Source organism: Lygodium microphyllum, chromosome 15, assembly GCF_053477565.2.
Source record: "Lygodium microphyllum isolate KBCC chromosome 15, Lygodium_microphyllum_v1.1.10, whole genome shotgun sequence".
Classification (NCBI taxonomy): Eukaryota; Viridiplantae; Streptophyta; class Polypodiopsida; order Schizaeales; family Lygodiaceae; genus Lygodium; species Lygodium microphyllum.
Genome location: NC_141149.1, coordinates 62,668,329 through 62,740,417, shown reverse-complemented (window position 1 = coordinate 62,740,417; position 72,089 = coordinate 62,668,329).

Sequence of the window (72,089 nt, the reverse complement as noted above, 5' to 3'; positions counted from 1 at the left end):
AGAAATCAACCTTACTATGAGAAATGTTGCACCCATGATGCTCATCATCCTCTTGGGAAATCAAAGGCTCCTTGGGCACTAGTTGATTTTTGCACCCTCAACGATTACATATGATGTCTGCTTTTTAAGCATGCTAGACTAAGGATCTACCTTTCGAATGGTCCTATTTGGCTCCTTGATTTCAATTGTAAGAGCTCAATTACTCCAACCTTGTTGAGTGAAGACTTGGATTCTCATTTAGTTTTCCTCGTGCGCTTCTTCGCTTTTGATACGATCTGGCCTTTAGCTCTGCTCACAGAGATGGTTTAGCAGGGGGTTTCGGCACCCAAATCTATTGGTAAGCTACATAATACCCTTGAGCACGTAGCAATTATTTGGATATCCATCGCGGCGTTGTGCTAGCTCTCCATCGATACCTTCGTCTATCAAGCTTGGGCTTCTTTTGTGGTCTTCTGCGATATTTGTAAGTCCAAAGCCTGTCCTTGGAATTGTCTCTTAACCTTCTTGTTTCAATCATGGCCTCGCTCATTGGTTCTCTCTGTTCAACATGCACTTGTATCAACTCTTTCAACAAGTCCTTATAGGCATGACTAGACTTGCCTGGTATGTAAGAGTATTCCTTGTCCTTCCATCGAGGCTTGATGAGGTCACCCTTATTAAAGGTTGTGATTATCCTCACACCCGCTAGTGTCAAGTGTATCCTCTATGCTACGTAATTGGCCTCACACTTTGTTGCCCTTTTGAAGGGTCATCCTAGGACGGTTTCCTTTCCATAGTTAGCACTATTTGGAGGAACATGGAATATGATAGGAAAGCTTTTAGTTTCAATACTTACAAGGATTTTGTACTTTGCTATAAGTGCTTGTGGGTGTCCCCCATAAGGATTAAGAGTTGCATTAGTCGGTGTGAGCTTTGGTTGGCCTAGTAGAGTCCATGCTTCATAGGTCAAGATATCAAAAACTGCTCCTTCATTGATGAGAGTATCGACACAGTGCTCTCCTTTTGTAGTGAGTTTGACCCTAAGATAAGTAGGCGGTACTATGTCTTCATCTTCTGGTTCTTGGCTTAATAATTTAAGCCTTCTGATGCATGCCTTTGAGTCCCCGATTGCACAACTAGATGTGGATTCTCTACTGATGTCTTGGGTCGTCTATGTAGTGCCATTCAAGGTGGATCTATCATTAGGGCTGTCATCTCTAGTCATCCTCCCAGTTGTAACTTGATGTTGTTCAATTCCGCTTTGACTAGATGCACTCCAAATGTAACATAGACATGCTTTCTGATGTGGCCTTTTTGCCCTTGTTGGCTAGATTGGCCCATTGAGGTTCCAGGGTCTCTACTTGTCTTTGTTCGGGTATGGGCTTTTGGTTGTTGTTTTGCAAGTTAGAATTTATGCTTGTGTAAAGCCATTACTACACTAGGATCTAATTTGGAGGACCTGTCACTGTGCGTTTTTTCTCTCCAGCCTACTTATGGGAGGTGCAGAGAGGGCAAAGCCCCCTTTACGAGGGTCCGGGGGAGCAATCCCCTCGACCTGCAAGGCCGTTACACTAAACACCACATGCAATTTGAAGGACCATTCATAGCTACGTTTTGAAGTACTTGCTCTAGATTTCAATCTAGTGATAGATCTATGATGTGATTTTGGCTCTATATGGTCTCTAGGTCAATTTCAGGGTTTAAGCTTAAGATTTTGAAACAATCCAAATTCAGCCCAGCAGATCCAAATTGCAAGGGCCAAATGTCCAATTCAGCCCATCAGAATGGCTAAGGGCCGAATGAGAAAAGGGTCAAATGTAACTAGTCCGAATATCAATTTGGACACTGCGAACGTGGTTTTCCAAGGGTCGACTAGCCGAACAACCGAGGGCCAAGTCAGGTGGATAGAGGTCTGAATGGAGAATTCAGTCAGGATGAATGTTAGCTTGTCCGAGTGGGGTTGTGCTGAGTTAGCAGGGCCGAGGGCTGAATATCAAGTTGGTCCAAATGGTTGACTCGGACGAGCCGAGCGATGAGTGTTCGAGTCAAGTAGTCGAAGTCAGATGGGTGTCCCGAGTCAGGTGATCCGAGTCAAGTAGTCCGATCTAGGTGGGCGTCTAAGTCAGGTGGTCCAAGGGCCAATTTTGGGACTCGGTCCAAAATCACCGCCACTCAAACAGGCCAAACAACATGACGCATTTTTTGTCAGACTTGCACAAAATTGGTCACACCAAGAAATCGAGGCCTTCCCACTAGTCGAGCACCTCCAGATCCTAACTACACATGCAAGGAAAGGTGTGGAATTACCTGTACTGGGCAAAGAATTCCTCGACCACAAGATCAAAGCAGGTCCATGCAATGAATCTCTCTCTCTCTCTCTCTCCAACTCTCCTGAATCCATGCAATGCAAAATGTGGTCTTCCTTGCAACTCATGGCCTCTTATTGCCTTGCCAGGCCTGCATTCACCTTAGTCTTGCTCCCCTCACCAACATTTGATCCAAAATTTTATTTTTTGCCCTTCTTTTCCATGTTTCAGCCTATTATCAGCACAGAAACCCTATTGTGTACTCAACTATTTTGCTCCTATCCTACCTAAATGTAGACAAAAATCATAAGGAAAACACCTATACTATTCCAACCTACCTTTCCAAATCCAAAAAACCAAAAACTTACTTGCTAAGGAGATTGAATACCTCTTCAAACTCTCTCACTTCCTACCTATCTACCTCAAGCACCGGTTTAGGGAAAACCCTACTTCAATGCTCCATTTGAAGTGCGCAAGCACTCAAGGCTTGAATCTGTTGCCAAGCACTAATGGCTACCTCTTACATAGCCAATGCGCTATCCATCTCTATAGGTGTAGTAAGCTTACCTCCATGCCTGATCGAGTTACCTCCTCTCCTGAGCACTCTAGTACCTCCACGATCCAAGTGTAAGCTTCAAGAAAGCTCCATCCTCAAGCTCCATGCTCCAAGCTCCATTGCCGCGAGCAAGAGAAAAGAAGAGAAGAGAAGAGAAAAAGAGAGGAGAAGATGGAGAGCTTCTCCACCACGGTCCCTCACCCTCGCACATTCACTCCCTCACACTCTCACACTCCCTCTCTCAAGCACAAGCTCAAGCAAGCAAGAACAAGAAGAAGAAGAGGAGGAGGAGAGCTACTTTTGGCCACACACAAGAATGAGCTTCTCATTCACTTTTCAAATTTATATACAAAACCCTAGATCCCTTTCAGGCGGTCATCCCCTTATCCCCTTTTTTACATGGCCAACCGTAGCCTAGGCCCTTTTTCCCATTGTCATCCTATCTTCTTAGCTTCCTTTCCACCGCCCATCTACTTTTACAATTTGCAACGGGTGAGAGCCCAACGCTCTTAAAATAAATCATGGTGTGCTTTGCACTCTTTTACAAAAATGTTGACATGCGCTTTTTTCATGTGCGTCTTTCTCCTTGATTTAGGACTTTTCTATACTTCTTGTATTTCCAAATTTGATTTTCCACCTTGTTTGTTTGAGGATTAACACACACGTGGTTGCCAATCATTTGCTAGTGGTGGTGAGATGGACTGAGGTGGGGCCTAGTTGAACTCACTATTGGAAAAATTCTTATTCGTAGGGACATCATGTCATTGTGATGATACTTGGGAATGATGCATTATGTGTGTGTGTGTGTGTGTGTGTGTTGTAGATTCAATGTGGTAGTATTCTTAGTAAATGTGATAGATTTCATTTCTAATGTGTTAAGTTTTGAATGTATATTGTATACATCTCTACCAACACCTTTTAACTCAAAATAATTCACCGTATCCAGGACCCCCTTTGTGGTTGCCAACCATTTGCCAATGGTGATAGGATGGACTGAGATGGGGCCTAGTCCATCTCACTACTAGAAAAGTTCCTATCCATAAGGACATCAAGTCATGGTGATGATACTTGGAAATGATGCATTATATAATTTGTATATGTGTTGTGGATTCAATGTGGTAGAAATCTCAGTAAATGTGATAGATTTCATTCTACTATGTTACGTTTTTAATGTATATTGTATATACCTCTACCAACACCTTTCAACTAAAATGAAATCACCATATCCAAGACCCCTTTGAAGACAACCATTAAGGACTAGCATTTTAGGAATAGAAACATAATTTACTTTGTAGTCTTTATCATTGCGTATAGTGGTGAGACATTTGTTTCATTGGTAGGATTTCTTTCTAGCATTTAGTTAAAATGGAAAACTCATCAATATAATGAATTATTATTGCTCATATGTAAGAATTGTGTATAGTTTTAATCCTAATGATATAAAATAGAATAGTTTATCCTTCTAAAAGAGGTGTATGATTTAGTCTAAGAAAATTCAACACAAGTATATATGTAATTTATAACTTTCACAATGTGATGATTTAGAACCTAAGTATAGGAGAAAGTTATAATGGATCAATTTACATTGTTATAAGCTTCACAAAGAGGCAAATTTAGAGCCTTAGATAGCATGGATGGCATGCCCAAGTAGGTAAAATTTTCTTTGGGCTATCAAATAAGTGCATTGATCTCATGTGACTCAAAGATATGATGAATCATTGCAGCAACATGTTCATTGAATGATGGCATTATATTGAGGTGGATGTGAATTTTTTAAAGCATCAATAGAACTTGTTAAGGACGCAAGAACATGATGAAGAGGGTCCATCAAATTTTACTTGTAAGTGGTTTGAAGGTTAGCACCTCTTGGATAATTTTTTTATGTTAAATGTGATATATGAAAAAAATTAGGGTTTCAGTAACAAGGGACTCGACAACCTAGGCATGAAAATCATCATAATGCTAAAGGGAACTCTTGAGGGAAGTCCCTAAGTATATTTTGTAAAGGGGAAAGTAACCCTTGAAGAAATGCCCAGTGGATTTCACTTTTTTAGACACTTCTAGAAAATAGAAGCTTTATTGATGATGTTAGAGATATTATGAGGGGTCAGGTAGAAAAAGAGCATGTCTAACCCTAAGTAAGGTGTCCATGAGAAGAAAGTCACTAATACTAATACCTAGACTAGACCTTTGAGACTTGATGTTGAGGTATCAAAGCTTGTGGGTAAAGAAAAAGGTATAATTAAGGTCAAAGAGGCCTCCAAACCCCTAAGGAATCCCAAAGAAAGAATGGTATGGTGAGAAAAGAAGGTTGACCATCTTCTAGGAATTTGACTTAGCTAATGCTTTATGCGAGGTAAAACTAAATCAATCTCCTTTAGTCAATTCAATTGTCACTTGCTATTCGTAAGTAATTTATAAATATCTTACAAAAAGGATATACCATTGAACCATTGAAGGACCAACTACATTGGAAGCAAATCATTTGATCATGTTGATAAGCATTGTCCAAGGGTTTAGGCCTATCTGAGAGGAAAGGCAAACAATGCTCCATTTCCTCCATTTCAAGAAGATAGCCTCAAGTCACATAAGTAGAAGGCCAAAATGGCCAAGGTTACTTATGCACCCACAATTGATAGCTTAATGTATGCCATGGTTGCTACATATCCAAACATTGCCTATGAAGTGAGAGTGGTTAGCAAGTATATGGAAAACCCTAGCAAGAAGCATTGGTAGGTAGTGAAGAGCATCATGAGATAATTAAATGGTATTATAGTAATGTGCATATTCTGTGGAAGGCAGGATTCATCTATTCTTGGATATATAGATGCTACTTTTATAGGAAGTGTAGGCTCTAGGAGGTGTAGTATAGGTTTTTTCATTACTTTTTATAGGTGGTGTAGTCTTTTGAGTCTCTCAATTGCATCCATCTATGGGTTTATCTAGTGGGAAACTTGGACTTTGTAAAAAAGGTGCCTACATTGCACTATGATAGTCAAAGTGCCATTTTCTTGACACAAAACCCTATATTTCATAAAGTATCATTTAATCAAGGAGGTGCTTGAGAAGAGTGCATTAGGCTTGCCAAGATCCATATAGACAATTACCCTATAGATATTCTCACAATGAGTTTACCTTCTGAGTGCTTTACATATTGCAAAGTGCTCATGGGCATTGGATAGTCTCTTATACAACCATAAAGGCGCATTGGCCTTTAAGTGGGAGGTTGTTGGGGTAAAGGCCAATGCATAGTCACCCCTTATATAAGTACACATTGTATAGTCATGTATAAGTGAAGATAACAAAGAATAAGGGTACCATTCATTTTATCCACTCTTTTATGTGCTTCTCTCTCTCAACTCTCTTGCACTCCATAGCTTCTACCTTGCAACCCATCATTGCTTCCCTTTCAACTAGTTGGAAAAAATTGCTCCCAAAATACCATAAGTAATGAGATACAAATTTGATATGTCAATAAATTCCCATACAATATGACACCCAATTTTATCTCTTATTCATGTGGCAAGTTATGCTTGGACGAAGTGGGCATTTTCCCCTCTTAATACTGAAGTGATAGTGCACACGCACACACACAGAGGGATTTGCTGCACTTTAACTATTTCGACTTTATAATGTGAAAATTTGAGGAGTATTCAAGCATGTGAATGAGTAAGAACCAAATGGTGATCCAAAGATTTGTTAGCAAAAGGTGAAGGCTTAAGTACTAAAGAAGCTTGTTCAAGAAAAGTTAGTAGCTATAGATTAACACATAAGGTTAATATGATTGGACATATGAGAGTTGTTGCTATATTCTTTAATTATTATATATATGTTTGATATTATATGAATATGGTGTATAGAGGAAAGGGTGTAGAGTAGTGTAAACGACCTACAAACATGTGATTACATGAAGGAGAAAGAGAACAAAGTTGGCTCTTTTCATAGGTTGATAATTATGTGAATAATGATCAAGCTATAAGATGGGCTACTTAGCAGATAGTATAGTTTGCAATTTACAACATTAGAACTCACCTATCATTTATGTAAGCTTCACACTCAAATGAAAGTGGATACCAAAGGCATCACAAAACATTTTCCACCATTATGATATGATAGGTACTACTATTGCGCTTGTTGTGCATGATGTAGATTATACCTCCTTTGTCTTCTTCATTATCATCCTTTTGATAGTTAACAAATCAATATTATGGGGTTGACTTTGAGTTGCTATTAGGGGTATTGGAGTTGTAATAGTAATTTCAATTATCCTACTCATCTTTACCTACTTTATTATCATCCTTTCCAAGTATAAAAAATCACTTGATGGAGGTTACCATTTTTTTGTTAGAAAACCAACTCATATATATATATATATATATATATATATATAGAGAGAGAGAGAGAGAGAGAGAATTTGTAAATAGAGAATGTGTTTTCCTATTTTATGTAGGTGAGAGTGAATTGTCAAACTTGATCCTTTGATTTTTGAAGGATTATGAAAGGCATTTGAGTGACTAAGCAAGCTAGTTGAGGAAGTAGTGAGGATATATACTAGGTATTTGGGTGATTCAACATTTAATTGATAGAGGGTGCACCATTGAATAAAAATTTAAAGAATCAATTTCAATTAGCTTTGAGTGGCATGAAAAGGTAAGCTCTCATAAGGATATTTGTTGAAAGATTCGGATGATAAGGAAGGTGAGATGCAATAGGAATTTGAGATTGAAACCTCCCTTATATAAGGATGAAAAACACTTTGCACCTACATTCAAGCACCAGGAGAATGGATGGTTCTCCACACTAATTTTAGTAATATTTAGGGCACTTCACATTTTAAGGTGCACCTTATGTAGTGAGAGCATTTATACACACACACACACACACACACAGTGTGTGTGTGAGTGAGTGAGTGAGTGAGTGAGTGAGTGTGTGTGTGTGTGTGTGTGTGTGTGTGTGTGTGTGTGTGTGTGTGTGTGTGTGTGTGTGTGTGTGTGTGTGTGTGTGTGTGTGTGTGTGTGTGTGTGTGTGTGTGTGTGTGTGTGTGTGTGTGTGTGTGTGTGCGTGCGCGCTACAATGGCTTATGGGTAACACATATAAAATAGTTTAAAATACATATAATAATATGTCAATAAAATAGTCATGCCTATCATTAATATGATATATTACATATTATTTATTTATATATTTTAACTATGTTGACATGTGCAACCACATGGTTGATTTTCAATGGTTTGAAGAAGGAAATTTAAGGTTTTATTGCTAAGAAATAAAACGTGAACTTTTTTTTTTTGAATTGTGAATCATCTATGAAGAATAACATGAAATTAAGATAAGGTATTATATTCATGGATATTAAAAAATTAACAACTCTATTGAAGGTTGGTGAATATTTTATTTGAGTTCAAGGAATGATGAATGTACTTGAAAAAATAAATAAAGACATGGATCATGTAGAAAGTGGGGTAATTTTACTTGTTTATTTAGTGTGTTGAGAAGTATGGCTATAATATCTTTGTTAAAAATATTATAAAGGCCATGTGAAGTCTCGGGGAAGTGACAATGTTACATTGTGGGTTGGGACGGGTTAATCTAATACACTCTCCACTGAGCCCAAACGAGACATAGCTTAATGAAACCGCGTATTTCTCATGAGAACCTCCTCTTGGGAGGAGGATAAGGGGTAAATATTGGATTTAATGAAAAAAAAATTATTACCTTCCCCCAGCCGAAGCGTGGCTGAGGGAAGGGGATGGTGCTAAAATGGGAGAGTGAAGAGGTGGAGGGGAGGGACTACATGCGTGCACCACGTGGGGGGAAGGGGAGGCCTTATCCCTTCCTATAAATACCCCCCTTAGAGGGGTGAGAAGGGAGAGGGTCGTGGAGAAAATTTGGAGGTTCGTGAGCTGGTTGGAGGCAACCACGTAGGGAGAGGAAAGAAACGGTCGCCGCGGGCCCTGTCGTGAGTGGAGGGGCGAGAGGGCACTGTACGTTGGCTACTGCCGCTGATACCCAGAGCCGCCCCACTAGTACGCAGAGCCGCCGCCAGCTCCATTGGAAATCACGGCCACCTGGCCATGCTGTCCGTCGTCATCCTAGCTCATCTCCCTGCCACGATAGTAGCTAGAAGCTTTAGAAGCTTCTTGTAACTTCTAAGGGCCTCCTCCCAAGCCCCCCTTCCCATGGTACATTTAACCCCTTTCCGGGTACATTTAAGCCCCTTCCCGTGGTACATTTAACCGCTTTCCGAGGTACATTTAAGCCCCTTCCCGTGGTACATTTAAGCCCTCTTTCCCGTGGAGTTCCACCCAAGTCCCTTAAAGTTCACCTTACTCTAGAAATTAAAACCTTTTCACCCCTAGCATCCCTCAAAAGCCACCTTAGCCCAATCCCCTTGACCTCAAAAACCCTTAATCCCCGTGCCTAAATCCATAAGTCCCATCTTGTGTTTGAAACCCCATGTTTTAACCCTCATATTTCTTTTTTTTTAATACACCCCTAATCCCTTTCTAAACCCCATGTCCCCTTTTTACTTACACGCCTTTTTCCCCCGTACTATAAACCCTTGTGTTATCTTTCAAAAATTTCCTTTGGGTTTGAAAACCTCCTAAGTCCTTTCACTCTAGTGCCCAAAGATCTTCCAAGGGCTTTCATAGATGTTTGTGAAGCCACACTCACACATAACCTTTTTCACCGTGATTATATCCTATAGAACCTTTTTCTCTTAAGCTTTATAAACCTTTCCCTCTCCGAAGAAGCTAAGATTTTAGAGGTCTTATTATTCCTTCTCATGGTCAACCTTTTGAACGACTTCTTTCCTCGAAAGAGAGACGGTGGAAATCCAAAAGAAAGAGTAAAAGCTGCCTTCACGTTCGAACTGCGATGCCGCCTAAGAAAGTCCAAGGAGTAGCCACATGAGGGTCATCTCCCGGTATCCATGTGGATATCTCACCCCAAAACCAGGTTTTTCCTTCTTGGTTTTATATCGATTTTAAGTCAATCACGCAAAGATGAATTGTTAGGGATAAGATATATTTTTTTTTCGAGTTATTTACGATGGAGGAGTTTAGTTTAATTGAACATGCAAAAATGATAATGTATAAAACATAGTTCCTTCGAATAGCATCATGCATTGAAACGTATTACGAGCAAGATTATCTATCTACTATAGTAGTATATTTCGGTTAAATCTTGAAGGTATAAAAAATGCATCTTGCACCATTAGCCCCTATTCCTTTTTGCAACGAATTATCATAGAAGATGAAATTCATGAAAGGTTTCTTACGTTGCTTGAATTCTAGGAAGTTATCATTGCTAATTGCATATCTTAGCAAGGAAATGATTGTTATTTGGCATGAGTTTCGTTTGCAAGGAAAAAGGAAGATTAATTGAATTTACCTAACCTCAAAGCATTAAAGTTTAGGACTGAAAAATCAATTGTCACAAGGATAACAAATCGTGCCAAGGTGATCTCAATATTACCTTCTAAAAGATAACTGAATTAATGTAAACTTAGAAATACCTATGCTGCAAAATATGCCTTGGGAATGATTTAAAGACCAAGAAACGTTTATACCTTAAACACTTGACTATCTTCCTTGATTGTAGGGTCAATAAATTCGTAAATGTAAAAGAACTAGGGTATGTCCCTGAGGTTCTTAAAAATAGATGCTAGGTCTGACAAACGTCAGCTTAAAGAAACTAAAACGGATTATTTCATCGCAGGACTTGCGCAGCAAGTACGAAGTCATATAGTCTTGTGATAAAAAGGGTAAATACCCTCAACAAGGATGGCAGATCCTTACGCAAGTTATCTTGCAAAAGGATGTATTCTTTGATATCCTTCTCAATAAGAAAAGTTAAAAACCGGAAACTAAAGTATCCAATGAACTTTAGGGTTGACCAAGTTGGGTTAATAAGGTACGCCCTAACCCGGAATATAAGGGATCTTACCAAGTTGCAAGACACCTTGGAATGAGTGCTGATGCATTCGAAAGGAAAGAATCATTCCTTAGCAGTTTGCCAAACAACAAGGTCGATTAATGGAAATGTTTGTGCTTGCTAGAGATTTTAGAGCACTGTTTGATTTATGAATTACAAATTAAATGAATATCTATACTTCAGGTTGAAGGCCTGAAGGGAGAGGCAGTTTCAGTTACCCCTGGCTGCCTGCCTGACCCTAACCGGGGGGGTTGTTGACCACGTCGGGAACGTGGACCGAACCCGCCGCAAGAGGTCTCTCCGTTGAGCTCTACTTGGAGCAGGAGGACGCTTGGGTGCCAGGGGGGGCTTTGGCCGTAGATCCCTTGCCTTTCGGGTCCTACACAAGAGGCTAACGTGACTCGGGATTGGATCTCGAGGCCCTCATACTAGTTTACGGGCGGAAGCTTGGAATAGTGATCCCTGTTGTTTACTGGATAGCCTTCGGGCGAATTATGGACAAGCCCATGGGCGGAAACTCCTTGTATTTCAAAGATAAAAATGATGATATTTAATAAAGAACTTGTTTGATATTGTTTTTCTATGTCACGTGATAAGATTAGGTGAAGGAACTAGTGCTTAACGGATTAATCTTACATGTCAAATTAATGTGTTAGATAATTACATAACTAAAACAAAGTGAGGAAAGTGCGGAGGATGGGCCATGGGTCCGTCCTACGGTTGGGTGGTCCCGGTTAGCCAGGAACTTTTCTCAAAGAACAACGGAATGATCGTCAAAGGACACGAACAACAAAAGCATTGACCTAGAGTGATGTCTTAACCGATTTACGCTATTTTAGGGGAACGGAATGGGACTATGCCTTATGGCAGAGAGGTTGAGCTTTGCATCCCTCTCGTTTCCCATTCTCCTTGAACCAAGTGCAGCGTGAATCCCCTTCGGACCTGGCGTTTCTGCGTAAAGTAGTTCGCTTGGGTCCGACGCTAGTTGCTGTTAGGTAATGACCAATCAGAAAAACCCTAATTCCGGTCGATCCTAAGTGGGAACGGCCAGAATACTTCCGCTACGTGGCAGACGTGGGAAGCCCTAGATCGCAAATCCCGTAACATTCCATGGGAGTGTCGGGCGGAGCTTTCTAGACATCCTTCCCGACGGACTGTTAAGATGTGTCCTGGATTATGCTAGTGGACACATTACAATGGCATAGATCATGTAAAGTATATTACTATGCTGAATGAAGTTTTTTCTCTTCAAAATGTGATATTTTTTACATCTTACTAGGTGTCTATTATAGGTTGTTATAGGCTATAGTAGTTGCATTCTTTTTTAAAATTGTATCTTGCTCCAAGTTCTTGGATTTATCTATGCTATACCTATCACCTTGATATTCATCTCAAAATTTTCTTTAAATGATTGGTAGTTTTGGATGCATTTTTTCTTTTTTTGGATGGGTTTTCTTTTGTGTTGCTAGTCTTTTTTCAATGTTCGTTGTGTGGCCTATGTAGACCTTTTATTTTGTTTGCATTTGATGATGTAGATGAAGTGCATGCTCTTGTGCCTTTGCATTGTTGCTTTTGGATTGGTTGATATGTTTTTCTTGGAGTTGGTGCTAAATTATATAGTTGTGATTGAAATAGTAGAAGCATTTGTAGTAGCTAAGGTTGGTGTTCTAGTGTCATTAGAACTTTAATTTCTTGTTGGTTTTATGGACTCTGTTCTTCTACAAGGAACATTACTATTGTTAGAGTTTTCTTTTTGTTTTGGGTGAAATATATTACGAGTTTCAAAGGCGCTATGTTTTGAGTACTTGCATGGGAGGTATATGGTAGCACTAAAAGGGTCCCTTTGGGTGTTATGGAGGCAGGCTTTTCACGATTGTGAGTGTACTTGTTCTTTGATGTATATGTTTTTAGTGTTGTATCAACTTCTTCTTTTTTTACTTCTACCAAGGCCTTGAGTGAGATACTAAACCTGTAATGTAGAATCATGATTGAGTATGTGGAGATGCCGTTTTTTTTAGTGTCTAATAAGACTTGGGTGGTGGAGACTATTCATAGTGGATTGTTATGTGTATCTCCATATCAAAGTTCAAATTTGTCAAGTATGAGTTTTACAGGTCCTATATATGAGATGTGTTTGTATTAGTAGGATTAGATTGTAAGAAAAAATAAAATATTGAAAATGATTGCAAGGTTTGTACCATTCATGATTCTGTTCTGTTCTCCAAGCAACTTCTTATTGAGGATATGCTTGGATGTGTCCATCAAGTTTTGGAGATAAGTGTAGTTTGTAAAGTCATTGATGTATGTAAAGTCATTGATGTATATTAACAGTCTTTGGCCAGTGATACTCAACATTCTCATCTGGTTTATTGTTAGGTTGTTGTGCTATTATGCATTAACAAGATGATGCTCGATTTATTGTTGGGTGTTCCTATGGTTTTGAATATATATCTTGAACATCTGTATGTGTAGTTTGATACCATTAGATGTATTTATATTATTATTTTTTTAAATATTGCTTTTTGGGTGACTATAATTCCTTTAGAATTTATGATTGGTTATTGCATATGCAAGTTTTAGTGAGAATGTCAATTTATGGTACCACTTGCTATTTAGTGCCTTGTGTTGGTGCTTGCTAAATCATAGTGTCAATGAGTGATTGGTAATTGGGATTGTGACTTGGATTCCAAAGACCAAGTTGTCATTTGTTCTTTTGATATGGTTGATTATACCAACGGCACCATTTTTGACATCTATAGTAAAATCAATGTTCTCTATTATCATTATGGCCAGTCCAACAACTATCTCTTCTATCTTATGGAAGTTCTGGCCTCAGGGACTCCGCCTTATAGAACATGTAAGATACCACGTGAGTTCAAAGGAAAGGGTATTTTGTTTAGTAAAATTTACAACATTATATTTACAAAAGGTATTTTTAAATTATAATTTGAAAAAAAAACTAAGTTTAGTAAAGTAAAAGGGGCCATTTATGGCTTATAGCATGTTAAAAAAAGGGTTTTTAAAAATTATTTAAATGCACATTATATAGATGATTTTTTATAGGTGCACAATCTCGAGTCTTGTAATCAACTTTGCAATGTTGGCTCTCCAACTACATTTATTTAAAGCTCGATAGTTTGGATCTCTTCAAATGTGTAGTATTTATGCAATAACTGCTTGTTGTACTTATGGAGATCTTCCTTGTGTGTGCATATGATTGTTATTCTTTGGTCTACGAAATCTAGGACCTCCTTCTTGTCAATGGTGTACTCATCTAGGTAGTGTTGTATCTCTTCCTTGGTTGGATACTGGTGCCTAATAACTTATAGGAATTATAAGAATGTCCAATCTTGAGAAGACTGAAGTATGGAGGGTGTGGTATTGTGCATTTGTCCAATATGCTGACGAGGTGATATGACATTGTTGGTAGTCATGGTTGTAGATTGGTGGAAATTTTGCAATATCATTGAACAATATCACCAGCTTTTTGTTAAATGGATTGAGTAGAGAGCCTTGGAAGACATTGACTATTTGGCATATTATTATGTCAAATGTTGTTCATGTCAATATCGACATCTCGTAGATGATGAGTGTGTCTACTTCTCTTATTGTGATGAACCGCTCATCTATCTCTTGCAATGATATAGGATATTTTTATGCATGCATTGGTATCTTAAATTGATAGTGGATTGTGGTTGAGAGGCTAGATAGTTTAGTTGCAACTGATCTTATACTTGCTATTAGTAGCACATTTTTAGTCTTGGCAATGAGATTGTAACTATAGTACCATATGAAGAAGCTTTTCCCATTTCCTAGTGTGCCACTAATGATTTGTAGACCAAACGTTGTATTAATGAGTTAGTTGTAGATCATTTATTATTTTAGTGTTAAAGTACTACCAAGTATTGTTTTGAACTTTTTTGTTAGCTATTGTAACATCTTGGTTCATGTTGATGCAACATTGTTTCAATACTTAGTGTATGTTGGAGATGCTATGAATATTACTTGATTATCTTTAATGAATGGAGTCTTTTGGATGATCATATTTATTAATTGGTGGGTCTTGTTTGATATGAGTAGATTCCTTTGTATAGACATACATTTTGAGGTCTTCCTTGTTCATGACAATATCATGAAGTTAGCAATCTATGTAGTATGATTATGTTGTATTTTCATCACTTATCAGCTCATCTCAAACCTGAATGTTACTTGATACAATTATATGTTGAATAAAAAACCTTCAATTTGGTGGCTTGGATGAAAATTGGTAAATGATACTAGTTTTTGTGATGCTAGATGATGTTTCCATAAACATCTTGTAGATTGTCTTCAAGATCAGTTGTAGATGTACATTTGGTAATGCTATAGTTTTTTTCATATTCGTAGAATTTTAGGTTGTCTAAGCATGATGGTCAAATGCAATATAGGTCAACAAGGTGCATCACGATCTTCCCTGTCCTTGTGAGCTTATGTTGTAATATGGTAGTAGGGGAGGTGTGTACGTATTCAACAACCTTGCTTCTTGTTACTATTGGAATTTGCACGTAGTTCAAGGTTGCCTCAATATGGGAGATATTGACTTAGAAAGTATTGCATTTGAGACTAGTTTCTACTTGTTTGAATTCAATTCTCGAAAGTCTAGTCTTTTGGCATCTTCTATCTAAATGTTTAATTTACCCACTAGCTCAACCATCATTGCATATTTCAGCAAGTAGAATGAGATGGGTGAGTTTATTCTTGGGGGGTTCACTATATATATATTCTCTATATAACATGAGTTCATGGCCTATTTATAAATATCCTAATCTGTGAATTTTTCTTGAATAAAACACAACCCTTTTCTATTCAATCTGTAAGTAACCCCTTTATATGACACCCTTCTGTATGTAAAAAATGTATAAAAATGGTGTTCTAAAAACCCCTTATTTTGAACTCATGTTATATATACATATATTCATGAGTGACCCCCCTAATAGTTTATTACTCATTGAATGTTCATGTGGGCCCCCACAAGACTAGTAATGTTGGATGATATGGCACAACATTTTGGTGCTCATCTCGAGGATGGTAGTAGATGTACCATTGGGTTTTGGGGTCTATCATTGGTGCTCATCTCGAGGATGGTAGTAGATGTACCATTTTGGTGCTCATCTCGAGGATGGTAGTAGATGTACCATTTTGGTGCTCATCTCGAGGATGGTAGTAGATGTACCATTGGGTTTTGGGGTCTATCATTGGTTCTAGAATGTAATATGTAGCAAATTGAAACATGTACTTGTATTTTCCTTGGCTTGCTATAGTACTATTTATATAGCATGCTTGATGACACTTATGAAGTTTCTTTGCCAATACGAGGGCTCTTAGTTTTTGTGTCAAATTGCATCAATCATCATTTGATGGATTATATGTGCAGATCTTGTTTATTGTATTGTCGATGTCTACATTGTACAACCATGGGATGACACGTGCGTGTAATGAGCTTATGTGTTGAATCTCACACTTGATCGCATAATGATGGGCACATCCTAAACAAGTGGCTTTTCCAATGATGTATTGATTGAAAAACAGGTGGAACTTAGTGTGAAAAAGGATAGCGCTCTCAATAGGACAATATTTCCATGAGAATTATGGATTGAACCACTTTGTAATGGCTTTCAATGTATTGATCTCAGCCCACCTTGTACTATTCACCTCATCTACAGTGAATGTAAGAAAAAAGTGAGGCATGCCCCACACGTCCACCATTGTGATAAGGTCCTTCAAGTTATGCTAGTGCCTAAGAAGGGAACCCTACTATATTGATGCATGCATGCTATAGTGAAGTATATGCCTAACCACTTCTTCATTGGAAATGTTCTTGTTCACTTACATGTAGTTGTTAATGTCTCTTTGCACAAGTAAGTACTACTCATGCTATTGGCAATCAACATGCTTGTTTTAGTTAGTATAAGATTATGATGTAAGGCGGGTATAGATAGAGAATAGTGTTGATGTGTGCATCTTAATGTATTTACTAAGACACATGTTACCATCATATGCATCATGTCCAAGTGGAAAGAGGAATGAGAATATTGCATTCTTCAAGGTGATATTTTGGCATGATGAGGTTGTTACAAGTAAGACATTTGTTTGGAATGTTGATGCTCTTTGTAGAAGCTGGTCATTGTCCTAAAGGATGATGCATGCAAACTCAAGTTGATCAGCCTTTTGAAATGCTTGTCACTAATTAGGGCTTTGACTATCTTGTCAAGCAAAGTATAACCTTCTTCATTTTCTATTTGTAACTTTGGATTGCAAACGGGGATCTTTCATGGTTGAGTGTTAGAATCCTTTCAATTAATTGCTTGTAAAGGATGCAAATACATGTCTTTGAATGTGGATGTTCAGCTATTGAGATGTATTTTATGATAATTGGATTATGTATCATATTAAAGGCAAATATATCAGCGATGGTAGACGTTGTTAAGTTAAGTCTTGTGGATCAATGTGTAAGCACTACATCATTAGAAGAGACCAAGGTATTTTCAAGAATCGATTGTTGATCCAATGTTCCATTTTGCAATTGTTGTTGTTGTTTTGGAGATTGAGAGAGACACATCAATGATTCTTAGAAGTTGTAGTTGTAACGATTCAACATACATAATCCTTTTTGTGTGGTCTGGAAATAGGGCCATTATGTATTTGTCTGAGTCTTTGTTTCCATGATACTATGCACATTTTGCCACTATGATGTCAATCGTGTGTTGTTGGCATGCAAAATTGAGGATAGTACTTGACAAAGTTGTCAAAACTTGCATTTGTTTTATATATCTATTACTTGTTTGTGAAGCACTATTTTGATGATGCGTCATGACTACTTCACAAGTTGAACATATTGTTAGTGTGCAAGTGATCCTTACATATTCCATTGCCCAAGATAATTTAAATTTGTGTATATCAAATCAACTTGTAGCATATGGTTTTAGTGATGTCTTTCTAGAAGCCATACTTTTCCTTTTCCTAGAAGACCTTATTAATGAGGACCTACCATTTGGCATTTATATGGAGTCCATTACTATTGTGTATCCTATTACCATAAAAATGTATATCTACCTATTAGAATAGTACGATTTCATGATTAAATGATGTCTTACATCTTAATTTCTATGCTTGAAAAAGCAAAAAAATGTCTTAAACTATGTTTAAGTCAAATGAAACATAATGTCTTTTAAATTATGCACTATATGAATAATACTTACGAGTTTTTGTAGCTAATTAGATTTCCTTAAAAACTTGTTGTATAACTTGGCATGTTCTATTGATGAAGAGCACCTTATGAAACATAACATGTAAAATAAAAATATTTCTTGATCAAAGTCTAAGATGTCATGTTCTTTATGTTACCAAAAAAAAAAACCATGTTTTATTTGGGACTAAACTTATAACTTTGTAAAAGTGAAGTAGTAACAAAACACAACATACAAGCATGCCATACAAGTAGCACGTTAAAGAGCTATCATAGGTCCCTTTGTTGTTTTATAAGTATGGGGAAAGGTGATATTCCCTAGTCTTTTGAGAAACATTGGACTTTTCTTTGCTTTTCTTTAATTAGACATAACCAAATGAGAAAATTGCATTACTTCTAAGTAAAGAATGACTAGTTTCATGTTAGAAAATAATAACAATGTAACTACCAAAAGTATTAGTAATTTGCTATAATGGTAAAGTATTACTAAAAGATGAGCATGTAATTGGAGAGACATGCAAAGGCTTTAAATTTATGGGTAGTGTAAACAACGCCTAAGTGTATCACCAAAAGAGGCTTGGCCCATTGCTATTAAAATTGTGGTGTGTGGTGAAGGGTAGTAGTTCAACTCCTATTAGTCACCCAGTCCCTTTTTCAAATAAATGTGTTGTCTTATTGTGCATTAGGCACACCCGAATTTCAGGACAGGGTAGATCCCCCACCTAGAAGTGTCCACCAATTACAAAAATAGGATCCAATAATTATTTGACACATAATTCAATGGACACCTCTTTTTCCACTACTTGTCCTCCATAGCTCAATGTGATACCTCATTTTCCATAGCCTGGTGTGTAACTAGCCTAACATCATCCATGCATCTCGATCAAGTTGCACAAAGATTTGATAAATGAGAGAGTGTAGTTTTTCTAGAGACTAGTTTTAACCTAGTAGGACATAGGGGGAGATAAGACGCACAACACGCTCTCCAAAACAAACCTCATAACCTCATAAAAGCAAGAAGAAAAGCATCATTTCTTGGCAAGAATATGCTAATGTGGCATGAACATACTACGATTAATTCTTACATTTTAATAATTATGTTCATAAGCTATTATTATCCATAATTATTATGTTTTAATAGCAATCATTCGATAGTGAGCTTTGACTATTCATTCTTACGTTGAAAATCGACACAAGATTAATCAACAAAAATGACTACCAACGAAATAGTTACATTCATTAATTCACTGTCCTAGATGGAGAACAAAGCCCATGAAGCATGAAGATGTAGCAAAGCATGGATGGAAGGGAAGGATGAGGATGACAACAATTTAAGGAATGATAACCAAAATCTGCCAAGCTCAAAGACAAAGTAGCAAAGCACGAATAGAAGGGAACGATAGACAATGATGATTGAACAAACAACAAGGGCTTTATATCCATGCAACATGTGAAAAAGCCAAGGGCCTTATATCCACAAGTGAAAAAGCCAAGTGAGTCTTTTAATGCGATGCAAATTAGCAACTCTTTTAGTGAGAGAGTGTTTTTTAATAAATGAAAATTCAAATCAACTTTATAAATATTTAAAAACTCTCCTTTTAGTTGGATTTGTAATATTACAATATCATATAATATGTATTTATGAATATGATATATATATGATCATATGTTATTATGGTATGCTTATAATAATATGTTATATATGTACTTATTATATAATATAATATGTATTTATAAATATGATATGTATACAATCATATGTTCATATGGTATGCTTATAATAATATGTTACATATAATATATAATAAAATATTAGGATAACATAAAATGCATTTTTGATATAAAAAGTGATACTGTATAATGCACATATTAACATCATATTGATATAATATGCATAAGATATATTATGTTATTAATATAATAATACAAATCAGAAATTTGTTGATCGTCACTTCACAATACAAATAATAACATGTTATATATCACATATGGTATTTAAATATTATAAAAATATATCAATATATAATAAGACTAATATAATAATGCATTGATATATTTATATAATGCATATAAGTGTTATACAATATAATTTATGAATAATATAATAGTTCATATTACATAGTATGTATCATTAATGCAGTAATCAAAACTATTTTTAAAGGTAATATAATGTATTTTATTATCTATTTTTAATATTGATACATATTATATAAAAATTTTGATTCTTTCTTTCTATTATTTAAAAATATATTTTTTAAATAATTTTAAAAGTAATATGAAATCCTTTTGAAATAAAATGTTAATATTAATGCTTTAATAATAAGTCTGATTTAGAAATTCAAATAACTATGAATGTTTTAAAAAAATTATTATGTAGATTATTATATTGGACTTAGCTATCAATTTTGAGTACTAATATTCATTTGGGTGCATTTAGGTAGGGAAAGCTTATGAAAAACATAGAAACAAATAGTAGGGTTACTATTGTAAAGAAGGTGAAATAGGGAGAAAAAGGAGCTTCAATGCATTGAGAGAAGAAAGAGCAGAAGGGTAGTGGAAGACTGAAGAACAAGGGGTTTAAGAGGTAGAGAGAGCAAAGGGAGCTCATTTCTACAATCAAAATTTGAGAGAGAGAGAGAGAGAGAGAGAGAGAGAGAGAGAGAGAGAGAGAGAGAGAGAGAGAGAGAGAGTTGGACATGTTATTATAGGGCAATAGCAAGGAGGCAAGCTTTGATTCGTACAATTGGATGCATTCGCAGGCTATAGCGAGTTGGTTTGATTGCTAAGTCCTTATTCTTTTCTCTTAGAGCTTGCCAAAGGCTAGGGGGAGCATACTAAGCACTGTGCTAGATTTTTGTTAAGTTGACACCCATTTTCACTGCTACGATGAACCATTCCATTCCCAGAATCAAACCGTATGACTACAGACAAATCGAATGTCCAGAATCAAATCGAATGTCCAATTATGGATTGTCTATTGTCCCAGAATCAAACCGTCTGATTTCGATAAATCAGACTTGGACATCAGACGATCCAGAATCGAACATTCCATTTTGGGAATTGAACTAAAACCTACAAATCTGAGAGGAGAAGAAAACATCAAATTTTGGTAGTTTCTGGCCTTCTAGACCCTATAGGGGCCAAACCCTAGTTGTAGGGACACCCAAAAGATCCCCATGTTAGTAAATAGGGAAATAGAGCTGACTCACGTGAGGGTTGAGACCTGAAAGTCCAGGAGTGACTGCGGTCACTGAGCATATTCTAATTGAGGCTCAAACTTGTGACCTAAACCCATTACCCTTTAGACCATGCATCAATCGTGCAGCAAGGGACCTAGAGTGGACCACTACGAGTGGCTACCACTTGTACACAGGAGAGCTAGCATTAGTTGAAATTAATCGAGGGAAGTGTGATCTGCGTTGATTGTGATTGAATTCACACACTTCATCACATAACCACTTGAAGTGCACAAGGAAAGATAGAAAACCTGATTTGGCAAAAGTCCACACCACCACTTGTGTGTCCAATTCATGTAACATTACAAACTGATTTGTATAACAAGGAACACACTAATGGGGTCTAAGTAAGGAACGAATCCACTAATAGGAGAAAACCCCAAGAAGCCAGATACACTCCGAAAACCAAAATATGAAGCGTACAACTACAAATCAACACAATTCGAGACACATTTTTACCCGATCTGATCAATCTAATTGACACTATAGTTGGTCAAGAAACCATTGACATGTCGAGAGCTAGCACCTCCCCTGTAGATGATGAGCTCGACTTAGGAGAATTCCTAGTTGACATTTAGTAAATGGTAAACTAGTACAACCTGCAAAACAAATGGTGCATCATGGTAAACTAGCCAAGGAGATCATAACCGATCTTAAGGAAGAGAGAAGGTTGGCAAGGAAAGTGCTTCAAAGCATAGCTACCTACAATCAAGAGTAGCGGGCTCAAAATTTGAGACAAGACATAGAAATGCATGAGGTCTAGCACCTCTTTGTTGAACACTGCACGAGGGAGACGAGGAATGGAGAAAGAGAGAGAAGAAGAGAGACATGAGACACCGAAAGTGGAACCCCAGAAGTGCGTCAATTGAGCACACATGATAGGAATATATAGAGGGGACCTAGGGCGCTATATATAGACAGACTATATATAGCTAACAGGGGCACTATATATAGTTAACACCTCGCTCAAATAAAGGTCCCTTACTATGGATGAAAAAACCCTTGGGGGCTCAAGGGAAAAACCCACAGCTCTATATAGGCCTACCGTTATATTAATATTCAAAATATAAAATTACAAATTTGAACTTACAAGAGCCTATTCATAGGCATCAAAGGAGCTACATCACTCGTAAATTACAACATCAACAGAGAAGGAGCTATGTCACTCAGGAGCTACATGACTCCTAAATTACAACAGCCTATTCAGAGGCATCAAAAGAGCTTTATCACTCCTTAATATACAACATGTAAAATAAGGATAAGCGACATCACTGCAAAAGATAAAATCTCCAAGAAATTCCTTCAACTAAACTTGAGATGTAAGCAGTATATCTGTCACATCAAAACTTAAAGAAAAACATTAGAGTGACATTAGAACAACACAAGGTCTATAGAGACGGTTTGCAATGCCACTCTATAGACAACATAACACATGTGGGGCCCCATGAACAGAATATAAATAAAACAATTTGTCATCAGCTGGAATATAGATGCTCATCAACTGGAAAGAATAGCTGGAATAACGAATGAGAAGGGGCATGCTAACTCCTTTTAAACATCTAGTACAAAGTCAGAATCTGTCTTATCACAGGAATTCTCCTATCACAGGAATTCTCAGTTTCCTTGATAGGACATCTTTCATTGGGAACAACGAAACATCAGCTCGAATAGACGAACAATAGCTGGAAACAATGAATAAGGAATGAAACATCAGCTGGAACAACTCAACAGCTCGAATAAGAATGAAATGAAATATCATCCCATCAGCAAACATTTCTTATAAACAAAGCATGGAATAATTTCATGAAACATAGAGATATGTTTGAGCAAAACTTGCACAAGATTTCATAATCATAGCTAAGGCAAACACACAAATCCCACGGAAAGAGATCTGGTCTAGTTGCGGCCCACTGTCCCCATTTGATGAATGCTGCACCTGCAAACTCTAGAGTATGATGCACAAGCTGCATCTAAGAATCTCAGAAGCTATCTCCAAAAGCATTCGCAAAAGGAGCACTTAACACTGCAGGTGTAAATAATATCAATAGAAATATTGTCCTTGCAAGCAGTCCCATCATCTCTAGTACTGCAAGTAAAAATGGTACAACATGTGACGGTGAGCCTGCTGATTGGCTGTAAGATGAGGTAGTGCCTTGAGCTTCACATATGGGCCTATCCATGATATCAAATATCAATGCCATTACTCCAAGACAAGCATGTGAGTGAGTACACGTGAAACTCAAAGCCCTAACAATCATTCCATAGTAGGACGTGGTTCCACTGCAAAATGGCTTTGTGGCACTAAAGTGGCATTTTCCTTTCAACAAAGGTCTCAAAACCTTGTACGCGTTGGCATCATTCCATGAAGGAGAAAATCCTAATTGCTCAACCACTGACTTCCAAGAAACTCCAAAGCAGTGCAAGAGGTGCTCTACACGCATCGCCCTGTGTGGCAAAGTGAGATAATCTCTACTATTCTTGCACTGATGTGTGGATGGGCTTGGGGGGCTAGGCTCTGCAAACGAAGGCCCTTGCGAGAGAGGACGTGGGCTTGATATAACAGCATTGCTTGGACTCGACAAGAGAGCCCCTAATTTCTCCTCGGCTCCAAGGGAAGGAAAATTTCTCTCAAAAGTAGCTTTTTGAATGATTGAAGCTAATGGCAACCCCTCATTAATTTTTCTTATGCCACTCTCAGAAATACTGGGTGCTAGTCCCATGGATTGTGACCGCTTCAGCTTGGAATCAGAATCATATTTTCCTGTGAATCCCATATTTTCCTATGAATCTTGTGGCTCCAGTGGTGGCTAAAAGGCGGAGCATCCCATTCGATTTCCCATTCCTCTCCTCTGCTGCATCGAGAGGACAACCCTGCCGGGTTTGCATTTCTGCATGCAAGCCTCATTTCACAGAGGCTGGACGTCTGCCAGCAACAGTCAGGTCACTACGGGGAGGGGGCAAGGTCATTGCAGGGGGAGCGGGGGCTCGACTGGGCATTCTTGCCTTATGCTGGTGATGGTGGAGGCAGAGGAGCCTCCTGGCGACAAACATAATGGGAGAGATGGAGGGGGCTATGTTACCATGGCCGACGGCAGGTACAACAAGGCAAGATAGTCTCAGCTACCGACCTGTGCCTGCTCTGATACCATGTTGAACAGTGCATGAGGGAGACGAGGAACAGAGAAAGAGAGAGGAGAAGAGATACACGAGATACTGAAAGTGAAACCCCAGAAGTGCGTCAACTGAGCACACATTATAGGAATATATAGAGGGGACCTGGGGCGCTATATATAGACAGACTATATATAGCTAACACTCTTAGCTCTCACTAATAGGACTAGGGTAGGACCAAATGCTGAGAGGGTGAGAGCATTAGAGGTTGATTTGATGCTGAGAGAGCTTCTCACGAAGTGACTCTTGGACAATACAGCTGTGGAGTAGAGGGGAGCAGCCCTAGTGACTACATTGCTAATAGGACTAGGAATCACACCAAACTCTAAGAGCTAGACCAAAATACCCATGGTTTCTAAGAAACTCAATAAATATCATCTCGACAATGACCTGTATAGCTTAGTTTGAGCAAGTATGCAAAGCAAACAGCCTCACAGACCTTACTCAACAAGCACAAACTTTTGGATTTTTCCTAGGAGACAAAGGGAAAACATGGTTTACTAGCCTAGACAATGCCAAATTGAATGATTTTAATAACCTCAAGAGTTTCTTTATCAAGAGGTTATCTGAAGCAAGATACTCCAACAACCTCATCGTCATGATTATGAATGTCAGCCAGAAGGATAAGGAGGATATTTGAGACTACATCACTCACATGTAGAGTTTCTTTAAGAAAATCCTAGTGGCAAAAAGACCCAATGAACGAGGCTTGGATCTTTGAAGAAGCTATATACGTGGATGACCTACTCAAGGAGAGAAGCTCTAGAACCATGACTTGAGATGGCACTACCACTAGATCCTCACTATGAACATTAGCAAGAGATCTAACCAGAACACACAAAACAAGGGAAAGGGCATCGACCAGAGCCAAGAGTTGGCAGATATGACGCTAGAGTTAGCTAAGCTTCAAGAGATGATGACAAGTCCCACACAAACTCATGTGCAATAAGTGCATTGCGGAGGAAATTACCTCTTAGCTGAGTGCTTGGATCCTAGGTCAAGACTATGCACTAATTGTGATAGGTTTGGACACGATGTGATGCATTGTAGATTGCTGAGACGATTCCCATATATGCAATTGTACAATCAATCATACTACCTAGGGAATAGGCCACCAAACTTCAAAAAGGGAAGCTCCATTAACTCTCCTAGCACACCCAATGACTCAAAACTAGCCATCCCTAGGATGGACATCAATCCTACAAGGATACCTAGACCACCTAGACCCATCGTAACCCATCCACCGAGTGACACTCTGATACATTATATAGAGGAGCCAAATGAGGATGAAGCATACATGAACCCTTACATCTCATATGACAATTAGGATAACCCCATCTTGATGGATTTGAAACCAATGCTGGTGATGGATTTAGGTAGGGGAAGAGGTTGATGTCGAGGAGGATAGCAAGAATCCATCACGTGTTGGACTTATAGTCACCCAAGGCATGCCATCTATACCCTTGGGGCCATTCAAAGTAGAGACACTTAATGGTGAGGCCTCACCGATCCCATTAAACATCATGATCTGAGCAAAAATGAAGCAGGTTGGTATCTCATTACCCTGACCTAGCAATCTTAACATAGCTTCAATAGGGAAGAAGAGCTATAGAAGGAGAAGAAAGAGGGCCAAGACAAAGGTAATGCTCAAGGAAGATAGTGCCACCACACAACCCAAGGGAAACTAAGTCATGGAAGTAAAAGTGGAGACATTTGCTCCTAAGATGGCAGAAAGGGGAAGTGCCAAGATTGGAGAGTACCTCGATCCAAGGCACCAATTGGATGTAGTGGATAAGGTCAAAGAGTGGGTGAGAGAAGCCTAAGAGTACCTCAAGGATACCGAACCCATCATGGAAGATGAGATTGATGAGCTCTCTAGTGTGAGCACATCGGTCTCACCTACATGGCTAAGATTGAGAGATGCATCCGCACCCCATGTAGGACTACATAGACAAAGCCTAGATGCCACAGACAAGCAGACCAACTGAGATCACTGGCAAAAGAGTATAGAGCCTAACGAAAAGCAAGTGGTTGGAAACCTACTCACAACATTGATATCACCCCCCCTGTGAATCTATCTCTAGGAGAGCTACTTAGGTGAAACTCGACACTATGGCAAGGGTTGAAGACATGGTGAATAGAAGGACTTGATGAGCTTGGAGCAATCGACTTTCCAACCATGACACAATAACACATATACTGATCTTAACCCTAAACTCAATGCCTAAGTCTTTGCATGTCAATGCTTTTTGAGGAGGCACATAGATGCATGCCATATTGTCTTGCAAGCTTGGGGTAACCCTCCACCGCTAAGTTTAACGTCACACAGGTCTAAGAGAATGAAGGTCAGGAGACCATTCAGAGTACTAAAATATTGGCCCTTAAAGAAAGTAGGAGTCCAGTTCTTAGCGAACTTCATAGTCATAAAGGGAGTGGACTACAACATCTTGCTAGGACAACCTTGGATGCAAAAGGCACAAGTGATAGAAGACTAGGGCAACAATCTAATATTCTTAAGCAACAGATTGGAAGCTATGAGAGTCAAGATGGACACATGGAAAACCACATCAATCGACTTGGATGCCATTTCTACTATATTAAAAGTAGACTCACAAGTCAAAAATTCCTACAGTCCACTAACAAAGTATATCCCTTGCCCCAAGGGGATGAGCGGGATTGGATGCATGTTCTAGCCACTATCAATCTGATGTTATCGTATGAAGAGGAGGATTATAAGTTTGTTGCCAAGGTAGCGGGTTGTGAGTCCCACAAACTCACACCACCTCAACTGCCAAAGATTAGTACCCCACCATCAATGCCACTTTGCATTATGGTCAGGAGCTATGGTAGTCAACCAACACCTATCCCCTTCCCCATCCCATCTAATAGACTCGAACTCTAGGTGATTCTCAAATCTTGGATGAGATAAATCAATCATCATTCAAATCATACAAAATTCACCCAAAAATCCAACAAAAAACAACCAAAAACACAGTCATATATCAACCCTCAACACACCTCAATTTCCTCTTGGCATCTATTCTTTCCTTTGTGTGGTGCTGGTTATTGTTATGGTGATGGTGGGTGGGCTTGCTTAAAAAGGGCCACTATCTATTCTCACCATCAAGCTAGCCATAAAGATTCTTGCCAAATATGAACTGAATGTTGTCCATTTCACTTTAGTAAGAGTTGAACCATAAGTGAGTATGGCTAACCTTCCTTTTGAGTTGGTCACCATTCCTAGGGATTTGTGCATCACTGCTTTTGCTCTTGACAGTGATTCCACCACATTATCAATCCCAATATTGTTCAGATTTTGCTCAACGATAATTCTAGACACTATGTCCTCTAAGGGTCCCTTTGGAATCTTGATGGTTGATGTGTTGGTGGCAAACTTATAGTATGTGAACATAGACTCAAATAATTGGGATGTGACTCTCAATTCCTCATTTAGGATTGCACTGAACAACACGCATCATTGTTCGACCCTCTTATTTTTTCATTCCACCCACCTAGATACCACCATCGTGGCTTTCTTCATGGGCCTATACTTTTCATCCTTCTTTGACAATCCCAAGGTCACATCCACTAGTTTAGGGGCAAGGACCATTGTGTAGAGCTTCCTTTTAGTTCCTTAACCAATGCTGACCAACCCTTTCTTGGCTTCTAGGTCAAAAGTTTTTATGAAGGTCCAAGCATCCTAACACCTATGCCATACCTTAACATAAGTGGCCAACTTAAAATCCAAGATGAGCTTCTTAGCCAAGGTGCTATTGTCAATTATCTTATCTAGGTTTCCCAAAAGGTAGAACTTCAACTCCCCAACCTTGTGTTGTTGGGGGTGGACGTTGAACTTCTATTGCTGCTCAAGGGTGAATACACTATTCCTTTCATTATACTTGGTATCTCTAATAACTTCTACTCCTTGCTAGGGTGCCTCAATAGCCATTTGCACAAAGGAAACATCCATGTGAGGCCTTGTGTGCTCAAATTGACAATGGAAGTTAACAATGAAAGCTCAATTTTAGAGGCATGAAAAATATGATTTCCACTAGCACTCTAGTCTTAGTCAAGATTAACATATCTCTATTTTGACACTCAAGTGCTCACTTTTGGTGTTTTTATATCTCTAGTCTTTTGTGTGTCCCTCTCTTCCCACTTATTGGGTGCAATACTTCCTAGGATTGCAAAGGTTAGAGGTGGAAAATTTTTAGGTGTGCTTTTGTGGTTTTTTTAATTTAAAAAAGAAGAATAAAAGAAAATAAAATGCACATATATACACATGGTAGCTATGTACAATGTGGATGCTACCTTATGGGGTCTGTAGGAGCCAATGGTAGAACTAAGGGTTATATTCCAATGTTAGGATTGCGAAGGTCAAAAGTGGGACAATTTTAGGTGTGATTTTGTGATTTTTTTAGTTTTAAAAAAATAATAATAAAAGAAAATAAATTGCATGTATGTGTGCATGGTAGCTATGTACAAGGCGGATGCTACCTTATGGGGTTTGCAAGAGTTAATGGTAGGACAGAGGGTTATATTCCAATGTTTCATAATTATCCATGTCATGTGGGCATATGCCAACATGTGCTATGTATGTCAAGACATTCCTTAATGGGAAGTATCCCCAATCCATCCAGCTAGAGATGTGAAGCTCCTTCTCATTGAGAATTTTGTGAAGGTAGGGGTGGAGCGAGACATTCTCCTCAAGCAGTCAGTTGTGCATCATTGTAAGGAAGCGGGATGAGGTAGGGGCAGCATAAGTTGGATCATATTTCAATGTTTTAATGGTCGATGTTGCTTAGCATTGGTCATGATTGAGCACATAGTGTGCTCGTAGTGCACACACAACATGAACCACTTTTGTAGAAATCCAAGCTTGGATGTGGCTAGTCAATCCAAGCACGCAAGGTTGTTAGGAGTGGTTGCTGCATGGCTATGTTTGAAAGAAGTGATGAGATGGCCCTTAAGAGCTTTTGCATTCAAAATTTGCATGGCAATCAACTCATTACCAATTTATGGGGCCTTTATGAAAATACATTTGAATTCTTCTTAAGAGCAAGGGAGGGAAATGATGGCTTGAGCCATGGTCTCATTCAAGAGGCCAAGGTCTAGTCTATTGTAGCTATGGGAAAACATGGTAAAGATGTTATTCAAGTTTTGAATGCATGAGACTATGTTTTCACTTGTATCAGAAGCCAACTTAGCAACAAGTTCTAGAATGGACAACCGCTTGTAGAAAGGTTTCAACCTGGGTGGAGAAGCTAGCTTTGTTTGGTTTGTGCTAGATTTGTTGGGACGGATTTAGTAGCCTTGGGCAGCTTGCTCTCATCGATGAAGGAGCAATTTTTAATATCTTCACCCATGAAGCATGGAATCTACTAGGCCAACCAAAGCTCACACTGACTAATGCAACTCTTAATCCTTATGGGGGACACTCACAAGCACTTATAGGAAAGTGCAAAATCCTTGTAACTATTGAAACTGAAAGCTTGCCTATCCTATTCCATGTTCCTCCAAATAGTGCTAATTGTGGAAAGGAAACCCTCCTAGGATGACCCTTCAAAAGGGCCACAAAGTGTGAGGCCAACTACATAGCACAGAGGATACACTTGACACTATCGAGTGTGAGGATAATCACAACCTTTAGTAAGGGTGACCTCATCAAGCCTCGATGGAAGGACAAGGAACACTCTAACATACCAGGCAAGTCTAGTGATGCGAGCAAGGATTTATTGAAAGAGTTGATACAAGCGCATGTTGAACAAAGAGAACCAGTGGTGGGCGAGGCCATGCTTGAAAAAGAAGATCAAGAGACAATTCCAAGGACAGGTTTTGGACTTACAAATATTGTAGAAGACCACAAAAGAAGCCCAAGCCTTATAGACGAAGGTATCGATGGAGAGCTAGCATAACACTGTGATGGATATCCAAAGCATTGCTACATGCTCAAGGGTATTATGCAGGTAACTGATAGATTTGGGTGGCAAAACCCCCTGCTAAACCACCTCTGTCAGCTAAAGGCCAGATCGTATCAAAAGTGAAGAAGCACAGGAGGAAATCTAAACGAAAATCCAAGTCTTCACTCAACAAGGTTGGAGTGATTGAGCCCCTTACGATTGAAATCAAGATAAGCCAAATAGGACTATTCAAAAGGTAGATCCTCAACCAAGCATGCTTAACAAGCAGACATCATATGTAATCATTGAGGGTTCAGAAAGCCACCAGTGCCCAAGGAGTCTTTGATTTCCCAAGAGGATGATGAGCATCATGGGTGCAACATTGCTCATAGTAAGGTTAATTGTTCAACAAGAAAATGGCAAAATCATCTAACAGCCACAAGAAAATCTTCTAGCCAGTGCCAAGCCCACCTAGGAGTCCCAAGTCTCCTACACCCTCTTTCCCTAAACTAACATAGGAAGAACAACTACAGTCGTCAAGAGCAGCTGCTCAATCCCAATCTCTATATCCATCTAAGCTTCCAAATGTACAAGAGGAGGGACCAACATCCTTGACACCTCCAGCACTTCCAAAGCACCTAATGACTAGGCTCGATGAGAAATCTCTCGAAGATTTGGCCAAGGAGATGGCGCATCTGACCAATGAACTAGAGATGAAGTGCCTGATGAAGCTTGATCACAAGCTGACAAACATCACATGTGTGTACGTCCATGTGGACATTGGAAGGCCAACATCAGAGCACACAAAGCTCATAGCCAAACCATTGACTTGGGACGAGAGCAACAGCATGTTTGCTCCTGCTATATAGCTATTGCTAAAGAAGTCATAAAGGACATCCCAAAAGTCACAACTAAAGAATTGCGCTTGACACCCTCATTCTATACTGCTCAATGTGAGACAAATAAGGAAAAGCTCAAAGCAATCAAACGAAAAGGAAAAGGACAAGGTAATTTTGTGCAGAAATGGTACTCCATGGTAGTCAAAGTTGGCCACCGACTAATGACACTCACTAAGAAAAGGAAAGCCCTTTGGACATCAATGCATGATCCCACGTACATTGCCCCAACCTCATTATGAGTGTTGCCATCGATCCATGAGGTCTAGCTTTTTGCCACTATCCAAAAACATCCCTTGTATGATAAATTGCTTCTAAAAGAAGATCTATGTTAAGATATTTGCAATCATACCTACTTCAGTCCCTTTGTAAGGAGCAGTGAGGGCTTAGGACCAGAATCCCATATGCAAAGTAGGAGAAAGTACCACCACTCAATACCTATAAAGCATTGTACTTGCACTCTTTTTCAAATGCAATGATAGTACTCTTTTCTTTCCAGTAAAGTGTCTTGTCACTGTCAATACACAAGATTGTGTTTATGAGTCCAAGTCTCAATCTTGGAACCTAATTCACTTGTGTGACAATTTGTCTTTGTCAAGGCCAATGTCTTCATGAGTTTCTTCTTTCTCTTTCAACCTCCATAGCTTCCGCATTTGCCATGCTCTAGATGAAAGAACTTGAAGGATTTTTGCAGATTTGGACGACTCAAGGAAGAAACATAGTGTCCATTGACACTCATTTAGTGCTCTTAGCACTTGTGTCTTTTGACACATCTCAACCAACTCTTCTGTTGCTTAAATTTGATAATTCTAAAGCAAATTTGCTATTTTTCCCGCAAGTCTGACATGGGCAAAGACTCTCCAACTACCCATTTCAAAGGAGTCGAGTTTCATACTTGGTAGACTGGCATCAAACTCATCTTGATGAAGAAGGGTCTTTGGTGTCAAGAATCGCATGGTGGGGGGACTTGCTTGAGCTGCTGCGCCAAACACACACTGTATACATAAGAGGAATCTCACTCAAGAACACAAGAAGAGAGATGGAGGCCAAAACATTTTCTTGTTGGTTTCTTCTTCTTCTTCCACACACTATACAATGTACACAAATTATAGATAAGATACAACATAAAGGAAAGTGGCCTTCTAAGTCAAATAGTGCATAATCGACTACACTAATCGACTAGCGCTATGTCTTTGCCAGCTGTAGGTAAGTGTAACAAACTAAATATAATAAGTGATAAGTCAGTGGCCATGTGAGTATAATAATGACCACCAACGTGCTAAGTGTAGACATGCGGACCCATCTAGCTAGGTGGTCTATCATCAATGTCCGCATGTGTTGAGCTTGCCATCTCAACACTCCCCCTCAAGCTCAACTCTATCTCTGCAACTCCAAGTAAGCTTCGGAACTTTTGAAGCTTCTCTGCACCCAATGCCTTTGTGAAAATGTCAGTTATCTGATCCTGTGTGTTGACATATATCAAGTCAATGTCTCCTACAAGTACCTTCTCTCTCACAAAGTGGTAGTGCACCTCAATGTGTTTTGTCCTAGGATGGAACACTGGATTCTTAGCTAGTTGTATGCTGCTCATGTTATCACAATGAATGAAAACTAGACCATCTCCCTACGTGTCCCAATCACCTAATAACTTTTGTAGCCATACCACCTCACATGCTGCCATAGCAACACCTCTATACTCAGCCTCTGTACTCGATAAAGCAACTGTAGGTTGCTTTTTGTTGCTCCATGTAACTGCTATACTACCAAGGGAAAACATGAATCCAATCATAGATCTTCTGTCTAACATGCTACCAGCCCAATCTACATTTTTGTATCCAAAGACCTGTACATCCTTATGTGCCTCATTAAAAAGTCCATAATGTAAAGTGGACTTCACATACCTCAATATACGTCTAACTACATCCAAATGAAGCTCTCTAGGCATCTGCATAAACTGACAAATAAGGCCAACAGCATAGCTCAAGTCTGGTCTTGTGATAGTCACGTAAATCAAACTCCCTACTATCCTCCTGAACATAGTAGGGTCTTCTATCTCATCTCCAACGTCAGCACTTAACTTCACATTTTGCTCCAGTGGTACTAAAAGAGGCTTGCATGCTATCATACCATACTTGGATAACATATCCAAGCCATACTGCCTTTGGGATAGCCATATACTATCATTACATCTAATCCCCTCAATACCAAGAAAGTATCTCAACTCACCCAAATCTTTCATCTCAAACTTTTTCTTCAAGAAGTCCTTAACTTCAGCAATCCAAGTGTCACTGTCACCTGTAATAATCAAGTTATCCACATAGATGACTATGATGACCAAACCTGCATCTCCCTTTCTCACATAAAGTGAGTGATCAACATTAGAAATACAAAATCCAATATTGACAAGATACTCTCCAATCTTGTCAGACCATGCTCTAGGTGCTTGCTTTAGCCCATAGAGTGCATTCTTTAACCTGCACACATATGTGGGATGCTCTAAATTCTCATAACCTACTAGCTTCTCCATATACACTTTTTCTTGCAATTCACCATGCAAGAAGGCATTCTTAACATCCATTTGCTGCAAACTCCAACCTTTGGCTTTGCTGCCAAGGCAATCACACACCTAATAGTTGCCATCCTAGCAACTTGACTGAATGTCTGTTCATAATCTATGCCATATGTTTGAGCATAGCCTTTTGCAACCAGTCTAGCCTTATGCCTGCTAATTGAACCATCTGCATTATGCTTGACTTTGTAAACCCACTTACAGCCAATAGCTTTCTTTCCCCTTAGGTAAGGGTACCAAATCCCAAGTCTTATTGGCTTCTAATGCAACCATCTCCTCATCCATTGCTGCATCCCAATGAGCATGACCTACAGTATCCTCAAAACAAGTGGGCTCAACATCCTCAACTAGTTTCACTATATAAGCATAATGGTGAGCTACATAACCTTCAAAACCAAATCTTTTAACAGGGTATCTGACCCTGCTAGATCTGCGTACCACCGGATCACTCAATGGAGCCTTTACATTACTATGAGCTCTCTGTACACCTGGTGTCTTGACTGAATGAATGCCAAGCTCATCATCCAAACTCTTCAAACCACTAGAATCTCCATCAAATCCCAAATGACTGGTAGATGTATCATTACCATCTAGCACTTTTTTATTTCCTTTGTCCTTCCCTGCAACACTTATAGATCCAACTAAAGATGTGGGACTACTCAGTCTCCCAGACCAAGGGCTCATTGTAGATATAGTACCAGATGATGTTTTTGGTCCACTAAGACTCTGCGATTCTTATTTTTCTTTTTGCACATAGCTATCCTGATCATTATCATCATCTAATACATCACCAGTAGGTGCATACCAACTGCCCATCTTATCAAAGATAACATCCCTGCTCACTCTGAACTCACTTGTGATAGGGTTATAACAACGATACCCTTTCTGCTTTAAAGAGTACAAAAAAAAAACATTTTTCAGTCTTCAAGTGTGATACATCGGGTTTCTTGCCAGTAAAGCACTCTTCATGAGCATATGCAAGACATCTAAATACCTTCAAGTGTGATTCATCGGGTTTCTTGCCAGTAAAGCACTCTTCAGGAGTCATCCCATGAACTGCAGCTGTGGGAGTTCTATTCATAATGTAGACAGCAATATGGACAGCCTGAGACTAAAAATGTTTGGGCATATTCTTTTCAGTCATTAATGCCCGTGCAACTTCTGCAATATGCCTGTTTTTTCTTTCTGCAACACCATTTTGTTGTGGGGTATACCTAAAAGTAAATTTCCTCTTTATCCCATGAGTCCTCAGGAAGCCATTGAACTCATTAGATAGGTACTCTCCCCCTCCATCTGATCTCAAGCACTTTACTTTTAAGCCTATTTCTGTTTCAACAGCTGCCTTAAAAGATTTAAAGTGCTCAAACACATCACTTTTTTCCTTCATGAATTATACCCATAACTTCCTTGAACAATCATCAATAAATGTGACAAATTATTTGCTGCCACCAGGAGTTACATTGTGTGTAGGCTCCGAAACATTTGTATGCACTACATCAAGTATTTTTCTACTCACTTCTCTATCATGTAAGAAGGGTTGTCTTGCCTGCTTATGAAACTGACATGCTTCACAGACTTTATGCAATTCTACAACTCTAAAAGAAGGTAACCTTGTAACCAATCCTCTGGACTACATTAATTTCAACCTTTGCACATTTGCATGTCCAATACGTTTATGCCATATTTCAATATTTGCAACTACTCCTTTTCCTTTAGCATACATAGAGCATCCATTGCAAGAATTCCAGCATCTAAAGTGAACATTCGGCCAACTCTACTTCCTTTTGCGATCAACCTGCAATTATCATTAAGTCTTCTACAAAAAAACCTTTTGCATTGAATTGGACCTACAACCCCTACTCTACCATTTGGCCAACAGACACTAGAATCTTTGTAATTGAAGGCACATGTAATACATCTATCAGACTCTTTGTTTGGCCATCATACAAGGATAAGGAAACCTTTCCAATGTGTGAAATTGGGTGGCATGCATCATCACCTGTCTACACATAACCTGGATTTTGTAAGTCCTGCATCTATCCAAACCATTCAACATGACTGGTCATATGATTAGATGCACTTGAATCGACATACCATACATCATCATCTGTCCCCTTTCCTGTAACTACATTCATCATATGTTGCATAACAAACAGACGCTCATTTTTGTCTTCATTCTGTCGTGAAGATGATGCATAGTTTCCTTGCTACAATTTACCACTGTAAATATCATCCTTCTTTGCATAGCAATGGTTTGCAATATGGCCCGTTTTGCCACAATAATGGCAAACAATAGCAGAATTTCTAAAGCCTCTGTTCTGCCATCCACCTCTTCCTCTAGAGCTCCCCTTGTCTCTAAAGTTTCCTCTGCCTCCAGAAATTTGCATTTCGCCAAACTGTTAATTGAACCTGTTTTGCTGGTTATCACCAACACGTCCCATACCACGGCATCTCCAAGAGGATCTACCATGTCCCCTTCTTGAACTCAATTAAAATGCTTGGACCTGTTCACCATTTCTTTCAGACGAATCACCCTGCATATTGATCTCTTCAGTAATCATGAGAGAGATCAGCTCATCAAATTCTGGAAATGGCATCCGTACATATACTAAAGTAACAAATGATTTCCATGCCTTCTCATTGTTAAGACCACTCAGAGCAGATGAAACCAAATCATCATCATCCAGCATTGCATCAATCGCTGCTAAAGTATCTACAATGCTCCTCACCTTCAACACATACTCATTGACATATATTTTTTCTTTCTTCAAGGCATTCAACTCTTGCTTGAGTTGAATCTTTCGTGCCTTTGTATTTACTGAAAATATGCTCTCAAAAATTGTCCAAGTTGCATGTGAAGTTTCTGCATTCCTGATATGTCCCAGCATAGTATTATCAATGACTGCAAATAGCCAATACATCACCCTTTTGTATTTTGCATTCCACTCTTTCCATGCTTTTAACTCATCTCTAGTCGGAGGGATACCTAGCTCTGGCTCCTTTTCTTCACCTCAAACAAACTCATAAAGGCCCTTTCCAATGAGGAAGTTCGTCACACAAAACTTCCATGAAGGATAGTTGTTCTTGTCAAGCTTCTCAATAATGGGATTTCCACTATTCTCTGCCATTATCACAAACAAGGATACAACACAGCAAGCTAGTCTTCTGCAATCTTTCACAACACGTGTACAGCAATACACCAAGAAACCTTTTTCACTGATTTCTCAATAGTACATGTAATCTGCAACATGTTTGCAGATGAACCTTATGTTTACTTCCTGCAAACACCTCAAAAATTACAGATTCGCAATCTGTAACCTGTGCACCCACTTTCGGTCAATACAGCTGAAATCACAGTAGTGTATCCTGAAACTACTGTCCACGACCTTGCGGCTCTAAAACAGGGCCTGAAATGGCCTCAGACGCCCAAAATAACTGCGGATAAGCCTTAAAGGGCTTATTTGCAGGATATACAGTGATCTACTCACACACCAAATCTCACAACAATCTGAGATTTTTGCTCGACCCTGCTTCCAGTGTCTCTACATGCAGTATCCATAGAGAGAGTGGAAGAATGGGAGAGCTTCTTACTCGTTGCTTGCTTGCTCGAACCTTGCTTCTTCTCCTTCACTTGAGCCTTCAAAATCAGCCTCTCTCAGTGGTGCGGCTCTGATACCATGTCAAGAATTTTGTGGTGTGGGGACTTGCTTGAGGTACTGCACCAAACACACATTTTATACACAAGAGGAAGCTCACTCAAGAACACAAGAAGAGAGATGGAGACAAAGACATTTTCTTGCTGGTTTCTTCTTCTTCTTCTACACACTATACAATTTACACAAAGTATAGATAAGATACAACATAAAGGAAAGTGGCCTTCTAGGTCAAATAGTGCATAACCGTCTACACTAATCGACTAGTGGAAGGATTTCTAACCCAACTTGCAGGAATCAACATTAAAATGGAAGAAGATGTTTGCATTGGTACTCTACTTAAGAGTTTGTCTCTTGAATATAATAATGTATCAACAAATTTAATCAACATGTCCAAATCTTGAACTTGTCGATATCCAGGCATCACTATTAGAGGAGGAAAAGAAGCTAAAAACTAAGGAAGAACCAAGCCCCTCTAGAGATGAACATGCATCATATGTTAGCAACAGGTACAAAGGCAAGAGGGATCATCTCTTTTGTGATTTTTGCAAAAGGACTAGACACACCAATGCTAGAAAGAGGTCCCAAAATACCTATCTAGTTGTAGTCAAAGAAGAAGAAGAAAATGGAGCAAAGAAAGAAGAAGAAGTAGAAGACCACCAGAACCTCATCAGTCCTTCTATTCAGATAGACGTTTTTAGCTTTGTATTTTCTATCCCTAGTGCTTCAAACATGAACTTATAAACTCCTCAAATTAGCCTTGTACTATAGCCTCTGTACACTTTGTGAGGCCCCTGCTACAATCTCTGGACGTCCATCATGTTTGTAGTACCCACACTTGGCCTTTTTGTAACAGCTTCTGGACTTTTGCCATGTTTATGGTGTGCCCACACTTTGCAGGTGTTGCTTTCACTAAAGCCTCTACACACTTTGTACTTCTAGTTGTGATTGAGGAGGGGTGTTGAGATATTTGCAATCACGCCTATTTCAGTCCCTTTATAAGGAGCAATGAGGGCTTAGGACCAAAATCCCATATGCATAGTAGGAGAAAGTACCACCACTCAATTACTATAAAGCATTGTACTTACACTTTTTTTCAAATGCAATGTTAGTACTCTTTTCTTTCCAGTAAAGTGTCTTATCATTGTCAATATACAAGATTGTGTTTATGAGTCCAAGTCTCAATCTTGGAATCTAATTCACTTGTGTGACAATTTGTCTTTGTCAGGGTCGATGTCTTCATGAGTTTCTTCTTTCTCTTTCAACCTCCATAGCTTCCACATCTACCATGCTCTAGATCCCACATATTCTAACAATCTACATGTGGCTAGCACGTTAGGTGTAGGGAGCATGGTACTTGATGTTAGCGCATATGTCTTTTGCCTCACTCAAGACCCTACAATCCTAGATCTGTACGCTTCCCACCAATACAACCCTAACTTCTTCAGTTGGTTTTGTCCAAGCTTACATGATAGGAATCTTAAACTCTCTCTTGGTTCTACACTAGAGTCACCCGAACCTCTAGAGCAAGAGAAGAACAGCTCTAAATACAACACATGCTCTGATAAGGAGCAATGGATGCATGTTCCAATGGGTAAGGACAAGAGTCTAAAGCAAACCCTTGACCAGGAGCAACTGCCAATGCAATTCGATGAGGGGCTAAATGTAGGGGAATTAGCTGAAGAGCTAGACTCTCCAAAAAGAGAGACAATTGTACCCTCACAACCTAGTGAGGTTGTCCAGCAGGCCATAGTTGTGTCCCATGAGGACACACTAGAAATAGAGAATGTTGAGGCCCATCCACATCGACGCGAGTGACCTAGATTAGGGTCCTGAATCTTTAAAGGATACGCCTCAATTTCCCAAGAAAAATAGGAGAAAACAATGAAAACAATGGCAGTTGCAAGTGGCTATAGATGCCAAGAATATTGAGACCAAGAGTGTTGAAGAGCTGAGGAATGAAGCATTGAGTCCACCCACGAATGAACCCATTGCCATCTCTCCTAACAATAGTGAAACCTCAAACACATCTGTGTGTTTCTGATAAGTCAAAGAAACCAATACCATCAATGGTTTCTTGCAACACTCAATCCACTGATAAAAGAACTCACATTGACCAATCAAGAGTGAATACAACACTGTCACAACAGGGTGACAAAACTATACCAGTCACATCTGAGGAGAACCATATCGTAGGAGTAACAAAGCCTTAGGAGAAACATGAAAACCCCAAGGAAAGAAGCAATCCTAGCATTGACCAATCTTGCTCATCTAGGCTTGAGCCCCCAGCTATGCTAAAGCCTATGGAAACCCCTAGAACCTCGCATGAGATAGCAACCGAGAAAGCCTTCATAGAACATAGAAGTGTCACAAAGTGCTTGACTAAGTTGGATGCTAAACTCAAAATATTTGCACGTGTCTACGTCCTTGAAAACATGGGTACATTCCCTAGGGAGAAACTTGAGGAATACTTGTAAAATATTACACGGCGCAGGGAACAGAATCTGAGAAAGAGATAGAGAGTACACAACAGATAAGAGGAGAATCAGTAAAATTCTTTAACTCCAAACAACTGATACAAAGATGGCTCTGTCCACCCGTGCGCTTCCACTGAATGAAGCTTAGATGGCCATCTAGACAGAAGATAGGTGAAGAGCTTAAGGCTAGCTGGAACAACAACTCTGACTGGGTGAAAGATGAGTATCTGATGACTGCGAAGGGGTTTAGCTTTTATAGCCCGCGAAGGTCGTTAGGTCGGCCTATTGACCGACCTACCATATGAGCCTCCACTAGTCGACCAGGGAATATTCCGCGGCCCTCGGACTGTTGAGAATCAGCAATCACACTCAAACAGCCTCTTTGTATGGAGTCTCAGGGTCAAGGACATGCAGGCTAACTTATCCCATATGCACAATGGTGCGTACTGCAGTTTCCTACTTTCCTATAAAGCATTGTACTTGCTTCCTTTCTTAATGCAATGATAGTACTCTTTTCATTTCAGTAAAGTGTCAATGTCATTGTCCACATACGCAAGATTGTGTTTATGAGTCCAAGTCTCAATCTTGGAACCTAATTCACTTGTGTAACAAACAATGTCCATTCCATCATGAGTCTACACTTCTCCTTCCATCCTCCATAGCTTCCGGTTATGTCATGCTCTAGATCCCGCATTTCTAACATGGTATCAGAGCACAGCTGAGCATGGCTTAGCATGTCTCAGGTCTCCTCTCTGCTCTTTCAGCTCCTCTTCATCTCTGGACAGCTCAAGATTGGTGTATGACTCTATTTCCAACTTCATACTTCATCCTCACTCTTGTCTGCCATAGCCAGACAGTACCCAGCTCACTTGGAGCTTCTTGATCTACTTCTATAGCCCATATTTTCCCAGGCTTCCTTCTGGAGAAACTTTCCTATGGTCCTAGGGCAGCTCCTTGTCACATCAAAGGCCGACATTGGTAAATCCTAGCTTCAGCATTGCACAAATTGAAAGTCATTGCCCATTTTGCACCATATTCTGGTCGTACAGTTCGCGCTGCCTCTGCGTGCTGTGATCTGGTCCGTGTCCATAGGGCAATTGAAGCTCATTACCCAAGCTTCCTTCCCATCAAGTCTTGTGCAAAATGGTTACATCCACGAACTGCACGAGCTGAAAAACTAGGCTGCACCCTGCAAACCCTAAAGGGAAGCCATAGCCCTTGAACCAAAGCTCATAAGCCTATTCAATTTCTCATTCCTTTGGGCTCAACCAATAATTTGCAACTCTGATCTACTCAGTGCCTCATTCAAATCAGCAAGGGAAGTGAGAAATCATAGCACAAGAATCAACATGAAGTCTTTAAGTGGATGCTTCTCATGAAGAGTAGCATTACTCTTGCTACTCATTTCAATTACATAGAAGATATTTTTTACTCTTTGAAGTTCATTTAAGTACTGTCACTCAGATCTGAAGGCATCAGCATCAAATCAAGAAGGGGAAGATAACTTGGAGTAAAAGACTTTTGCAGATTTGGTATTCATTGACACTCAGTTAGTGCTTTTTAGCACTTGTGTCTCTCAATCAATTCTTCTGTTGCTCAAATCTAATAAAGTCTGAAGTTGATTTGCTACTCTTCCCATAAATCTAACATGGGCAAAGACTCTCCAAATGCTCGATTCAAAGGAGTCGGATTCCACACTTGGCAAACCCGCATCAAGCTCATCCTGATGAAGAAGGGTCTCTGGGCCATCACAAATGGCAAAGAGAAGAAACCTCGGGACGCGGACCTTGCAACTACTTGGCAAAAGAATGATGACAGAGACCAGGCCATTATCAAATTGGAGCTAGATGACAGTTATATCCATCACGTGGATAACTGTGAGACCTCACAGGATACATGGAAAAGACTTGACACCCTGTTCGGTGCACAATCTAAATCATCAAAGTATGGTCTCCTAATTGAATTCTTCAGGCTTGAAATGAAGTCCAGCACATCACTTGCCACACATCTTAATTACATGGAAGGACTCCTAACCCAACTTGCAGGAATCAACATTAAAATGGATGAAGATGTTTGCATCGGTGTTCTACTTAAGAGCTTGCCTCCTAAATATAATAATGTATCAACAACTTTAATCAACATGCCAAATCCTGAACTTGTTGATATCCAGGCATCACTGTTAGGAGAAGAAAAGAAGCTAAAAACTAAAGAAGAACCAAGTACCTCTAGAGATGAGCATGCATTATATGTTGGCAACAGGTACAAAGGCAAGAAAGATCAGCTCTTTTGTGACTTCTGCAAAAGGACCGGACACACCGAGAAGTTCTGCCACGCAAGAAAGAGATCCCAAAAGGCCTATCTAGTCGCAGTCAAAGAAGAAGAAGAAAATGAAGCAAAGGAAGAAGAAGATGAAGATCACCAGGATCGGAAGGACAAGACTCATCAGTCCTTGTACTCTCATAATTCTGATAGCCTGTTTTAATAGCCTTGTATTTTTCCTTGCCCTAATGCTTCCTGCCATAAGCTATGTAAACTCCTTATGTAACTTGGCATTACAGTCCCTGTACACTTTGTGAGGCCCCTGTTACAGCCTCTGGATGTCCACCATGTTTATGGTACCCACACTTAGTTTTTTTTTTCTGCGACAGCCTCTGGTGTTTTGCCATGTCTATGGTATGCCCACACTTTGCAGGTGGTTCTCATTACAGCCTCTACACACTTTGTGCCTTTCCTAGTTGTGATTGAGGAGGGGTGTTGAGAATCAGCAATCACACTCAAACAGCCTCTTTGTATGGAGTCTCAGGGTCAAGGACATGCAGGCTAACTTATCCCATATGCACAATGGTGCCTACTGCAGTTTCCTACTTTCCTATAAAGCATTGTACTTGCTTCCTTTCTTAATGCAATGATAGTACTCTTTTCATTTCAGTAAAGTGTCAATGTCATTGTCCACATACACAAGATTGTGTTTATGAGTCCAAGTCTCAATCTTGGAACCTAATTCACTTGTGTAACAAACAGTGTCCATTCCATCATGAGTCTACACTTCTCCTTCCATCCTCCATAGCTTCCGGTTATGTCATGCTCTAGATCCCGCATTTCTAACACGGACCCCACAATAGGGGCCCCTTTTAACTCCCTTACCACGCAACTCAATGCAATGTGCCTCGAGTTGCTACCAGCTTAACCACTCTGTCTAACCCAAAGATTAGACCCACAATAGTCACCTTTTTGCCATCCGGTCACATAGACCTCATCTGATATACAAGTCACGACTCAACCAATGTCCGGGCTCACATTTGGCTTCTCCTCATAATGGGGGCCTTACAACTTTGAGCATCATGGATCATTGGTAGCACCTAATGAGGGTGGGGCATTGATCATATCTAACACCTCCCCTCAATGTCCACCCATAGGTGAACTATCTCCTCGGCCCAATGCCGAGTCTCTGAAGATGAACTTGAAGCAGATCCTTCATAAGTGCTTTGGTGAAGATATCTGCTCCATTCTCCTTTGTTGGACAGTAGACCAGTTCCACTATCCCATCCTCCATCAAATCACGCACATAGTGATACTGGATCTCTATATGTTTGGTGCGTGCATGAAACACTGGATTTTTGGCGATGGCGATGCAACTCTGAGTGTCACATCTCAGCACAGTTGGTTCTTCATCCTGCACTCCCATATGCCATAGAATCCTTCTCAACCATACGGCCTCACATGCAGCAAAACAAGCTGCCTTGTACTCTGCTTCGGTAGAAGACAATGCCACTGTTGGTTGCTTCTTACTAATCCAAGAAAAAATTCCTGAACCCAAAGAGAAACAATAACCAGAAACTGACTTCCTGGAATCAATGTCTCCTGCCCAATCTGAGTCACAGTTCCCCACAAGAGAAGTTCCGAAACTGTATGTGATACCATAGTCAAGAGTTTTCTTCAAGTATCTGAGCACCCGCATCCCAGCCTTCCAATGACTCTCATGAGGTTTGTTTGAGAACCTGCTCAAAACTGTCAAGATTGTGGGAGAGAAGGAAGGAGTCTCACTTGTAGCTTTCTTGCTTGCACAATGGGGGAATACACACAAGGGTGGAGGCTGAAAACAGTTTTCCTCTTCTTAGTTGTAGAAGCCAAAAGAACTCAAGTACAAAGAAATAGAAGAACCCTAGATATGGGTCTCAAAACCAAACTCAACTAACTAAGGTGGCATACTAACTGAGCCACAAACTAGAGTAGATAAGGATAGCTATCATGTAGCTATTATTCAGGGGTGGTGTACCAACCGCATCTGCAACTGACAAGTCGGTGACATAAATACACAACGGTCACCCTAGCGTATCACGAGTGGAGCTCGATATCTCAACAAAAACACCAACAGCAAAACTGATATCTGGTCTGGTGTTACACAAGTAGATCAGACTGCCGACCAACCTCCTATACCTCCCAATGTCTGCTAGTGTTGATGTATCCTCGACGGATAACTTTGCATTCACCTCCATAGGTGTAGCTATCTCCTTGCACTCGCTCATGCCAAATGCCTTCAAGATCTCCCATGAATACTTCTTCTGAGAGATGAAGATCTTTCCTGGCTCTTGCTAGACTTCAATCCCCAAACAATAGTGTAGCAAGCCCAAGTCTATCATTTCAAACTCAGAACTCAAAGCCTTTCGAGTTTGGTTGATCATATCTTCATAGTCACCTGTAATAAGAAGGTCGTCCACATATAGGACAATCACTACAAACTTTTTACCATCCCTGTAAACATACAAGTTAGCATCTGAGGCACATCTTTTGAAGTTTAGGTTTAAAAAGAACCTATCTATCCGCTGGTACCATGCTCTGGGGGCTTGTTTCAGCCCATACAATGCCTTCTTCAGTTTACACACTTTGTTCTTAGAATAAGGGGCCTCAAACCCTGGTGGCTGAGCCACGTACACCTCCTCCTTGAGGTCACCATTTAAGAACGCTGACTTAACATCCATTTGGTACACTGGCCACTTCTTATGGGCAGCCACTGCAAGTACCGTGCGAATAGTGGTCATTCTGGCAGTTGGGGCAAATGACTCTTGAAAATCAAACCCTTCAACTTGTGAAAATCCTTGAGCAACCAGTCTAGCTTTGTACTTTTCTAAGGTACCATCAGCCTTGTACTTTACCTTCCAGATCCACTTGGTGCCAGTAACCTTCCGCTTTGTTGGTCAATCCACTAGCTCCCAAGTGTCATTCTTCATTATGCTGTCATACTCCGCCTGCATAGCAGCCTTCCATGATGGATCTGCAAGTGCTTCTTCTAAGTCAGTTGGCTCCTTTACTTCTCTCATAATCTCAACCATCAAGACCATATTGACTATGTGAGCAGAAGCCCTCCTTTGCTCCTCTATTCTCTGAGACCTCCTTGGTCCGTCTGCCTTCTCCTCAACAGATGTAGGCATAGGATTATTGTGGTCATAGAGCTGCTTCACCCAGCGCGGCAATGGCTTTTCCGGTGGGGTGATGTCAGGTTGGTGAACTTTTTCCTCATCATCTGAAGATGATGCTTCCTCCTCCTTAAGGATAGGGATAGCTCTCGAGACAGGTTCATAGTGGACTACTTCTTCGCTTGATGATAAAGTGGAAGAACTTGCCTTCTCCTCCTCCACTGTATGAGGCTCCTCCTTGAACACCACATCACGGCTCGCGATGATCTTCTTTGCCTCTTGGTCATATAATTTGTAAGCCTTCTGCTCATGACTATAACCCAAGAAGATACATTTTTTGCTTTTTGGTTGTAACTTGTTTCTCTTCTCATCTGGAATATGTGCATAACATTCACATCCAAAAATTCTAAAATGTGAGACAGATGGTTTCTTACCAGTGTAAGCCTCATGAGGTGTTTTTCCCTTGAGAGCCTTTGTATAGCTCCGATTTAGAATGTAGACTGCAGTATTAACAGCTTCAGCCCAAAAATGGTTAGGCAATCCCTTGCCCTTTAGCATGCATCTTGCCATCTCCACAATGGTGCGATTCCTGCATTCCACAACACCGTTCTGCTGAGGTGTGTGAGGCGTCGTCAATTGACGCTTGATCCCTTTGCTCTTGCAAAAGCCTTCAAACTCCTTTGAGTTGAACTCACCACCACCATCTATTCTAAATTTCTTCACACTTTTCCCTATTTCATTCTCAACAAGTATTAGCCATTCTTTAAACTTACCAAAAGCTTGAGCCTTATCACAAAGGAAGTACACCCACATCTTCCTACTGTAGTCGTTGACAATCAACATAAAATAAGAAGATCCCCCCAAGGCCTGTGTAGGCATCTTACCACACAAGTCAACATGCACCAACTCTAGAGGAGCCCGTGCTCTATTCTTGCTTTCTTGTGGAAATGCCTTTCTATGTTGCTTGCCCATCATACAAGCTTCACATGGTTCCTTCAATTCAGTTATTGTAGGTAGGTGAGCAACCATACCTTGCTTTTGCATCTCCTTCAATACTGCAAATCCGATGTGTCCAAACCTTTCATGCCAAAGCTTACTTGTGCCCACTCCAGCGGTGGTGGCTGTAAGAGCACTTAGCTCATACAGGTTGTTCCTTCTTTCTCCTTTGCCAACAATTGTGCCAGCACTATCAATAATTTCTCCACCTGTCTTCTTGAACCTCACTTCATGACCAATATTAGTTATGGCAGCAACTAATAAGAGATTTCTCCTGATTTCGGGAACATACAACACATTTGAAAGCTTTTTGACTTCACCATTTGCAGCAACAAAAGAAATAGTACCTGTGCCCGCAGTAGGGCATTTAGCATCATTTCCAACCGTCACAGTGATGGATTCTTGTAGAGGCTGCATAGAACTGTATAGACCTTTCTTGTTGGTCATGTGACGGGAGGCCCCACTATCCAACACCCAAGAGTCAGTGGTAGATTCTTCTTGCGCCGAGGAGCACACTTCCTCAATGGTCGCCATGAATAATTCCAACTCTGCTTCAGCCATATTGGCTGTCTCTTTCCCTTTACTTTTAAGGGTACCATTCTCTTCATCTGCCTTCTTGACACGACAATCTGCAATTGCATGTGCTTTCTTCTTACAGTAGAAGCACTCTCCTTGAAACTTCTTCTTGCCGCCCTTCTTCTTTTTGTCACCATCATTTTTGGTGGAGGAAACACCTTTGCCTTTTGCATTGGCAGAGAATGCAGCATCTCCATTATTGCTTCCTTCTCGGGCTTTCAGCCTCAACTCCTCCTCCATTAATAATGCACAAAACTCCTCAAAAATCAAAGCTTGAGGTCTCACCTGAGTATTAAGGGCAGTTACTAGTCCATCAAACTTTTGTGGACAAATCCGAAGACACCTCCGAGCTAGCTCTTTGCTAGTCTTTTGTATCCCAGCGCCAGCCATCTGGTCGCGCAGATTCTTAATCTGAGTGATGAATGCTTCAACCGTCTCTCCTTCAGCAAACTTCTCCGCTGCTAGTTGATTCTCCAAGTTTTGAATCCTTGTTTGGTTTCGTGTTTCATACTGACTCCGTAGTACATTCCAAGCCTCTGACGCTTTGGTTGTATGCTGAATCAGAGTCAAAACACTGTCAGAACAACTTGTAACTAAGGCACACAATGCATCTGCATTCCTTCGTTTCCAAGCTCGTAGAAGATTTGCATTCGGAGGAATCATCACACTAGGATTTGATGGGTCGGGGGTAGGCTGTGGTTCTGCGTCAGTCCCCAGCACAGTCTCCAGAAGCTCATAAGAATCAAGGATAGTTGTAATTTTGAACTTCCACAATATGTAGTTTGTACCATCTAACTTGCCTTCGCTGAAGGTTGGTGGACGAATCCTCAATGTTTGAATAACCGGTACAGCAACACCACCACCTGCACCGCTTCTTGATGCGCCAGAACTACTTCCCGGAGTCGACATCGTTTCTCTTTGCTATTGAAGCCTTTGCCTCTTGCACGCTCTCCGATCTCTAGAGCCCCCTGGGCTCTGATACCATGTAAAATATTACACGGCGCAGCGAACAGAATCTGAGAAAGAGATAGAGAGTACACAACAGATAAGAGGAGAATCAGTAAAATTCTTTAACTCCAAACAACTGATACAAAGATGGCTCTGTCCACCCGTGCGCTTCCACTGAATGAAGCTTAGATGGCGATCTAGACAGAAGATAGGTAAAGAGCTTAAGGCTAGCTGGAACAACAACTCTGACTGGGTGAAAGATGAGTATCTGATGGCTGCGAAGGGGTTTAGCTTTTATAGCCCGCGAAGGTCGTTAGGTCGGCCTGCTGACTGACCTACCATATGAGCCTCCACTAGTCGGCCAGGGAATATTCCGCGGCCCCCGGACCCCACAATAGGGGCCCCTTTTAACTCCCTTACCACGCAACTCAATGCAATGTGCCTCGAGTTGCTACTAGCTTAACCACTCTGTCTAACCCAAAGATTAGACCCACAACAGTCACCTTTTTGCCATCCGGTCACATAGACCTCATCTGATATACAAGTCAGGACTCAACCAATGTCCGGGCTCACATTTGGCTTCTCCTCATAATGGGGGCCTTACAACTTTGAGCATCATGGATCATTGGTAGCACCTAATGAGGGTGGGGCATTGATCATATCTAACAATACGTGCCATATACTCTATTTGGTGCGAAGAGCAAGAACATCTTTATGACCACTACAACACGCTCCTACATAAGTGCATGCAACTCATCTCTAATGAGGAGACCAACGAACTATTTTTAGCTATGACATTCAAAAAGGCGCTTCTCCAACCAAATCTCTTAGAGATCAAGCAACTAAAGTAACAACCAAATGGTCAAAGTCCATTTGAAAATTGTTGTTTTGAAAACCATGTTACAATGGTCGAACTTGGAGCCTAGATTATTATAGTCTCAAAGGAGCGATTGGCCAAATGGCAGTCTCAAAGAGACCCAACCTATGTGGCACCAACTTCCTTCCGAGTACTGACTACCATTAGGGGTATGGACTTCACCAAAACTAGCCAAGAGAACTCTCTAGCTAATAAGGTTCTCATTGAGGAGGAGCTACATATTGCAAGTAGACTCGGACAAGATACCATGCTACCCGATGTTGCAAAATATCTGTTGTTATTGAGTAGCTTGCCACGAGTACTAGATGCATGTGCCACACTCTAGTACAATCCCAAGTTCTACAATTGGTTTTTATCCTCACGGTGATGTGGGTTCATACATATGTACATAAATAAACAAGGAGTTTTGTAATTGTGTATAGATAATACCAACACACATAAGCAATGATAGTCAAGTGCAAGGAGAAAAGTCTAGGTTTAACAGGCTGAGCTCCTAGGGTCCTTCTCTCACCACATGTCTAGAAGTTGTGTGACCATTCCCGCGTCCAGGTTGAGGGCATACAGCCCTCATGGCTGCCATGGGAAGCCTTGACCAACACCTTTGAGGGTGTACACGGGGCGTTTTCCCTCTCTAGCAAACATTGCATGCCTCGCCTCACCCCTCCTTGTCATATGCAATTGATAATCCATTGTTTAATCCCTTTCGTGCGAATAGTTCTATCCTGCCTCAAGGCCTAACCCTTGGTTCACATTTTGCATGTTCCCCCACATTAGCCCATTATGGAGCACACAATGCAGCTGGCCTGCAAAAAGAAGCTCTCCTCCTCCGTAGAAGGGAGCATATGGCATGAGCCCCTCCACCAGAATGCTATGTGCCCTTCCTAAAGAGGTATGCGCCAAGGGGAGGCCCAAAGCGGCATCGCCTAGGATGATGCAAGCTGCAAACTTCTCAGGCTAGGAAGAGGAAGGCTCAAGGGAACACTCAGAGGGTAGCGACCTTTGCCGTGAAGGCCTTCCCCATATGCTCAGGCACAAGGTGCTCAAAAGAAGAGAAGAAAGCTAAAAACAAGAAGGAATTTGCTAAGCTATTTCAAAGCAATCTTGATATGGCGGCGGCTAGTGACTAGCTACACCATTTGGGTCCTAGCTGATATCTCCCCTACCCGGCCTAATAGGAGCCCCCCATTGGCAACGCCCCAGTCTCTTGGTCACCTAAACTCACCCCACCTCATACAAATAGAATAGCCCTATTTCGTACAAAATTCTTACCAAGGAAGAAACAAAGATAGAAAAAATAAAAAGCACTCACAATCACAGCACAACACGTACGGGATATCAAATTAGGTGCGTCTATGACCTTTGTCAACTCGCTTCATCCCTAATCTCCTAGCCCTTTTCACATCCCCAAAAATTGTTCAAGGCACATCAAGGGCATGACATACCTAGGGATCTTGCCTCACCTATGGTTAGACTTGTCACCTTGACCCATTTGCATGTTTCCTTTTTTGCACTCCACTTCACTACCATTGTAATCAATCATGGGAAGCAACGCATGAACGACCATGGATAGTACACTATACTCATCAAGCAATACAAGTAGCTACTAGCTACCAAAAGTTAAGGTGTTGATGAGTTCAATTATGCTATATTATGTTGCCACAGTACAAATGATGTCTCCCTCCTTCATGTGTACTTCTCCTCAACCACATGTTTCTATGCAGCACCAGACCAACAATCTTCTAACTATGTAAGATCTAAGTATGCATAGGCACTTACATACTATCTAAACCATGCTCTATACACAGTTTGGGTCCTCAAGTGCAGGACATTACTCTTAGCTTGCCTAGAGCTCATTGACCTATCTCCCAAACTCATTAAACTATGTCTTCTGCACGATAAGAAGACTAGCACTACCCCAAGGGAGAGACCACATCTGCGAGGTTTCCAATTTTAGGTATTGAAGACTCCAACAAAAGTATCTTGAGCTCTTCATCAACACTCAACTCTAAAATCTTGTCCATTTTCATCATGCAAGCCCACGAAAGAATCATCATGTGTAGAATCCCCACACACCACCACCTGTGCTAACCATCAGTGTAATTCCCAACACCAAACAGCCCTATCCCCAACTCCAACAACCCTACCACTAGTCACCCATGCCAACAACGTGCCTCCAATGACCTTCATCCGCACCATCACTACAACTCCTCAAAGGAAAACCACCACTGTCCCTTCCACCAATGTTTTGGTTGCATACCAAAGCCTGCTACCTACAATCGTCAGTGCCATGGGATTGGCACTCGTCTAGGAGGGGGGTAATGTTAACCCTCAAATGAACAAGGTGGAAAATCTCAAATGAATAAGGTGGAAAATCCAGAAAATCTAAAGCAGAAGACAAGTCTAAGAAAAAGGGAAACAGAAGATGAAGGTGCACCAAGAAAAATATGGAAACAAAAGAAGTATAGAAAAGTCCTAAATCAAGGAGAAAGACGCACATGAAAAAATCGCATGTCAACACTTTTGTAAAAGAGCGCAAGGCGCACCATGACCTATTTTAAGAGCGTCGAGCTTTCACCTGTGAAAATTGTAAAAGTAGATGGGTGGCGTGGGAAGGAAACTAAGAAGATAGGAGGACAATGGGAAAAAGGGCCTAGGCTACAACCAACCATGTAAAAAAGGGGATAAGGGGATGACTACCCAAAAGGGATTTAGGGTTTTGTGTATAAAGTTGAAAAGTGAATGAGAAGCTCATTCTTGTGTGTGGCCAAAAGTAGCTCTCATCCTCCTCCTCTCCTTCTTCTTGTTCTTTCTTGCTTGAGCTTGTGCTTGAGAGAGGGAGTGTGAGAGTGTGAGGGAGTGAGTGTGTGAGGGTGAGGGACAATGGTGGAGAAGCTCTCCATCTTCTCCTCTCTTCTTCTCTTCTCTTCTCTTCTCTTGTCTTGCTTGCGGCAATGGAGCATGGAGCTTGAGGATGGAGCTTTCTTGAAGCCTGCACTTGGATTGTGGAGCTACTAGAGTGCTCGGGAGAGGAGGTAACTCGATCGGGCATGGAGGTAAGCTCACTACACCTGTAGACATGGATAGCACATCGGCTATGTGAGAGGTAGATATTACATTAGTGCTCAGCATGTAACGCTTGAATCAATAAGCGGTCCGTGGGTCTTGGCAGTTGATCGTCTCAATAGTGTCCAAAGCCCCTCATGGGGTGAGGGTAATCATTGACAGTGGCCCTTGCAAGACCAAACCCTATGTAGCATCTCAAATTCCACTTCTATTTTGATACTCTAATAGGCCTAATAGTTTGTTTGCATAGTCAATTTTGTGTTTTATGGTCTAAGCTATATAGATCTCTATTCTCTCCTCTCTCCCTTATAGAAATATTTATTCTTAGGATCTTTAATTAAAATTTTTTCTTTAAATTCACATATGATAGTAGGGATTTAATAGTGATTAATACAATTGTAAATCTTTTAGATAAGTTGCATGGTTCTCTTAAGAAGATTCCTTAAAAAAATCATAAAAATAGTGCATTTTAAAAAGTAGCAAAAAATCAAAATTTTCATTTCTATAAATCATAGATTTTTAATTTTCTCAAAATATTATTATTAAGGTAACAAATGTGTTGTAAAAAAGCTTGCCTTTCTAACCATTTTTCTTCACGCATGAATATGTCTCAATATCAAACATGTCATATAGTCAAAGATCTAGCTATTTTCATATAGAAGCAAATGATGAAACACCATGGATGTTGTGGTACTTAAAGAGCTTTGGTAGTTTGATAATAAATATTTGTATTCTATTGATGAGGCAAGTAATCGTACACTTGCACAATAGAATCACATTGTCTTGATGATTAGATATTTCCCTAATCTTATCTTTTTTACAATTTTTGCTTTTTGTTCATTTAGGAGCTCTATAGACAAAATAAATTAGTAGGCTAAAATAAAAATTCTTAGAGCATTCTTTGTAATAGATTATGATATTCAACATAATACAATCACTTCAAGACATGATGTAAAGTTTACCACATTCCATAGATGTATCAAAATAAGATCATGCATAATTCATAATATATTTACTCTTGGCTAACTCGTTAAAAACTTTGTGGAAGAGTTAAATTTATATATTTTCATACATCTTATTTTTTTAAAAATCACCAAAAATAGTACAAGTGACTTTACTAGACAACATTAGATGACCATTAGTCTTGTAACAACTAGCAAATGATTTCATGGGATGGATACCTTGATGACATAAAGAGTGATCAACTTCATAAGAAAATGCAATTACAAATGTGCTACAATTATCCATATAAGAATAAACCAATTTGCGTAGATAATGCAAGTCAATTACAATATATACAAACATCACATAAAAATTATTTGGTCAAACATCTCATTTTCCTTTTATATTTTCCCATACTTAGTTTACTCCTTTGTCTCCCACAAGTTCCCAACTGGTTATGTACACATGTGTGGTAGGTGATGTATATCCCTTGGCTCACTAAATAATGGGCATTGAATGATATCTATAGTCTTAGCCCCAACTTCCTACTAGTCCTTATTCCTAGTGATTCTAAAACACCATTGAGGTGCACCTTATTGACAATAGTTGGACATGGTCTTTTTCCACATCATTGAAATTTCTTAGTTATTTACACAAGTGATTGTGTGCATAATGACACATTATATTACATAAAGTAAAATGTATGCTACTACGCAGTACAATGTGTCTATTGCTAATACATAAATACTTATGCCTAAAATAGTCTAGGCTACAATCATTTGGCCTTGAGAATATAAGCCAATTATTTATCGATTAACTAGTATGGTTTTTTATAAGGGTTGAAGATATCTTGATTGCTTTTACATGCTTTCACTTCCTTGCTATGGTAAGGCAGATATATACATTCTCCACATTATATTATGTGGTAGAGACTTTTAACCTTCTATTTATCATAATACTAGCCCACAATTATTATCTCAAAAGCTCTACAACACCCAAAAGCTAGTTAAATGGTATATTAGTATTGTATTTACATGCACAAGAAGAGAGAAAATTTTGAAAAATAGAAAATGATCACACACACACACATACACACTACTTTTAACTCTAAGTCGTAGAAAAAAGTATCATACTACATAAAATATTGAATGAAGATCCTTGTTGAATGCATGTGCCACACTAGGCTTATGCTTTGAAATATAGCACAAGAAAGTAGTTCATCACTTTAAGATTGACATGTTGCTGCATACATCATTTAATGTGAAAGCTTGACATATTCCAATGTCAATTGATACACCATACCAAATTTCTTTGCAAGATGCATCAACCTTTTTTGTAACTTAATGAACTACCTCCAACTAGTACAAATATGTATTGCATAACACACACAACCACTTGATGTCTAAGATCACCTTTTTTGAAAACATAACACCAATGCATAAATACATGGAAACTTGATGTATTACATCAAACTACTATGAAAACATATTGCTGTCTATGCAACTTAATAATATGTATCAAGCTAGTGCCAAAATGTCGTCGCTCTTGCGAGCAAGCCACCAAGACCCACGGACTGCTTATTACTTCAAGTGTTTTAAGTTTAGAGCTATGGCTACCTCTCACATAGCCATGTGCAATCTTTCATATACCAATGTAGTGAGCTTAACTTCAAATATGATCAAGTACCTCCTCCCACGAATTTGCCGATAGCTCCATGATTCAAGATGCGCTCTCAAGCAAGCTCCATCTCCAAGCTCCGAGCTCCATCATTACCAATCCAACCGTGATTTCGGTCGTAAGTAATGTATTTCTAAATTGATAGATGCTTGCCTTGATTCTTGCATGAGATACATTAGGCTCCATACTATGATATACGAGAATAGGTCATGGGAAGGAATAGGCCTCTTCTCACATTTTCAAAAGATGGAGTTTGCAAAGTACATGTATCAAGGGAAGTTAATTGCACTTAGTTGCGTATGGCTTATTCATTGATAGAGCAATTGGTTAAGGGTTATGAATAGCATAATCATAAAAAGAATAACATTAGGAATTGTGCATACAAGTATTAAGTAATTTTTTCATAGAATCGCCCTTTAATCCCAAGGGGGAGAGTGAATATGCGATGGAATTATTATCGCGTCTATTCTTGTATTATTTGGAAAAAATACAATTAGTTTTGTTGGTTGATTGAACAACACCTTAAATACTTTTTACAATCAACTGATTGTTGCATTGTGATTTGGATAAATATTCCAAGTGCTTGTGTTTGATGGTAAAAGCATGGCATAGGTCAGTAATGACAAGTAGCCATGGAAAATAAAGGAGTTTTCACTAGAAGATGATATTAGATTGATTGCCTTGATTATGCTTGATTCTTAATTGGATTAATTAAGGAAGGATATTTTGCATGGGTGGATCATCTCCAAGATCGCACCGTAGATTACCCCGAGAGGTCACTGCTCAATTCACAGGCCAAAGGTTGAGTGGTGAAAAGGCCAGCCACCACGGTGTCAAGTGTTTGTGTGAAAACTGAAAAGCCCTAGTCAAATTCTAGCTAGGTTTGACTTCTACTAGCTTAGTTTTTTGCGTGACTATTTGTTTTGTTGTTTCGTAATTGGATTTCTTATGTTTGTCTAGCTTAGGATTTGTTTCTATCATTTTATTTGATTTGTTGAGTATGAATCTTGATAGCCTTGGTCAAGCTTGGTATTTTTTTGAATAGGATGAAGCTTGTGTTTGTCAATAGCTATACTGAACATTGAGGAGCTAGGTATGTTTTCTTGTGGAGATTTTTGCACATCACAGGGATAATGGATTCACGAGCACTTCATGTTGCACTTGTTGATGCATAGCACTCAGGGGTCGTCTCCTGTTCTTATCAAATACTTCCATGCCATGGGTTGGGATTATGCACATTTTGCACCATCATTGAGCACTAGCACGGCATGAGATCCACTCCAACTATATGTAGTAAATCTTAGATGCACGTGCACATGAGAGAGCACCTATCATTGAGCCTGTACATTTCTTACACACACCATTTGGGATGTTCATCACAAAGTTAGGAACCTCTGGTTGAGTGTGTAAGGAGGTTGGGTGAGTTAGAGGGTCGTGAAGGATGCCACCAATTGTGAGATGGGTTGTTCTTATATGGTCAACATCTTGAGGACCATCATTTTCTAGAGTGATTGTGAGATTTTGGATGGGTGGAGCGGAGATTGCTACTCACTTCTCTATCATGCGAGAAGGGTTGTCTTGCATGCTTATGAAAATGGTATGCTTCACAGACTTTATGCAATTCTACAACTCTAAAAGAAGGTAACTCTGTAACCAATCCTCTCGACTACATTAATTTCAGCCTTTGCATATTTGCATGTCAAATACGTTTATGCCATATTTCAATATCTGCAACTACTCCTTAGCCTTTAGTATACATAGCAGCATCCATTGCAGGAATTCCAGCATCTAAAGTGAACATTCGGCCAACTCTACTTCCTTTTGCGATCAACCTGCACTTATCATTAAGTCTTCTACAAAACAACCTTTTGCATTGAATCAGACCTACAACCCCTACTCTACCATTTGGCTAATAGACACTAGAATCTTTGTAATTGAAGGCACATGTAATACATCTGTCAGACTCTTTGTCTGGCCATCATACAAGGACAAGGAAACCTTTCCAATGTGTGAAATTGGGTGGCATGCATCATTACCTGTCTGCACATAACGTGGATTTTGTAAGTCTTGCATCTCTCCAAACCATTCAACATGATTAGTCATATGATTAGATGCACTTGAATCGACATACCATACATAATCATGTGTCCCCTTTCCTGTAACTGCATTCATCATATGCTGCATAACAAACAGACGCTCATTTTGTCTTCATTCTATCGTGAAGATGATGCATAGTTTCCTTGCTACAATTTACCACTACAAATATCATCCTTCTTTGCATAGCAATGGGCTACAATATGGCCTGTTTTGTCACAATAATGGCAAACAATAGCAGAATTTCTAGAGCCTCTGTTCTGCCATCCACCTCTTCCTCTAGAGCTCCCCCTGTCTCTAAAGTTTCCTCTGCCTCCAGAAACTTGCATTTCGCCAAACTGTTAATTGAACCTGTTTTGCTGGTTATCACCAACACGTCCCATACCACGGCATCTCCAAGAGGATCTACCATGTCCCCTTCTTGAACTCGAGTAAAATGCTTGGACCTGTTCACCATTTCTTTCAGACGAATCACCTTGCATATTGATCTCTTCAGTAATCATGAGAGAGATCAGCTCATCAAAATCTGGAAATGGCTTCCCTACATATACTAAAGTAACAAATGATTTCCATGCCTTCTCATTGTTAAGACCACTCAGAGCGGATGAAACCAAATCATCATCATCCAACATTGCATCAATCGCTGCTAAAGCATCTAATGCTCCTCACCTTCAACACATACTCATTGACATACATTTTTTATTTCTTCAAGGCATTCAACTCTTGCTTGAGTTGAATCTTTCGTGCCTTTGTATTTACTGAAAATATACTCTCAAAAATTGTCCAAGTTGCGTGTGAAGTTTCTGCATTCCTGATATGTCCCAGCATAGTATTATCAATGACTGCAAATAGCCAATACATCACCTTTTTGTATTTTGCATTCCACTCTTTCCATGCTTTTAACTCATCTCCAGTCAAAGGGATACCTAGCTTTGGCTCCTTTTCTTCACTTGAAACAAACTCATAAAGGCCCTTTCCAATGAGGAAGTTCGTCACACAAAACTTCCATGAAGGATAGTTATTCTTGTCGAGATTCTCAATAATGGGATTTCCACTATTCTCTGCCATTATCACAAACAAGGATACAACACAACAAGCTAGTCTTGTGCAATCTTTCACAACACGTGCACAACAATACACCAATAAACCTTTTTTACTGATTGCTCAAAAGTACATGTAATCTGCAACATGTTTGCAGATGAACCTTATGTTTACTTCCTGCGAACACCTCAAAAATTACAGATTCGCAATCTGTAACCTGTGCACCCACTTTCGGTCAATACAGTTGAAATCACAGTGGTGTACCCTGAAACTACTATCCGCAACCTCGCGGCTCTAAAACGGGGCCTAAAATGGCCTCAGATGCCCAAAATAACTGCAGATCAGCCTTAAAGGGCTTATTTGCAGAATATACAATGATCTGCTCACACACCAAATCTCACAACAATCTGAGATTTTTTCTCGACCCTGCTTCCAGTGTCTCCACATGCACTATCCAAGAGAGAGAGTGGAAGAATGGGAGAGCTTCTTACTCATTGCTTGCTTGCTCGAACCTTGCTTCTTCTCCTTCACTTCAGCCTTCAAAATGAGCCTCTCTCAGTGGTGCGGCTCTGATACCATGTCAAGAATTTTATGGCGGGGGGACTTACTTGAGCTGCTGCACCAAACACACACTGTATACACAAGAGGAAGCTCACTCAAGAACGCAAGAAGAGAGATGGAGACCAATACGTTTTCTTGTTAGTTTCTCCTTCTTCTTCCACACACTATACAATTTACACAAAGTATAGATAAGATACAATATAAAGGAAAGTGGCCTTCTAAGTCAAACAGTGCATAACCGACTACACTAATCGACTAGCGCTATGTCTTTGGCAGTTGTAGGTAGGTGTAACAAAATAAATATAATAAGTGATAAATCAGTGGCCATGTGAGTATCATAATGACCATGAACGTGCTAAGTGTAGACATGCAGACCCATCTAGCCAGGTAGTCCATCATCAATGTCCACACGCGTTGAGCTTGCCATCTCAACATCTAGGCCATTACCACCGAAAAAGAAATGAAGCATCGTGATGGGAACCTTACTGTCACTTGGAAAAAGAACGATGATAAGGCTTAGGCCATTATCAAACTGGAGCTAGATGTCAGCCATATCCATCACGTGGATAACTATGAGACTTCACAAGATACATGGAAGAGGCTTGACACCTTGTTTGGTGCACAGTCTAAATCATCAAAGTATGTTATCTGGATTGAGTTTTTCAGGCTTGAACTGAAGTCCAACACATCACTTGCCACACATCTAAATTACATGAAAGGACTTCTAACCCAACTTGCAGGAATCAACATTAAAATGGAAGAAGATGTTTGCATTGGTACTCTACTTAAGAGTTTGTCTCTTGAATATAATAATGTATCAACAAATTTAATCAGCATGCCAAATCTTAAACTTGTCGATATCCAGGCATCACTGTTAGAGGAGGAAAAAAAGCTAAAAACTAAGGAAGAACCGAGCCCCTCTAGAGATGAACATGCATCATATGTTGGCAACAAGTACAAAGGCAAGAGGGATCAGCTCTTTTGTGATTTTTGCAAAAGGACTAGACACACCGAGAATTTCTGCCATGCCAGAAAGAGGTCCCAAAATACCTATCTAGTTGTAGTCAAAGAAGAAGAAGAAAATGGAGCAAAGGAAGAAGAAGAAAAAGAAGACCACCAGAACCTCATCAGTCCTTCTATTCAGATAGACTTTTTTAGCTTTGTATTTTCTATCCCTAGTGCTTCAAACATGAACTTATAAACTCCTCAAATCAGCCTTGTACTACAACCTCTATACACTTTGTGAGGCCCCTGCTACAATCTCTGTACGTACATCATGTTTGTAGTACCCACACTTAGCCTATTTTGTAACAGACTCTAGAGTTTTGCCATGTTTATGGTGTGCCCACACTTTGCAGGTGTTGCTTTCACTAAAGCCTCTACACACTTTGTACTTCTGGTTGTGATTAAGGAGGGGTGTTGAGATATTTGCAATCACGCCTATTTCAGTCCCTTTGTAAGGAGCAATGAGGGCTTAGGACCAAAATCCCATATGCATAGTAGGAGAAAGTACCACCACTCAATTCCTATAAATCATTGTACTTACACTCTTTTCCAAATGCAATGTTAGTACTCTTTTCTTTCCAATTGTCTTATCACTGTTAATATACAAGATTGTGTTTATGAGTCCAAGTCTCAATCTTGGAACCTAATTCACTTGTGTGATAATTTGTCTTTGTCAGGGTCAATGTCTTCATGAGTTTCTTCTTTCTCTTTCAACCTCCATAGCTTCCGCATCTACCATGCTCTAGATCCCACATATTCTAACAATCTACATGTGGCTAGCACGCTAGGAGTAGGGAGCATGGTACTTGATGTTAGCGCATATGTCTTTTGCCTCACTCAAGACCCTATGATCCTAGATCTCTACGCTTCCCACCAATACAACCCTAACTTCTTCAGTTGGTTTCGTCCAAGCTTACATGACAAGAATCTTAAACTGTCTCTTGGTTATACACTAGAGTCACCCGAACCTCCAAAGCAAGAGAAGAACAACTCTAAATACAACACATGCTTTGATAAGGAGCAATGGATGCATGTTCCAATGGGTAAGGACAAGAGTCTAAAGAAAACCCCTGACCAGGAGCAACTGCCAATGCAATTGGATGAGGGGCTAAATGTAGGGGAATTAGCTGAAGAGCTAGACTCTCCAAAAAGAGAGACAATTGTACCCTCACAACCTAGCGAGGTTGTCCAACAGGCCATAGTTGTGTCCCATGAGGACACACTAGAAATAGAGAATGTTGAGGCCCATCCACATCGACGCGAGTGACCTAGATTACGGTCCTGAATCTTTAAAGGATACACCTCAATTGCCCAAGAAAAAGAGGAGAAAACAATGAAAAAAATGGTAGTTGCAAGTGGCTATAGATGCCAATAATATTGAGACCAAGAGTGTTGAAGAGCTGAGGAATGAAGCATTGAGTCCACTCACGAATGAACCCATTGCCATCTCTCCTAACAATAGTGAAACCTCAGACACATCTGTGTGTTTCTGATAAGTCAAAGAAACCAATACCATCAACGATTTCTTGCAACACTCAATCCACTGATAAAAGAACTCACATTGACCAATCAAGAGTGAATACAACACTGTCACAACAAGGTGACAAAAGTGTACCAGTCACATCTGAGGAGAACCATATCGCAGGAGCAACAAAGCCTCGGGAGAAACATGAAAACCCTTAGGACAGAAGCAATCCTAGCATTGACTAATCTTGCTCATCTAGGCTTGAGCCCCCAGCTATGCTAAAGCCTAGGGAAACCCCTACAACCTTGCATGAGATAGAAACCGAGCAAGCCTTCATAGAACATAGAAGTGTCACAGAGTGCTTGACTGAGTTGGATGCTAAACTCAAAATATTTGCACGTGTCTATGTCCTTGAAAACATGGGCACATTCCCTATGGAGAAACTTGAGGAATATTTGCCATATCCTCTATCTGGTGGGAAGATCAAGAACATCTTGATGACCACTACGACACGCTCCTACATAAGTGCATGCAACTCATCTCTCATGAGGAGACCGACGAACTATTTTTAACCGTGACATTCAAAAAAGCGCTTCTCCAACCAAATCTCTTAGAGATCGAGCAACTAAAGTAACAACCAAATGGTCGAAGTTAATTTGAAAATTGTTGTTTTGAAAACCGCATTACAATGGTCGAACTTGGAGCCCAGATTATAATAGTCTCAGAGGAACGATTGGCCAAATGGCAGTCTCAAAGAGACCCAACCTATGTGGCACCAACTTCCTTCCGAGTACTGACTACCATTCGGGGTATGGACTTAGCCAAAACTAGCCAAGAGAACTCTCTAGCTAATAAGGTTCTCACTGAGGAGGAGCTACATATTGCAAGTAGACTCAGACAAGATACCATGCTACTCGATGTTGCAAAATATCTGTTGTTATTGGGTAGCTTGCCATTAGTACTAGATGCATGTGCCACACTCTAGTACAATCCCAAGTTCCACAATTGGTTTTTATCCTCACGAAGTGATGTGGGTTCATACATATGTACATAAATAAACAATGAGTTTTGTAATTGTGTATAGATAATACCAACACACACAAGCAATGATAGTCAAGTGCAAGGAGAAAAGTTTGGGTTTGACAGGCCGAGCTCTTAGGGTCCTTCTCTCACCACATGTTTAGAAGTTGTGTGACCATTCCCGCCTCCAGGTGGAGGGCATACAACCCTCATGGCTGCCATGGGAAGACCTGACCAACACCTTTGAGGGTGTACACGGGGCGTTGTCCCTCTCTAGCAAACATTGCATGCCTCGCCTCACCCCTCCTTGTCATATGCAGTTGATAATCCATTATTTAATCCCTTTCATGCGAATAGTTCTATCCTGCCTCAGGGCCTAACCCTTGGTTCACATTTTGCATGTTCCCCCACATTAGCCCATTATGGAGTACACAATGCAGCTGGCCTACAAAAAGAAGCTTTCCTCCTCCATAGAAGGGAGCATACGACATGAGCTCCTCCACCATAATGCTATGTGCCCTTCCTAAAGAGGTATGCACCAAGGCGAGGCCCAAAGCGACATTGCCTAGGATGATGCAAGCTGCAAGCTTCCCAGGCCAGGAAGAGGAAGGCTCAAGGGAACACTCAGGGGGTAGCGACCTCTGTTGTGCATGCCCTTCCCATATGCTCAGGCACAAGGTGCTCAAAAGAAGAGAAGAAAGCTAAAAAAAAGAAGGAATTGGCTGAACTATTTCAAAGCATTCTTGATATGGCGGCGGCTAGTGACTAGCTACACCATTTGGGTCCTAGTCGATATCTCCCCTACCCAGCCTGATAGGAGCCCCCCATTGGCAATGCCCCAGTCTCTTGGTCACCTAAACTCACCGCGCCTCATACAAATAGAATAGCCCTATTTCGTACAAAATTATTACCAAGGAAGAAACAAAGATAGAAAAAATAAAAAGCACTCACAATCACAGCACAACACGTACGGGATATCAAATTAGATGCGTCTAGTGACCTTTGTCAGCTCGCTTCATTCCTAATCTCTTAGTCCTTTTCACATCCCCCACAATTGTTCAAGGCACATCAAGGGCATGACATACCTAGGGATCTTGCCTCACCTATGGTTAGACTTGTCACCTTGACCCATTTGCATGTTTTCTTTTTTGCACTCCACTTCACTACCATTGTAATCGATCATGGGAAGCAACGCATGAATGACCATGGATAGTACACTATACTCATCAAGCAATACAAGTAGCTACTAGCTACCAAAAGTTAAGGTGTTGATGAGTTCAATTATGCTACATTATGTTGCCACAGTAAAAATGATTTCTCATCCTCCTTCATGTGTACTTCTCCTCAACCACATGTTGCTATGCAGCACCAGACCAACAATCTTCTAACTATGTAAGATCTAAGTATGCATAGGCACTTACATACTATCTAAACCATGCTCTATACACAGTTTGGGTCCTAAAGTGCAGGACATTACTCTTAGCTTGCCTAGAGCTCATTGATCTGTCTCCCAAACTCATTAAACTATGTCTTGTGCACGATAAGAAGACTAGCACTACCCTAGGGAGAGACCACATCTGCGAGGTTTCCAATTTTAGGTATTGAAGACTGCAAAAAAAGTATCATGAGCTCTTCATCAACACTCAACTCTGAACTCTTGTCCATTTTCATCATGCAAGCCCACGAAAGAATCATCATGTGTAGAATCCCCACACACCACCACATGTGCTAGCCACCAGTGTAATTCCCAACACCAAAGAGCCCTATCCCCAACTCCAACAACCCTACCACTAGTCACCCATGCCAACAACGTGCCTCCAATGACCTTCATCCGCACCATCACTACAACTCCTCGAAGACAAACCACCACTGTCCCTTCCACCGATGTTTTCGTTGCATGCCAAAGCCTGCTACCTACAACCGTCAGTGCCATGGGATTGGCACTCGTCTAGGAGGAGGGTAATGTTAACCCTCAAATGAACAAGGTGGAAAATCCAGAAAATCTAAAGAGAAGACAAGGCCAAGGCAAAAGTGAAACAGAAGATGAAGGCACACCAAGAAAAATATGGAAACAAAAGAAGTATAGGAAGTCCTAAATCAAGGAGAAAGACGCACATGAAAAAATCGCATGTCAACACTTTTGTAAAAGAGCGCAAGGTGCACCATGACCTATTTTAAGAGCATCGGGCTTTCACCTGTGCAAATTGTAAAAGTAGATGGGTGGCATGGGAAGGAAGCTAAGAAGATAGGAGGACAATGGTAAAAAGGGCCTAGGCTACAACCAACCATTTAAAAAAGGGGATAAGGGGATGACCACCCAAAAGGGATTTAGGGTTTTGTATATAAAGTTGAAATGTGAATGAGAAGCTCATTCTTGTGTGTGGCCAAAAGTAGCTCTCCTCCTCCTCCTCTTCTTCTTCTTGTTCTTGCTTGCTTGAGCTTGTGCTTGAGAGAGGGAGTGTGAGAGTGTGAGGGAGTGAGTGTGTGAGGGTGAGGGACAATGGTGGAGAAGCCCTCCATCTTCTCCTCTCTTCTTCTCTTCTCTTCTCTTCTCTTGTCTTCTATTGCTTGCGGCAATGGAGCTTGGAGCATGGAGCTTGAGGATGGAGCTTTCTTCAAGCCTGCACTTGGATTGTGGAGCTACTAGAGTGCTCGGGAGAGGAGGTAACTCGATCGGGCATGGAGGTAAGCTCACTACACCTGTAGACATGGATAGCACATCGGCTATGTGAGAGGTAGACATTACATTAGTGCTCAGCTTGTAACGCTTGAATCAATAAGCGGTCTGTGGGTCTTGGCGGTTGATCGTCTCAACAGTGTCCAAAGCCCCTCATGGGGTGAGGGTAATCATTGTCAGTGGCCCTTGCAAGACCAAACCCTATGTAGCATCTCAAATTCCACTTCTATTTTGATACTCTAATAGGCCTAATAGTTTGTATGCATAGTCAATTTTGTGTTTTATGGTCTAAGCTATATAGATCTCTATTCTCTCCTCTCTCCCTTATAGAAATATTTATTCTTAAGATCTTTAATTAACATTTTTCTTTAAATTCACATATGATAGTAGGGATTTAATAGTGATTAATACAATTGTAAATCTTTTAGATAAGTTGCATGGTTCTCCTAAGAAGATTCCTTAAAAAAATCATAAAAATAGTACATTTTAAAAAGTAGCAAAAAATCAACATTTTTATTTCTATAAATCATAGATTTTCAATTTTCTCAAAATATTATTATTAAGGTAACAAATGTGTTGTAAAAAAGCTTGCCTTTCTAACCATTTTTATTCACGCATGAATATGTCTCAATATCAAAAATGTCATATAGTCAAAGATCTAGCTATTTTCATATAGAAGCAAATGATGAAACACCATGGATGTTGTGGTACTTAAAGAGCGTTGGTAGTTTGATAATAAATATTTGTATTCTATTGATGAGGCAAGTAATCGTACACTTGCACACTAAAATCACATTTTCTTGATGATTAGATATTTCCCTAATCTTATCTTTTTTACAATTTTTGTTTTTTGTTCATTTAGGAGCTCTATAGACAAAATAAATTAGTAGGCTAAAATAAAAATTCTTAGAGCATTCTTTGTAATAGATTATGATATTCAACATAATACAATCACTTCAAGACATGATGTAAAGTTTACCACATTCCATAGATCTATCAAAATAAGATCATGCATAATTCATAATATATTTACTCTTGGCTAACTCATTAGAAACTTTGTGGAAGAGTTAAACTTATATATTTTCATACATCTTATTTTTTTAAAAATCCCCAAAAATAGTACAAGTGACTTTACTAGACAACATTAGATGACCATTAGTCTTGTAACAACTAGCAAATGATTTAATGGGATGGATACCTTGATGACATAAAGAGTGATCAACTTCATAAGAAAATGCAATTACAAATGTGCTACAATTATCCATATAAGAATAAACCAATTTGCGTAGATAATGCAAGTCAATTACAATATATACAAACATCACATAAAAATTATTTCGTCAAACATCTCATTTTCCTTTTATATTTTCCCATACACTAATTAGTTTATTCCTTTGTCTCCCACAAGTTCCCAACTAGTTATGTACACGTGTGTGGTAGGTGATGTATATCCCTTGGCTCATTAAATAATGGGCATTGAATGATATCTATAGTCTTAGCCCCAACTTCCTACTAGTCCTTATTCCTAGTGATTCTAAAACACCATTGAGGTGCACCTTATTGACAATAGTTGGAGGTGGTCTTTTTCCACATCATTGAAATTTCTTAGTTATTTACACAAGTGATTGTGTGCATAATGACACATTATATTACATAAAGTAAAATGTATGCTACTACGCAGTACAATGTGTCTATTGCTAATACATAAATACTTATGCCTAAAATAGTCTAGGCTACAATCATTTGGCCTTGAGAATAAGTCAATTATTTATCGATTAACTAGTATGGTTTTTTATAAGGGTTGAAGATATCTTGATTGCTTTTACATGCTTTCACTTCCTTGCTATGGTAAGGTAGATATATACATTCTCCACATTATATTATGTGGTAGAGACTTTTAACCTTCTATTTATCATAATACTAGCCCACAATTATTATCTCAAAAGCTCTACAACACCCAAAAGCTAGTTAAATGGTATATTAGTATTGTATTTACATGGACAAGAAGAGAGAAAATTTTGAAAAATAGAAAATGATCACACACACACACACATACACACACACAAAAACTAATTTTCACTCTAAGTCGTAGAAAAAATTATCATACTACATAAAATATTGAATGAAGATCCTTGTTGAATGCATGTGCCACACTAGGCTTATGTTATGGAATATAGCACAAGAAAGTAGTTCATCACTTTAAGATTGACATGTTGCTGCATACATCATTTAATGTGAAAGCTTGACATATTCCAATGTCAATTGATACACCATACCAAATTTCTTTGCAAGATGCATCAACCTTTTTTGTAACTTAATGAACTACCTCCAACTAGTACAAATATGTATTGCATAATACACACAACCACTTGATGTCTAAGATCACCTTTTTTGAAAACATAACACCAATGCATAAATGCATGGAAACTTGATGTATTACATCAAACTACTATGAAAACATATTGCTATCTATGCAACTTAATAATATGCATCAAGCTAGTGCCAAAATGTCGTTGCTCTTGCAAGCAAGCCACCAAGACCCACGGACTGCTTATTGCTTCAAGTGTTTTAAGTTTAGAGCTATGGCTACCTCTCACATAGCCATGTGCAATCTTTCACATACCAATGTAGTGAGCTTACCTTCAAATATGATCGAGTACCTCCTCCCACGAATTTGCCGATAGCTCCATGATTCAAGATGCGCTCTCAAGCAAGCTCCATCTCCAAGCTCCGAGCTCCATCATTACCAATCCAACCGTGATTTCGGTCGTAAGTAATGTATTTCTAAATTGATAGATGCATGCCTTGATTCTTGCATGAGATACATTAGGCTCCATACTATGATGTACAAGAATAGGTCATGGGAAGGAAGCATAATTTCTCCTGTATGGGCAAGAGACAAAGATTAACTTGAAGATCATATTCTAGATAAAGGATGGAGAGAAGGGATACATAATTTCTCCTGTATGGGCAAGAGACAAAGATTAACTTGAAGATAAGTGAAGGAACTTGTTTGTCAAAAGGACTTCTTGTTTTGTTTTTGTATTAGAGTTGTAAATTACACAAATGAATCATGTTCCCCTAAAGGCCTAATTAAGAAAGCTGATTGTGAATTTCATACATAAATGTGATAGGACCTAATATAAAAACTAAAGCTATCAAGGGAAGTGGGTGGGCAGAACCTTGATGATTGCCTAATAGTTGGGTGATCCCAAAGAACTGGGAGGCTTCTCACAAGGTTTTACCATCATTTGACCTTTAGGTATGGTTAGGTTAGAACTTGATTCATGTCGTTTTAGGGGACTATAATGAGACTATGCCCTATGGGCAGAGAAGTTGAGCAGTGCATCCCTCTCGTTTCCCATTCTCTTTGAACCAAGTGCGGCATGGATCTGCTTTGGCTTGGGCATCTCTATGTAAAGTAGAATGTCCAAAATCCAATGCTAGGATGCTGTCAGGAGACCCTGTCTACTAGGAATGCAAATTTCAGGTCGATCTTAGTGGGTTCGGCTGCGAATGTTCCGTTTCAAGGGGGACTTGGGAAACCGTAGGCAAAAAACCCCACGACAATCCATGGGAGTGCCATGCATAGTGTCACTTAGACTCGTCTCTTCATGGACTGCTAAAAGTGTGCCTGGACAGTCACGTTACATCAATTAGCAAATAGGTGTGTGACACCATGTTTGGGGCACCTCAAGTTAGTCTTCTCTCTATTTTCTTGCTTTTTTTTAGGGTAGTGAGATAAGATATGTCCTGGATGGCCACATATTCAACATGCTATGTACTCCTGAATCTGAGCTCATCCTAGGCCTCTACTTCTCCCTCTACCTAAGGCCATGACTAGCACAGGTATATAGTCCATCAATATGGGATTACCCTCTTCATCAGAAGAGACATAAGGGTTCAAGTAAGAATTTTCCTCTAGTGCTTCCTCCAAAAAGTGCAATGGAGCATCACTTAGTAGATGGGTCACAATAGGTCTTGGTGGTTAGAGATTCCCATTGGTTGATGTCTATCCTCGGAGCGATTGGCTTGGAGTCATTTGGTATGAGTAGAGCCATAAGGGCTCTCCTTCTGAAGTATGGCTGCCTAACTCTTGGATAATATGCTTGAGTGTAAGGTTGCTAGTAAGGCAACCATCTTGGTAACTGACATAGTGCATGGTGTCATGCCTGAAACTTCTGCAATTGGCTCAAGGCCTTGATCTAGGATCAGGACATTCAAATGGCAGGTGGTTCTCTTCGTAGTGCACAGATTACACGTGAGGTCGTACTTGCCTTTATATTGAATCTTGTAGCTTGGTCAAATATGTTTTTAGATTAGCTATAGCTTGGGTAAGATCGACACTCTTTCCTTTATCTTGTTCACTGGGGGATGCTCACTTGCTAGTTGTTGTAGTTCTCTTGGCACTCCTAAATGCATTGCTCCCTTTCTGCGTAACTTGAGAGCTTCTCTCCTTGAGAGCAAGTAATCCACCGATATGGCCTTCTCAAAGACTCTTGCAAGAACATCCCTTTGCATGTTTGAGCTTCTCACTAGGGCCTTATAGAGTTAACCATTGTGGATCCATAAATACGGTAGAGCTTTTCTCCCTGAGAGCAAGTAATCCACCCATATGGCCTTCTCAAAGACTCTTGCAAGAACATCCCTTTGCATGTTTGAGTTTCTCACTAGGGCCTTATAGAGTTAATCATTGTGGATCCATAAATACGGTAGAGACCACTCTCTCATTGGGTAACTTAGCTGCCAAGTATCCTCTTGTAGAGACTCCTCACATGTATAATATAGTCTTGTATGTCCTCTTTGACTTTTTGGCTAACATCCATCAGCTTAACAATGAGGTTATCAGAGTGTCCTGCCTCCAAGAATAGTAAACCAAGTCCATCGCCCCTTGTCTCCCAAGCAAAGACTGAATACTTATGCTTATTGAGTGGGGTGTGTGTGAGGTTGTTAGCCTCGCACACCAACTCAAATTGCTCAATGAAGCTACAGGAATCTTTGCCTACTTGGTATTTATCAAGTTTCTTTGCAATTATGGGTATTTTTATTTGGATGTTGGTGTTTGGGGTAACCAGCTACAATGATGACACCAAGGTTACCCCACTTTTCTTAGCACTGGTATTGTCTAGTAATCTTTTTGTGAGTAGCTTGCTCACTGTAAGGTCCACTTCTAGAGCTCTCTCCCGATCAGCATTGCCTCCCATTCTGTTCCTACCCTAGATGGCTAGGATCATGTGAAACTCATTGAGCTCTCTCTCTTGACGCAATCTTTCAGCCCTTTGCTCCTAGCTATAACTCGCAATGCACTGCAATGCTATCCTTGACAATCTCCTCTTCTCCTCAAGGTCGACCATTATATCGGCTATTGGTCTTCCATGGTGCTCTATCCTTATTTATAGGTCATACTATGTAATAAGTCATCGAATGTTGTCTGGGTACTTTGCCACATTAAGTTCAAGGTCCTCATTTGAGCTGGTGCCTACTATAGTGGTTGTCTCCTGAATCATAGTATTTCTATGAGGTCAACTAGGCCAACTAAAGATGTATCTCTAATCTTAGCTAGTCCTTCCTTCTCCCAGTGGGTTTGATGGTTTTGTCTTCTCTAGGTCTTTATTTTTGGTGTCTTGGGTCACTCGTCTGATTATCGGGATTGTACTCCTATTGGCGGGTTAATTTTTAGCTTAATCCCTCTTAATGTGTTCCTTGTTAATCCAAAAATTTGTAAATGTACAATAATTATATGCTAGCCATGCGACTCGATGATGTGCATTATGCGAAATTAGACTTTTTAGTTTTCACATGTGCTTAATTGTCTACAATGCAAAGTGTAACCTTTGATGAAGTCAATTGCATCCAATCAGTTTCTTGCCATTGTTACTTTTTTGAGTGGATTCTGCTTACTCCTAACAATTAAAATTGGGTCGTCCAAGGGTCATGACAAGTGGTTTGACAAGCGTCAGCCAAGTAGGTCAACTTATGTCTCTATCCAAGGTAATGACCAATGGTCAACTCTTTTAGTCACTCTTGGACTACTAGGTCAAGGTTTTTGAGTGTAAACAGTTTTGGATTTCAACCTAGTTGCTGGTCAGTTGACAATAAGCCCTAACAAATCTCAAAGTGGCCAAAAACTGTCAAAAAATAGGGTTCTTGACAAGTTTTCTGAGTCCGAGGCTCAGCCATTCAAGTGGGTTCCCAAGGTAAATGACTATCAGAGTGATAAGACTCAGATTTGGATGAGGGGTGCCTACTTAAGCACCCGAGTGGCCATTCGAGGCCTAAGATTCGGCCATCTGAGGCCCAAATTTGGTCCAAATTCGAGTGATCAATGGACTCTTGCCTAAGTCAGACATCCAAGTGGGTCAACTTAAGTGGCTTAGATGTCTAAGCCTGTGGCCCTCCTCCGGGGCATGTGATCCTTATGTTCGAGTGGTGCACTATAACACACCAATAGACACAAACATCCACTTTAATTTCTTTATAATCAATACTCAATGCACCCAGGGTTCCAAAGCAATGCAACAATAAGCAATAAGGACTCACAGCATACCTAAAATGGTTGAGTGTGTCAATGGATAAAATCGTAGGTGCTACTTCCTATAGTCCTGTCACTCCATGTCTCTCTCTCTCAATAGCTCTCTCTCAATCTCACTGAGTGCAAATAAGCTCTCTCTTCCCCTTTTTCACCTTTTGTGTTCTCTCAATCTCACTGAGCGCAAATAAGCTCTCTCTTCCCCTTTTTCACCCTTTGTGTTCTCTGTTTCTTCCCTCACACTCTATTTTGCTTCCTGGAGATGAAAATCTCATTCATCTCTTCCCTTGTTTCCCTGTTTCCATATTTATTAATACACTTCTCTTACTCTAATCAATGCACAAAAAGCTTCCTAGACCTAAACTAATCCACAAAAGAGATTAAATAGCCTTTGACTCCCTTGCTTCCTACCTAAAACCAAGTGCCATTTCGGAGATGAACTCTTACTTTATCACTCGATTTGGAGTGTAAAAGCACTCAAGCCTGAATCCATTTGTCCTAGCAATGGAACCAAAATGTTGTCACTCTCATGAGAAAACTATCAACACCCATTCATCACCTATTGCTTCAAGCATTTCAAGCTGAGAGCTATGGCTACCTCTCACATAACTGTGTATACTCTTCCACACACCAAGGTAGTGAGGTTACCTTCAAATCCAATTGAGTACCTCCTCCCAAAAGTCTGTCAATAGCTCCACAATTCAAGATGTGCCCTCAAGCAAGCTCCATCTCCAAGTTCCGAGCTTTGACCTCCATAGCCATGCATGCAAGAAGGGGGAAGAGAAAAGAAGAAGATGAAGAGAGGAGAAGAAGAGATTCTCCACAGTCCCTCACTCTCTCACACACACTCTTTACCTCTTTGATACTCCCTCTCTCATGCACAAGAAGGAAGAAGAGCAAGAAAGCAAGAAGAGAACAAACTTGGACACACATAAGAATGAGTTTTTTCATTCATTTCTTGACTTTTATACATGCCCTTATCCCCTCCTTGGGTGGCCATCCCCTTTTTGCTCCATTCCTCTACTCTCTTTTCTTCTCCTTCCGATAAGCGTAGGCCTCAATCCACACCTCTCATTATTTACAATTTGCACAAGAGAGAGCCCAACACTCTTTTTACAAAATGAATTGCAATATGTCCGGTGCTTTTCTTGGCAGCATATCACGGTGCGCTTATTATTGTGTGCTTCTTGTTAGATTCAAGACTTTTTTTTGCAATTCACGTTTTTATATTTTTTCTGAGTGTGCCTTTCTCTTCCATTTTCCTCTCACCTTAGGACTATCTTCCATTTTCGATTTTT